A 70,027-nucleotide genomic window follows, 5' to 3' on the forward strand; every position below is an offset into this window, starting at 1 on the left:
TCCATTTTGTTGCCTGGTGCGAACCAGGGCTGGGACTCGGCAAGCTATAGTATCCCCTGTAATCCCTGCCCTGAGCAACTTGTGCGCCCCTCCCATGTTTGTTGATGAAATGTCTTCATCCTTGGCTGGGACCGAGCCAGGCCTTAATTGTTGCAGCCTGCAGCAGTTTCAGCAACAAGCAATCTCAGAGCGGGGCACATGCCCTCCTCATACTCCCTACGTGTAGCCTATGAGGCTGGGCCTAACAAGGGTCCTGGAGGAGCTGGAGGGCAGGGGCAGATGTGTAGCAGTCCCAGCACTTGTGTGATGTTGGGAACATGCAGTAACCTTGGTCCTGTCTGCTGCAGCCTGGGGCCATAGAGACAGTGCTGTCCTTCTCCTGACTGGTCCCTTCTCATCCGGCACCAATGAAGTGCTGCCTGCTGTTCCGCCTGGGTGTGCTCCTTGCCTCCCTCCTGATGGGTGCTGTCTCCAGCCTGTGGATCCTATGGGTGGTGCTGACCAAGGGGCCACGCGAGGCCTTCTCCTGGAGGGTGAGGAAGACCCCACCGTCATTCCTTGTGGACAACACCTATGGGGAGAAGCAGTACCTGCAGCTCAAGGTGTGTTGGGGAGCAGGGGTGTGCACTGCAGGAGCCTCTAGCAGGTTGCAGGTATCCTGCCTCTGGCTGCAGCTGGTGGTAGAGGCATCTGAGTGGCCTGGCTCTCCAGGTTCTGCTGTGGCCGGGGCTCTTGAGCCTGACTTGGGGTCAGGGGTCCACAGGGGAGCCCAGGGAGAAAGCTGAAGCCTGGGAGAGCCCTGTTGCAAGATCTGAGCTGGGGGAGGGGTGTGGGTAGTGGTGGGTTTCTTATGAGGTGTGGGAATCAGGATAAAACCAGCCCCCACTTTCAGCAGAGATACCTCGGCTCATGGAGGAGCACCAGAGATGTGGTGGGTGGGCACAGGACATATGGTTTGACCATTCCTTCTCTTTGTCCTCCCACCCCTGCAGAGCTCAGGGCTGCACTTGCACTACATCACGGCCGGCCTGGAGAAGGCGCCGCTCTTGCTGTTCCTGCATGGGTCCCCCCAAAACTGGTAAGTCTGTTTGGCCATTCTAAAGTTGGGGTAGGCAGGGAAGGGACACAGGGGCTGGGGTGGTGCAAGAAGCACAGGGATTTTATTACCACTGTGACTAAAGTGGGGCTCCACAGATCAGGACCTTGGCTCTCACAGATGGTAGGAGTGGAGAAAGAAGTGAAAGGGGGGCGACTGTCTGATGGTGGCCAATGTCTTGCTTCTGCAAAGGTTGTCAAAATATGATCAAGAGATCCCAGGTAGAGGGCCATGCCCCCAGCTATAGAGGAGGGCAATCCCCACTCCAGTCCATACCAATCTGACCATGGGATAACATTCCTTCCTGACCCCAAATCTGGTAATTGGTCTGAGTCTGAGCACAGAAACCTCCAAGTGCAAGTCCCAGCAGGTGCATTGGCACAATCCAGTCACAATCCCCAGCCTTGGCTGCAGCCAACACCCAGTGCCTCTGAGAGAGGCTTAAAAACACCCTGACTCATGAAGTGGGGGTTGTTTCCAGCCCCATGCAGCAACCAGCAGAGTCCAGAAGCCTGGGAAATGCCCATGGATAGGGCTGACCAGCCACTGATGCCCCTTGTGCCCTGCCAGCTGTGGGAGTCCCTTTGCCAGGCACAGCCCTTGTAGCAAGGGGGTAGATAGCACTGTGGTCAGTCAGGGACCCTTGGTAACTGCAGAGGAGAGGGGAGGTGGGGTGTGGAGAGGGGTTGGTTGGATTAGAGGCAGTGACTCCAAGACTCCCAGTTCCTTGGACTGATCCATGACAGGGAGCAGCCAGACCCTCTGGAATCAGCTGGATCAGGGAGTGGCCTTGGCAAAGGAGGCCAGGAGCTGACCTGAGCACACGTGTGCTGGTGTATGGCAGGTTTTGCTGGCGCCACCAGCTGCGGGAGTTCCAGAAGCAGTTCCGGGTGGTGGCGTTGGACCTGTGGGGCTATGGTGCCTCAGCCGCCCCCCGTGAGAAGAAGTACTATGACTTGAAGATTGTAGCAGAGGATGTGCGAGAGGTCATTGAGACACTGGGAACCAAGGAAGAGGATGGTGAGGATACATTGCAGGGGTAGAAGCTCATCTCTGGAGCACCAGGAGGAATGGTGCATTGTGGATTGTAGTTAGTGGTCCTTGCACTGGGTTCAGGTCCCCCTGGGTACAGAGAGGGATGTTATCAGGGGTTGTGCTTCCAGGGTAGGGTGAGGTGAGGTGAGGGAAGGGGTTTAGTTCACAGAGCCCCAGATGGAGCAGGTCTTTGTGCTGGGCAGTGCCCATGGAGGCAGGTTCTGAAGGGGAGCTGCGGGGGAGATCAGGTTGTCCAAGGGCTGACAACCAGTCCATTAGAGTCTGATCCTTTGTAACCCAGGTGGGTGCCCCTTATTCTTTGGTGATGTGTGGTGTGACCCTGGAGCAGATCCTGTGGAGCAGGCCTTATGCCCCAATGCCCACTAGGACATCTCAGGTCAAATGTCACCTCCTGCATCTCAGGCTTCTTCGGCAAGTACCACGTGCTAGAGCCCCTCATACTCAAGGCAGGTTTCCATCAGAGCACAGGGAAGGATCTAAGTGAGTGCCAGGGGTTTGCCAAATACTGGGGAAGGGATGGGTAAATGAGGTGGAGGGGAGGAGGGGTTCCCCTATGACAGTGGATCCTGCCCTGGTTCAGGGCGTGTGGCCAGTCTAGCCCCTGTGTGCTACTAGTGCTGCTCTTCTCTGATGGCCTGTCTCTCCATCTGTCCATCTGGCTGTCTGCAGGCTATGCCAAGGCCATTGTGGTGGGACATGACTGGGGTGGCTTCTGTGCCTGTGTCTTGGCTGCCCGCCACCCTAGAATCATGAAGAAGCTGATCCTCATCAACTCTACACACCCCACCTCCTGCCTAGGTGATGTCCTGACCCCCATCTCCCCCACCCAACTAAACCCCTGTGCCCAGGTCCAGAAGAGCCAGGGCAGAGGTGGCACCAACTCTTGCCAGCAGCAGGAGCCCTGGGTGGCTGGCAAGGGCTGGTGGTATCTGGACAAACAGCTCCCTGGGACTTGCCCTCCCACCCCCAAGCCTGGTCTCTGAGCCCTGGTCCCTAAAGCCATTGGGACCTGGGCTGAGAGCATGTGGGGTCCTCCTTCTGATGGGAACCGTGGATACTAGCAGGGAGTGTGGGGGATCCTGTGACCTCACTGCATCTGTCTGCCCCTCCCTTGTAGAGCACATCTGTAGCAAACCCTCACAGCTGCTCCGCTCCTCCTACATGTTCCTGTTCCAGCTCTGTGGCTATTCTGAGCTCCTCCTGTCCTTGGGCGACTTCCAGGTGAAAGCAGGGCAGGGAGGGTTGCAATGGGGTGGGGTGGGCAGCTCTCCTTCAGCCCAGGGCTCCACATATGGAACTACATGTCGTCATTCTCCAGTGGGGTGAGGAATCAGCCCAAATATGGCATGGGGAGGGCTTGATTGCAGCATCAGCTGCTGGGGCTCTTGGGACATGGTCCTCAGACACGCTGTTACCTGACACTGAACAAGTCCAAACAGTTGCACCTCCAAAAGCACAGCCTTCCCTATTGTTGCCAGCTCTGCGCTGCTCTGCACCCTACAGCACAGCTCTACCCTGGGGCCCTGGGGTTAGCACTGCTCTGGGGGTGGAAGGCATGCCCTGCACATAGACAGCCATGCTCAAGAGCTCACCAGCAGGGCAGGGAGTTTGCTGGTCTGGCCCAAACCTGGGATTCCCCTGACCCACGGGTTTAATTCTGCCTTTAGAGCCCTCTGCCCCATTCCTCATTCATTTAGAGACTCTTGTTGAGTTTTTTGCCCTGTTGTTGCAGCTCCTTCACTCCAGCTGTGACTATACTGCCACAGTGGTTGGGGGCCACATCCTGTGAGTCAGAGGGCAAAGTCCTGGCTTTCCAAGCCCTTTGGAAAAGCAGCGTGTTAAAACTCTGCTGAGGAGGGGAGGGCAGGGGGAGAAACCAAGGTACAGGAAGGGAGGGGCCTGGCCCAGACTTCTAGGGACCACGTGGGAAGTAGAATTCACATGCCAGGCAGATGGTCTGATTCCTGGGGCTTGAGAGAACAAGTGGGGCTGTGTTGGTGATCACGTCAGAGAACAGCTGCTCCAGAATGACTGGGTGCAGCAGGGACTCAGCTCTGCTGTTGAACAGACTGAGAGTGCAGGGCAGTGAGTGAACACAGGGTGGGATGGGAGGTGGGGGTGTAAGTCTTAGTCCACAGGATATTATTGATCATATGGTTTAGACACAGGCTGCCAGGCAAAGCAAAGGGAGTTTCATTGACAGGCAGGATGTCCCAAGGCAGGACAGTGACCTGGGAGAGAACCCCCACCTACACTGGGCACAGCAGTGCCAGGCAGGGAGCTGCCCAGGCGTTGGATGCAAAGGACCTTGCACAAAGCCAGCTTGCACAATTGATGCCACATGGGACACTCACACCAGCCTGTCTGGCAACAGCCACCTGCTTGGCTCAGCCCCACACAGAGCCTGGTTCAGCCTGCACGGCTCAGGACTCATGGTACAAGTTTTGTAGGCATACTTGGGGCAATGGAGCAGGGGATGATGGGGATGGGTGGGCCATTCCCACAGGCACAGTTCAGCTGAGCCCCTTTGCTCCATGTGCCCCTGGAACCCCAGGGCTCAGCCAGCATGAACAGGGCATGTTGATGGGGGTAAAGTGGGGGCATCTGCCCAAAGCCAAAGTTAGCATTTGCTGCTGAAAGTGGGAAGGGCTCAGTGATGGACATCTGCAGCCTCAGGCACATCCCATCACCACTGCATCTTGGGCTGCCTGGCACTGAATGGGATGTGCACACGAAAGGTGTGTGCCCCTGGTGGCTGTGGGGGGCGTGATGGTGATGGTGGCGATGGCAGGAGCACAGCGGCAGTGAGCAGGGAGCTCCTGGAGCTGCTGCCAGCTGTACTGCTGGCAGTGGGGGGTGGGATGGGGGTGGCAAGCGCTGATCAAGGTCGGCGACCACCTAGAGCTGCCGCTGGCAGTGTCTTTGCAGAGGGTGCACTGCCATGCTCAGGGTGTGCACCTATAGATGTCTTCTGCCCTTATCAAGTCAAGGGGCTCCAGCTTGGTCACATCTGAACTCTTGCAGATGGTGAAGTGCTTCCTGACCAGCATATTTACCCGAATCCGGAGCCCCCAACGCCGCCTGAAAGAGCAGGAGCTGGAGGCTTACCTGTACAGGCTGTCCCAGCCAAGGGCACTGACCTCAGTGCTCAACTACTACAGGAGCCTTCTCAGGTAGGCTCTGACTCCCTGCAGATCTCCTGCACCAGGCAGGGATGACACCCTTTGCTCCCACCCACATTCAAGTGCAGGGAACATAAACCTTGGGCCCAGCCCTTTCCTGGCATAGCATTGATCCAAGGGGCTGAGAGATGGAGGGGGCCCAAGACCCTGGGGGTCCCAGAGTTGCTGCCCTTTTGTCACTTGCCTTATGGTGGTGGTGTGCTGGCATTTAGATGAGTCCAGGGTAAATGTATTGGGAACTGTAAGTCTCCTGGGTGCAGCTTGTGTAGTACACCACATGGTCTGGGTAACCACCCCTGAGCCTGGACCAGCCTTTTCTTGTCTTACCGTCCTGGGGCGAGGGGGCCTACTTTGATACCCATCCGCCCAGCCATTTTCCCTTAGAACAGCATTTCCCAACTGGTGTGCCATGGTACACTGGTGTGCCATCAGGCATGTCCAGGTATGCCATGGCCTTTTCCGCTAGAGCCATGCCTCCCCACCTGCTGCAGCTGCACAGACAGACAGGCACGGGGATGTGGCTCAGCCAGTGATTCCAACACTGTGCTATCCACTTCCCGCCACTCACTACCTCCCCCTCCTTGGTGTTCAGCTGCTCTCCATCCAATTCCTCTCTCCCTCCTCCCCTGCTCCGTGGCATTTGGCCACTCGCCACCCCCCTCCCCTGCCCCTCGGCTGGTGTACCATGGAGTGTAGGAGGCCATGTAAGTGTGCCATGGGGTGAAAAAGGTTGGGAAATACTGCCTTAGAAGAAGCTCTGGGCACTCCAGTGCCAGGCCACAGATTGTGTCACCCTCCAAAAGGACCTCCTACATGTGGGATTCTCCCCACTGGGCACTATGGGGCTCGGGTGCCAGCACAAAGCATCCCAGCTCTGTGCGACTCAGGGCTGCACCAGAGTTCTCTGGGGTGGGGGCAGGGTTTGCTCTGTTTCTTCTTGTCTTGGTGAGCTCTTCCCTCTGTCTGTCCACCCATCTGCCCCTGCAGCAAACCACCTGAGAAGGTGGAAGACATTTTGGTGCCCACACTGGTGATCTGGGGGGAAAAAGATGTGTTCCTGGAGACTGAGGCAGTCCTGCGCCTGGTGCCATACCTACGCCGTGGGTGTCGCATGGAGTGCCTCCCCAATTGCAGCCACTGGGTGCCCGAGGACCAACCTGAGAAGGTCAATCAGCTGCTGTGGGGCTTCCTGCAGGAGAGCAACTGAGGCCCTTGCAAGGTGTGAGAGGGGTGGTGCTGTTCACATTTGGCACAGCGGGCCTGGGCTACTCTAGCCAGATACGCAAAGATTGTACTCTGCCTCACACAGAAGCACGTGCAGGTTTTGGGGAAGGTTCTGGGACAAGTGTGGCAGTAACACATGCCGTGAACAGCAAGTCTGTGAGCATGGATGATTGGGGAAGAGGGAGGGGCAGGTGAGTGACAGCTTCAGTGCACATGATGACTTTGGTGGGGGGGATCAGCTTTGGGCTCCTCTCCCTGCGTTGGACTGGGTTTTTGGGTTTGCCTCTTGGAGCCTCCATTCCTGTGTCCTCATGCTTGGCTTGCTAAATCTGATAATAAAGGGATGTTCTGTATGGGGATGATGTGATGGGCTCTGTCTATTAACAGTGTGTGCTGGGAACCAGTGCCTCCCAAACAGCAGAGCCTATCTACTGGGTCTGATCCTTGACATGGTGTGCTCTGAGCTTGGCGCTGTGGTTTCAGCACAAGTAAGCTAGAGAACAAGGAGGAACTGTGAGTGTCAGGATTTTGGAAGCTTCAGAAAAGTCAGCTTCCATAAAGCAAACTTCAGCAACCCCAGAGAACTGGTGGACAGGATTTTTTGGGAGGATTCTTCCCCTGTCTGAGGGGAAAAGAAATCCAGGAGAGCCAGTTGTATTTTAAGAAGACAGTATGAAATGCAAATGAGCAGGCTATCCTGATGTGAAGAAAAGACAGGAAGCGCAACAAAAGACCAGCTTCCTGAAATAAGGAACTATCCAATGAACTGAAATTCCAGAAAAAGTCTCATTAAAAGTGGAAATTTTGCCATTCTACTAGGAAGGAGTGTAAGGGTATCACACAGGCATGTAGAGAGAAAATCAGAAAGACCAGGGCACACATTGAGATGCAGTTACCAAGGAATATAAATGGCACAGAAAAACATCATACCACTGCCTGCTTACAAACATGAAAGAAAATCCCCAAACAGCACTTTAAGCTAGTTGCACCCTGCTCCAAGGCTAGCACATGCCCAGAAGAGGCATTGCGTTAGTTTGACCCAACTTGCCCAACATCTGTATAGATCAGGCACGTCAGTGGGGCGTTTTGGCTTTTTAATCTGATAGATGATTAAATCTATCAAAGCTGAGCTTCATATAAAGTGCCAAGAAGCCCCGCTGAAGCTATACAGATGTTGCAAGCCAGATCAAACTAATGTGCTTCCTGTTCCTTTTTGTGTCTGTCAGCAGTCAGTGTCAGAAGTGAGAGGAACATCAAGGGAAGTATAGCTCATTAAACACAGAGGACTATCTAGTCATGGATGATGGAGCAAATTAAATGGTTTTTTCCTACATTCTTCATGAATAAGGTCAACAGCATTACGAATTGTACGTAGATTTATGGACTGTCCATAAAAATGTAGGCTAATAATGCCTGTGTGTAAGGTTTATAAAACAATGAACCAGCCATAAAAACACTAAGCAACCTGGACCTAATTGAGAAGCCATCATCAGGAATGAAACTGGAGTTAAGTGATGAAGAACAGACAGAGCAGAGTGGTGCCACCTGGTGTCTGATTGGGAGTGCAGCAACTGGCAGGGAGCTCTGTCTGGGTTTTGTAGCCCATGGGAGCTTTGGGAGCCTCCTCGCCCAAACAATGTGCTGTTGCTGAGTCCCATCACCTGCCTGTAACACTGTTGGGTTCAGGTAGGCAGAAGTCCTTTTTTGGGGGTTCTGTGCAGGGATAGAGGAGCAGGGTCCACAGGGGGGCTGTGCCCCCAGCCCCCTCCCCCACCATGCTTCTTCTTCCCCTTCACAGACTTACCTGCACCATGCATGGAATTGCTCTCTGCTGAGCTGTGCAGCTACTCTCTGCCCCCAGGACAAAGGCAGCAGAACAGGGAGATCCAAGCAAAATACTAGCCCTGGCAGTTGGACAAAGTATTTTAAAAGCTCCATGTCTGAAATTGGGCTCCTAAGTGAATGGGGTGCTTAGCATACTGGATAATCTTCAGGCCACTTGTCCTTTAAAGCCTAAATTTAGGGCTCTGTGTTTTAAAAAAATGCAGATATACACTTTTTAAAAAGGGGAGATCCTCTAAAAGGCTATCTACAAACAGATGAATCAAAGAAGAATCAAACTACCCAGGAGGCATGCTCCATTGTCCTTGTAGCTCAATACATAGCAAATGCAGTCAGACTGGTAAAACCACCACTATAAGCTACATTGGTGCATGTGCACCCCAAGATTGGCCATACACCCCTTGGAAGCACCAGCTGTGAAACCAGAAGTGCCAGCAGAAGTGCACTTCTGGTTTCGCTGCTAGCACTATGATTGGCTGCTGGGAGACCATGTCCTCCCCACCCCCGCTTCAGTAATCTGATGCCCCAGACTCGGAAGGCACCAGTCACCCATGATAAGCTATCTTTTATTACGCCAACAATAATAGTTAGAAAAATTCTTCTTTGCAAGATTTCAGGTACAAACACCCGTGTTCAAGCAGAGGGAGCATCTGCAGGTGTTTTGTGCTCTTCCTGGAAGGGTTATCTCAGAAACCAATGTGCCAGTCAGTGAAAATGCAGATTTCAGCAGACAATGGGTGAGAGACGATAGGGAGGGGAGGAGGGAGGGGAATGTTGACCTGTAGCTGGAGTCTTTGGGTAGAGGCAATATCTTTTATTAGACCAACTAAATAGTTGCAAAAAGTTGTTATTTGCAAACTTTTGGGGACACACGTCTGACCTCAGGGAAAAAAATAAGAAATTAAAAATGGTGAGAGATATGAAAGATGGTCAGAAATCCCTCAGGTGTGAAAACAGCCAGTCTTTAGAAAGCTGCTTTGCAGGAATTCAAATTTAGGAGGATTGCAGGGAACAAAAGCGGTTGTTTTCCTGTAGGTATCAGATGCCAGCCAGGTTGGAGGGGGCAAGGGGGGCACATAAAATCAATGTTAAAAATAAGTCCTGGTTGTTGAAATTGGGTTTTTGAAATTTACCTGTAGCTGGTAATTTGTAGAGAGGTACCTGGGTTATCAGATGTTAGGCAGGTTATAATGTGCCATAAATCCAATCCTCAAAGGGAATTTACAAGACATCTATCACAGACTAGCCTATGAACTTCACTTCATCAACCTACTGGATGCAAAATATAGGCAGTTGGGCTGAAAGATATTAAAACATTTAAGTAGTCTGTATACTTAACCAAATGGCAGATAACTGATGTCCTTAATGTATTCAAAGCAAAGAAGAAATTCCCACTGATGAGACTACAGGGGGTTTCAAATAGTAGCACCCAACATTTGTTACCTCTCTTGTCCCAAGGTGCCTAAAACGTAGCTGTATATAGTCTTTAACAAACCCTGCCTTGGGCAGAGGGAGGAGAGTGGGTAGCCTGGCCCAGAGACCACCTGGCCCTGGGCAGCCAGGAAGGCTCACACCTTCCCCCTTGGCCTCAGCCATGCTGGGCAAGCTCAGGCAGCTGCCCCTTCACACTTTTACATGTGCTCCGAGGGTCAGGGGGGTGGCACTCTAATTAAAGTGGCACAGTCATGTGATAGTATCCCCACCCTTAAAAAATTGTGGTGGCAGTGCTTGAACTGAAGCTCATTCAAATAACTTTAGTTCAAGTACCCCCACCACAATTTTGAAGCGCCAGGACACTGAGCAATGGCAAAACTGAGTAGTTAATTTTGGCACTGCATGGTGTGCTTTCTTTATTAATGCAGCATGTAAACATTTAGCTGGTCTATTTATTAATGCTTTTGGATACATTCATTTTTAAAATGGGGTGTGAAAGGTCCCTAATTTTCTGTTTGCCCAGGGCCCCAATAAATCTTAATCCACCTCTGGGCAAGGGACCCAATCCTTCTTTCGACAAAGCCTGAACACCACCCCCATAGCCAAGGGGCGAAAATGCCAGCGGGCTGAGCAGCCCCTGAGCTGTAGGGCAGGGGAGCCACATCCTTAACCCACACAGCGGCAGTTTAAAAATACATGTTAAAAAGTAAGGAAATTAAGGAAACAACACTTAATTACATTTCTTAAATTAATGCAATCACAACAGTTTTGGTGAACTGTAGATGTCAGAGACCTGTGAGCTGCACATCAGTGACCTGTCTGTAGCAGGGATCAGTGGTTTGGCAGTGCCCCCTGCTGTAATTGAGTACCAAAGAGATCAGCTGGGTGGATTGTTATGTGATGCCCTCTGCTGTAAATTACTGTAAATAGCGCACTGAGATTTACTCGATTTAAGAGCTGTCACTTGTACACAGTGATGGAATGATTTAAAACACAGTTTTGGAGGCATAAAATAAACCCATTTAATTTACTGAGCTGTCACGTGTACAAGCATCCTCTAATTCTGATCCCTACACTATGAACTGCTTTTCCACTGAAAAAAGTTAGACTTTCTTCATTATCAGACCCTTTGAAGATTTTTTCTTCTGCCTGCTTCAAAATTTAAAAAGGCTTCTTTTCATTACTTACAATGAAAAATGAGGCACCAGTATCAATTAACATTTCCTGCCTCCGTGTCTCCTCTTCCCACAGATCAAATTTCACTCTTCTTGTGAGGCATCCCCAATTCTACTGTGATAGGTGCCAATGCTAAAATGGGGTGCACTGGAGACACCAGGCTGCCCTAATAGCGACTTTAAGAAGGTGCACTACTCTTCTTCTTTTCTTCTTGCTTTCCTTCATTCACCTTTTCTTCATGGTTTGCCAATCTCTGGAGCAGCTCAGCAGGCAGTAACCGGCCTATATCTTCCTTTTTCTGGTACTGAAGAAGTCTACGCCACAATTCTACTCTTAAGAGATCATTCTGTTTTGGTTTTTTTGTCTTTTCCTTCCTGTTTATCACCAAGGAGCCTTGTTTTCCGTAATAAAAAAAATCACAGATTCTTGCAAAAGTGCAAAAAATCTGCTCTGCTAAAACGAGAAATCTGTTTTGGGGGAAATCTGTGTTTTTCTCCATTTTCCCATGGGAAACTGAAAACCCAGATCCCTGATAATGACCACTCAGCTTGTAGTTGTGGACTTGTGGGCCAGTTGCGTGGCTCCATACTTTCCCTCTTCCATGCATCATGCCTCACAGATGCATCCTCACAGGTGTGCAACCAATTGCTGATACAGCCCCTCACTCGGCCTTCCGACCCCTCAGCCGCTCAGCCCCACTCCAGTTGCCAGACCCCTCGGTCTCTCCTCCAGCCCCTCTCTGGGCCCTCAGACTCCTTGGTCTCACCCAACCCTCCCTGGGCTACTGGGCCCCTCAGTCTCTCTCCTGGTCCCTCTCCGAGCTGTCAGCTTCTCTCTTGGTACCTTGTCTTAGACCCTTTTTGTTCTTCATTTTCTCAGCTGCTCTCTATGCCCTCAGACCCAGCCGGCCCTGCGCTCTTATGCCTGGCCTCTCTCTGGGCCGTTGGACCCTTCTGGTCCCAGTATACTTACTGGACCCCACGATAATCCTCAGGCCCCACTGGACCACTGGACCCACATGGGCCCTATAATGTTTACTCTAGGCCATTGGGTTGCAGGGATGGGGTATTTGCTCAGACCTCTGTGCCCCTGGTGGTCTGTCCTCGAGTCAGCATCCAGCAGCAACAGGTGGGATGAAAAAGAGCTTTGTCTTTATTCAGCAACACACGCACTCACAGCTTGCAGGGGAAACCACACCGACAAACCGCACCCATGGCACGTGCAGGGAACCGGGAGCGTTCCACTGCAGGCCCCTTAAAGGTACATTCCAGATACCCCAGATCTGGTCTGCCTGGCAAGCGCTTTCTGTTGGGGTGTTTTCCCCTAGCCTTCTCCTCCATGGGGTAACCCACAAGGCAGTGACTCCTTGCTCAGGCCTAGCCTCACCTACCGGCCTCTGGGTCAGGTGAATGCAATCAGCCCTGACCCTCACCTGCCAGGGCAGGCACATCCAGGGGCAGGCACATCAAGTGCCCTGCCACAGGAGCAGCAAAACCACCCCTGCAGGGTGTGAAAACAGTGCTGTGGGTGTTACCTTGGGGCCACCTGAAGCCGGTTGTAGCTGAAGAAGAGGTGGAGCCAAGCAGGGCTGGGAAGGGATATGGGATGTCACCAGGCAGAGTAAAAACTGTTTCCCTCTCTGGCTTGGGTGCAGAAGATGCCAGGCTGGAACCACAGGTAAGCTGGGCTGGAGGGGGCTGCTCTGTGATGGGGGGAACAGGATCGGGGCCATGGCAGTCAGATGAGGGTGGCTGAGGCTTGAAGGTGGGGAAGGATGTGGAACAGGGAGCCCCAGGGCTACGGGGTGCCCATGGTGCCTGCCATTCAGCTCTTGGGGTGCCCATGGTGCCTGCCATTCAGCTCTTGTGACACAGGCCTGTTGCTGGCTCTTCCTACCCTACCACCCCTGGCAGTGCCTGCCTGTCTTTATCAGTGTCCTGGGCATGAGGAGTGGGTCTGTGGTCTGATTTTATTGCCTGGTGCTTCAAGGCTGGGCTGAGTCTGAGGAGAGCCACAAAGCTGAGCAGTGGCTGCAGGGGATGTCTAACACATGTGCAAACCCCTTCCTTACATGTTGCCAGCTGTGGCCATGAGAAACCTGGCTGTGGCACTATTATAGGACAGGTCCCAGCGTTGCAGCTACTTAAAGGAAGCTGGAGGGGGAGGGAGTGGTATTTCTCTTTGCCCTGTCCTCATACCCTGGCTGCATGCTCCGTGCCATAGATGAGGGCTGTTCCCAGAGTAAGTAAGAGCAGGTCAGACCCCTGCCTGTGTGGGATGGGGCAGACAAGGAAGATCCTGCTTTAAGCAGGGTGTTGGACTTGAAGTGACCTTACCGTTGACCTGTGAGTGAGGCCCCAGGATGTATCCCCTGGCAGAGGCAAGTGGAGCATGCCCAGGCTGGTGGCAGAATCACAGAGATGGGGTGTATGCCCTGGGAGCTGGTGCCCCCTTGCACAGTCTCTGTGGGGAGCTCCTGGGTGATGCACCCTGGGACACACTGGGCTGGAGACGGAGCAGGCCACAGCGCTGAGTCCCTGGTTACCACCTTCCAGCTGAGATTGGCCTTGGGCCAAAGTGTGTGCCCTTCCCATGTCAGTCAGTGCCATCTTCCCTTTGCTCCTGGCTGGAGCTGATCCAGGTCTGGCTTCTGCCCATCCACACCCTGGTGCAATTTCCATGGGCACCGAGAGCGCCAGCTGCAGCCGCCTCTATCCCACGTGGCAGCAGAGCTTGAAAGTCACTCTCATGGCTTCTCCGGGGTCTCACAGTGTTCCTGGTGCAGCGAGTGCCAGCTGTTGTAGTAAATTTAGTTAAGGGGTGGAGGAATGAAAATGAAATGTTCACTGAAATTAGTCCAGTCTCAAATCCTAATTTATTAAACATATCAGCAATACCAGTATTTAGGCAAGGCTTTAAATACAACACACAACTTCTAAGCAAACCCTAACAGTCATTACAGGTGTTTTTACGCAAGCCTTCTGATGGATGCAATGATTTCAGCTGGTCAGGCATCCATCATAGCACCCTGGTTCAAATAGTTGTTGTTTCTAGGTTTTTATATAGTTTTTTTACAACTCTCTTATGTATGTCACATATACGGTTATGTCATAAATATTCACCAATCAGTTTACAGCGGCTGTCTTCCTGTCAGGCTGCTGGCTACATCCCATGGTCTTGGACAGTTAAACCACATCCTGTTTTAACCATGTCTGTTATTGTGTATTGTGCAATACTGGGCCAACACCATTAGCTTAGTCTACCTGCACTTTATGGTCATTAACATTACTATCATACTAATAATACTAACAACTTAGACTATCAAAATGAAAACAATAAGGTGCAACATTAAGTATCCCCATGGTGGATAGAGACCAGTACAACAGTGCCTCCCACCAGTGGTGTTCTCCTGTTTGTTTTTAAAATCATAGAATCATAGAAAATTAGATTTGGAAGGGGCCTCAGGAGGTCATCCAGTCCCAACCCCCTGCTCAAAGTAGGACCATCCCCACCCAACTAGATCATCCCAGCCAAGGCTTTGTCTACTCAGGTCTTAAAAACCCCCAAGAATGGAGATTTCACAACCACTCTGGGTAATCCATTCCAGTGCTTTACTGCATTCCTAGTGAGAGTCTTTCCAAATATCTAACCTAAACTTCCCTTAATGTAACTTGAGACCATTGCTCTTTGTTCTGTCATCTGCCACCACTAAAAACAGTCTACCTCCATTCTTTTTTGAACCTCCCTTCAGGCAGTAGAAGGCTGCTATTAAATCCCCTCTCAGTTTTTTCTTCTTCAGACTAAATAAACTCTGGTCCCTCAGCCTCTCCTCAGAAGTCATGTGCACCAGTCCCTGAACCATTTTTGTTGCCTTCCATTGGACTCTCTCTACTTTGTCCACATCCTTTCTGTAGCTGGGGAGCCTAAAACTGGACACAGGACTCCAGATGCGACCTCACTAATGCCAAATAGAGGGGAAGAATCACTTCCCTCGATCTTTTGCAATGCTCCTACTAATGGAGCCATGTATACTGTTAGTCATCTTAGCAACATGGGCACACTATTGGCTCGCATGCAGCTTATTGTCCACTGTAATCTCCAGGACCATTTCCACAGCCTGTAGTGGTGCATAGGATTGTTCCATCCTAAGTGAGGGACTTTGCACTTGTCTTTATTGAATCTCAGGATATTTCTTTTGGTCCAATCCTCCAATCTGTCTATGTCACTCTGAATCCTAACCCTACCTTCCAGTGTATCTACTAGCTTGGTGACACCAGCTTGGTGTCATCTTCAAATTTGCTGAGGGTGCACTCCATCCCATCAAGGTTGTTGATGAAGATATTAAACAAAGCCAGTCCCAGGACCAACCTCTGGGGCACTCCACTTGATGACAGCTGCCAACTATGCAGGGGGTAGGACTTGATGATCTATTGAGGTCCCTTCCGACCCTAACATCTATGAATCTATGAACTAGACACTGAGCCACTGATTGCTACCCTTTAAGCTTGATGATCCAGCCAGTTTTTTATCCACTTCACAGTCTGTACATCCAACCCAGACTTCCTTAGCTTGCTTGCAAGAATGTTGTGCGAGACCATATTAAAGTCAAGGTATATCACATCCACTGCTTTCCCTGCATTCACAGAGCCAGTCATCTCATTATAGAAGGCAGTCAGGTTGGTCAGGCATGGCTTGTCTTTGGTGAATCCATGCTGACATCTGTGATCCCCAGGCCGGCAGCAGCAAAAGAACTGAGGGAGCGGGGGGGAACCCCCTGGAGTTGTGCCCAGGCTGCGTATTGTGAGAAGATCCTTAGGAGCCAATGGCTGGCAAGGCCAGCTGAGAAGACCTAAGCCCTGAAGGCCCCAGCACCTCCCCACCCTGTTTCCTCCTACTCCTGGTCCCCACTGAAGTGGTGGGGGCTGGGTGGGAGGCTCTTCCTTAGATCTCTTGAGTGCATTTAACAACTCTTGCAGCCAGTCCTTTTCTTCCTGCTTTGCCTGCAGGAGAAAGTGGGGAGGTCAGAGCCTCTGCAGTGACCCTCAGTCGTCCACACTAAAAGGTCCCCCTCATATTGGCTTGGACCTCCAGCTGGCCTGTTGGGAGGGGAGATGGGGGGCACCACACACCTCTGCCCACACCCAGGCTGTGGAAAGTGAACATCTCCCACACCCGTGGGCTGCAAACTGGGCACACCCAGCTCTACACAGGAAGGAGCTGAATCAGCCCTTCCTGCTAGGGGGAGGCTGTCAAAGCTGTGATCAACTGTGTTGTTGAGATTCAGTTGTTTGTTGCATGTAGGCTGCATAAATCTTGGAGGGGGTTCAGGAGAGGTGCGCATGAGGAAGGGCTGGGAAAGGTGTGGGGCAACCTTGGAATAGAGCAGGGATGGGCAAAATGGCAGCTCTGGCGGGCAGCTCTGCCCTGGTCCCAGACCACGCTGCCACAGCTGCCAGATCCCAGCCCAGCCCCAAAGCAGCTCCCTGCCTTTCCATGCACCCTGCCATCTCGGCTGTGGCCAGTTTCCATGGAAACCCTGGCCCTGTATTATCACAGCATGGCTGCTGGGGTCTCCATGGAAACCGGTCCCAGCCTGCAAGCAGGGGCTGCTGGGTGTGACTTCATGATTTTATAGGCCTTTATCATATCCCTCCTCAGCCTTCTCCTTTCCAAACTGAAGAGTCCAAGACTTTCTAGTCTCTCTTGATCTGGCAACTGCTCCAGGCTCCTTATCATTGTGTTTGCCCTTCCTTAAACCTTTTCTAAATCTACTACATCCCTTTTGGGATGTGCAGGCCAGAGTGGCACATGGTATTCAAAGGTGGGTGCAACATGGATTAGTATTGTAGCATGATGCTGTTCTCCATTTTGTTTTCAGTCCCTTTCTTACTGATGCCCTTAACGGCTTCCTGTGTGATGTGGTGCTGGGCTCTGGGGGACCCGGGTAGGAATGTGGGCTTGTTCTAGCATCCACATGGGATGTAGAGGATGCCCAGTAACCCTAGCCCCATATCCGCAGCCTAGCTGTGGGGTCTTTCTCCTGCTTGCTGCTGGCTCCTGCCAACTAGTGCCGATGTGCCACCTCCTGTACCGTGTGGGCATTTTCCTTGTCTGCCTCCCAGTGGGTGCCATCTACCTGCTGTGGGTGCTGTGGCTGCTGGTGACCAAGGGACCATGCAAGACCTTCCACTGGAGGGTGCGGAAGACCCTCCCCACCATGCCTGATGGACACTACCTATGGGAAGCACTGCTACCTGCGGCTTGAGGTGCATGTGGAGGGCATGGTGATGACTTGGTAGTGCAGCTGAGGCCTCTGTGCTCTCTGGCTATGCAGGCCACTATGTTGCTGTGGCTGGGTCTTGTGAGCCAGACTGGGCTAGGGGCCCCAAGGGAAAAGTCACTGATGCACAGTCTGGCTTGGAGGAAGTGGCTTGGTTTGGCTGCATTTCCTCCTCTTGGGTGAAGTCAGCCACAGGCATTGGTGTCATTCCCAGAAGAGACACCGGGGCTTATGGGAGGGCACCAGGGCCAGGTGGGGTGGGCACAAGGTGCATGGTATGACTACTCCTCTCTTTATCCCCCCTACCTTACAGAGCTCAGGGCTGTGCTTGCATTATGTCATGGCCAGCCTGGAGGAGGCACCACTCACGCTGTTCTTACATGGGTTCCCCCAGAACTGGTAGGTCTGGCTGGCTGCTCCAGGATGGGGTGGGTAGGGAGGGGCACTGAAATGGGGTAGGGTGGGGGGCATGAGTCTTTTCTTTTCTCTTTGAACAACATTTCCTTCCAGGGACCCACTACATGCTGCTCCTCATGTGCCAGGTGCTGCGGGTGCTTGGAACAGAAAGGCTGCTTCTGCCTCATGATGGAAGTGAGCAGTGGGTGCAGGAAAGGCCCAGTGGGGCTCATATGAAACAGATGCAACTGCTATGGAGGGTGGAGAATGCCAGTCCAGGGCAATGGGTGCAGTGGGGACTCAGCCCCACTGTACCCAATGAAGAGACTGGGGCTGGTGGGCACCCAGTGAATGTGAGGGAGTGTGAGAGGGGGCAAGTCTCATGCCATGGGCTGTTTCTGGGTGCACTGGCTGCCAAGAAGAGTGGGAGAAGGTCAGCAATGGTCAGGCTGGTTCCAGGACATGGAGGAGCCGCCACCTATACTGGGCAGAGCACCTGGGGCTGACCCTGACTCTAGGTCTGGCTGCCTGGGATTGGGCACAGAGACTCTTGTCTGGAAACAGCAGTCCAGCCCAGTCCATCTCAGCTTCATGCAAGGCCTGGCCCAGGTCACAATGCTCTGGGTCCTCAATACATGCTCCAGGCTGGGCTGTAGAACGTGCCCAGACAGTGATCCCATGGAGGCAGAGGCTGCTGCTGGGTGAGGGGATCGGGAGCTGAAGGGGCTTTTTGAGTATCTTCACAGAGGCCAGGTCCAGGGGCTCCTGTAGGGACTTAAAACATGGCCCATCGGTGGTATTGATCACCTCAGGACACCCCTTGTGCCCAACCCCTCCCCCCACTCCACGCTCGACTCACATACGTGTATGCTGGCATGTGGCAGGTACTGCTGGCGTTACCAGCTGCAGGAGTTTCGGAAGTGGTTCCGGGTGGTGGCGCTGGACATGCGGGGATACAACGCCTCGGGCGCCGCCCGCGGGGAGAAGAGCTATGAGATCCCGCTCTTGGTGGAGGATGTGCGGGAGGTCATCGAGATGCTGGGTACCAAGGACAAACAAGGTGAGAACATGTTGAGGGAGGGCAGAAGACCTAGAGCAGCCCTGGCACTATGAAACATGGGATACATGCATAGCCCCCAACACTGATGCCTCTCCTCCAGCAAAATGGTGGACGTTGGAAGAAGCCAGCAACTGGGCCAGGCAGGATGAGTAACTGGTGACTGATGGGGCTGGGGTGGAGGTAGGCCCTAGCTACCATGACTTCCTACCCATGGTTGCACTAGTCAGAGGAGCCATACATTGCGGGATTGTGGCAAGAACAGAAGAGCTGCCATTCCAGGGTCAAACCCTAGGTCTATCTGGGCCACGTTCTGTTTCACAAAGAGGCAGAGAACAGATGCTGAAAGGGAGAGTGAACTGGGTCTGACCATGGATTTTTTCTACTGTTTCTCTTTTATTTGCAGCCTTCAGCATTTAAGGTTGAGAAATTCTGATTCTGAGGCCATGGCCCTCATTCCCATGCTCAACAGCTCCTGATGCCCCTTTCCTCCAAGCACGCGTCCAATCCCTTTGTGAATCTGGGTAAACTCTTGGCTTCTGCCATATCTGGTGGCAACAAGTTCCACCCTTTACTGACACCCTGAGGGAAAAAGAACTGCCTTGTGTTAGTTTTAAGTTTCCTAGCCACTGGCTTCATATTGATGTCTGGTTCTTGTCTGGTGAGAGAGAGTCAGTAATAAATCCCTAGTGACTTTCTCTTCACCGTTTACTATTTTGTAAAACCTACTCATGTTCTCCCCTTCAGCATCTCTTTTCTAAACTGAAAAAGCCTTGTAAGATTGTAGCTGTGCATTGTGGGATCATAACTGGAGGGCTCCATCCTGGGTTAAGTTCTCCTGAGCACATAGAGGGACAAAGCCAAGGCTTGGGCTCTGCTGAGTGGCTTCTGGTGGTTTAGGGCATGACACCCAGTCTGTCACCCATCTAGTCTTTTGTAACCCATGTGTCAAGACCTGACAATGGGGTATCTTGTGGTGTGGGCCCTGTGTCCCACCACCCACCAGGGGCCATTTGGGTTGAACGCTACACTTAAGTTTAAGCTCTCAGGGCTCAGCCTCTTGTATCCCCCTGCCACATATAAAGTAGTGGGACCAGAGCAGCCAATATCCTATTGCTTTAAGTGTTGTTAAGATATGCTTGAGAGACCCAAGGAAGAGGGCCATGCCCCCACTACAGAGAAAGGCAAAACCCACTCAATCCAACCTGATCTGACCATGGGGTAGAATTCCTTCCTGACCCCAAATATGGTGTTCAGACTGACCCTGAATGGAAGAGTCAGGAGCATTGAAGCATCTCAGTCATAATCCGTGGCCTGCACAGCAGCCACAATACCCAATGCCTCTGAGGGAGGAATAAAAACACCCCTAATGTGTAGCCACAAGAGAGAAAAACATTTCTCCTAGCCCCCCTGGTGAGCAGCAAACCCCAGAAGGCTGGGGAATACCCGTAACAGAGCATGGGCTTTGCTACTTTGATGATGTCTAGAGCAGGTGTCCTGAGGCTGGGGCCGTGGGCAGGTGAGGGGAAGAGGGGCTCACTCCAGCACAGGGGAGGTAACTGGGAACTGAGGAGAAGGTGGGTAATGGAGGAGAAGCCCCTTGGCTGGCTAATGAGAGGGCAGAGCATGTTCCCTGTGTAGCACCCCCAGGGCAGGGGGAGACAGTTATGGAGGGGAGGTCCAGGATAGATGGGAGAAGAACCAGGTGGCTTACACTGGTAGCAATGGGTGTTGGCCTGGTTTTGATGTGTGGTCAGTCCAGCCTCTCTGTGTTGCTATCCCCACTCTGCCCTGGTGGCCTGTCTCTCCATCCATCTCTGCAGGCTCCTCCAAAGCCATCGTGGTGGGACACGACTGGGGGGGAGTCCTCGCTTGGGTGTTCGCTGCCCAACACCCTGACCTGGTGGAGAAGCTGATCCTCATGAACACCATGTGCCGCTCTGCACTGATAGGTGATGCCCTGAGCCCCGTCTCTTCTCCACTCCACCCCATGTTCCCAGGCTCAGGAGAACCTGGGCAGAGGCAAAACCAGCCTTTCCAAGCAGCAGGAGCCCTGGGGCTGAGGGGGCCTGGTGGCCTCTCAGCACAAGGGCTCCCCCCATCCGTGACAAACAGTCCCCAGGGGCTTGACTTTGATCCCCATTTTTCTGCCCCAACCTCTGGGCCACAGCCCTTGAAGCAGGGGAACCTGGGTATGAATCCAGAGGATCCTCCCTTTGCTGGGAGTCGTGGGTGGTACTGGTGTGTTGGGGGAGGAAGGAACTGCTCTGATCAGTGAAGAAGGCAACCCCAGGGCAATGGGTGCAGCAGGGACTTGGCCCCACTGCACCCACTGAAGAGACTGGAGCTGTCAGGAACCCAGTGAGTATGGGGGAGTGGGAGAGGGGACAAGTCTTGTGCTGTGGGCCATTTCCAGGCATGCAAGCTGCCAAGCAGAGCAGGAAGGGGGTCAGTGATGAGCAGGGTGGTTCTAGGACAAGGGGGACCCCAACCTGTACTGGGCAGAGTACCTCGGGCTGACCCGGGCTTTGGCTAGGCTGCCCAGTTGCTGGGCACAGAGAACCTTGCCTGGCCCAGATTGACCCTAGCCCTTTGCGAGGCCTAGCCCAGCTTGCACAGCTCTGGGTCTTCCCAGAAAGTGGAGTGCCCCAGGGGTTGGTCCTGGGGCCAGGTTTGTTCAATATCTTCATCAACAATCTGGAAGATGGGATGGAGTACAACCTCAGCAAGTTTATGGGTGATAACAAGTGGGGCGGAGTGGTAGATGCATTGGAGGGTAGAGCTAGGATTCAGAGCGACCTTGACAAATTGGAGGATTGGACCAAAAGAAATCTCACAAGGTTCAACAAGAACAAGTGTGAAGTCCTGCACGTAGGACAGAACAATCCCATGCACTGGTACAAGCTGGAGACTGACTGGCTAAGCAGCAGCTCTGCAGAAAAGGACCTGGGGTTGCAGTGGACAATAAGCTGGATGTGAGCCAACAGTGTGCCCTTGTTGCCAAGAAGTCTAATGACATTAGAAGGACCATTGCCAGCAGATCAAGGGAAGTGATTTTTCCCCTCTATTCAGCACAGATGAGGCCACATCTGGAGTACTATGTCCAATACAGAAAGGACGTGGGCAAATTGGAGAGAGTCCAGTGGAGGGCAGTGAAGATGGTTTGGGAGCTGAGGCATATGATGTCTGAAGAGAGGCTGAGGAAACTGGGTTTATTTAGTCTTGAGAGGAGAAAACTAAGAGGGGATTTAATAGCAACCTTCACCTACCTGACGAGTGGTTCCAAAGAGGATGGAATTAGACCAGGGCTGGGCAAAATACGGCCTGTGAGCCGGATTTAGCCTGCTAAATGATTTTACCCAGCCTGTGGCTGCTTCTCTGAAAGAGAACTGTATCTGGCCTGCAGCTGCCCTGGCCTTCGGTGCCTCTCACCCTTCTCCCTTCCCCATGCCACCCGGCTGCAGCAGCCACTTCCCCCCCACCCACCCCCTGTCCAGCTGGCTCGCCCTGTCCTCATCCCCAGCCCCTGTGTAAGTTCCAGGGCAGGGGGTGCTGAGCTCCTGGCCAGGCTTCTGTCTGGTGAGGCTGTTTGTGTCCCACTCCCACCCTGCTCCTGGAGATTCAAACCTCAGGTAAGGTCCTCCTCACAGGTGAAAGAGATGGTGCAGGAGGAAGAAGACCAGGAGCTGTGGGTGATCTGAGCTCTGCTGGGCTGGGGCCTGGTAGGGGTGTGGGCACCAGTGCTCTGCTGTTCCCATGTGCCACTTTGGGTTGCACCACGTGGGAGCAGCTGGAGCGAATGGCACAGCTCCTACCCAACCCTGAGTCCCTGGCACGTGCCCAGGTCAGGTAGGAACTGCACTAGCTGTATCCATGTGGCCTGAAGTGGTGCGTGGAAACACAGGACAGCACCAGCCTGGCCCAGCTGCATGCTGGGAATTCAGGGTGAGGGAGAGGATGCAGGGAGGAGGGGGAAACGGTGCAGCACTGGCCCTGGCCAGGTCCAGATAATCCACAGCTCCAAGTCCCCTTGTCCCTGCACCCCTGCCCTGAGTCCCCAGCATGCTGCTGGGCCAGGCCAGTGCTGCACTGTATTCTCGCACACTGCCTCTGGCCACATGGATGCAGCTGGTGCAGCTCCTGCCTGACCCAGCAATGTGCTGGGGACCCAGGGTGGAGAAGGGGGTGTAGGGAGAAGGGGGAACAAAGGTTAGATTCCCCAAACCGTTGTTCTCTCTGCCCAGGGGTGGACAATTATTTGGGCTGGAAGGCCACTTATGGAGTTTACGTGAATTGTTGCTGGGAGGAGGGGGAGACGTGATGACCTGTCCCATAACAGCTCACCCAAAGTCCCTAAGTGGCCCTTGCGCCCAAATAATTGCCTACTCCTGAGCTGGACTGTTCTCAGTGGTGGCAGATGATAGAACAAGGAGTAAAAGTCTCCAGTTGTAGCAACGGAAGTTTAGTTTAGATATGAGGAAAAACTTTCTTACCAAGAGGGTAATGAAGCACTGGAATGGATTACCCAGAGAGGTTGTGGAGTCTCCATCCTTGGAGGTTTTTAAGATCTGGCTAGACAAAGCCTAGGCTGGGATGAGATAGCTGGGGATGGTTCTGCTTTGAGCAGGGGCTTGGACTAGATGACCTCCTAAGGTCCCTTTGAATCCTGTTTTTCTCTGCTCCTATGAATCTGTGACCTCACGGCCTCTATCTGTCCCTCTCCAACAGAGTACTCCATCTGCCACCCCAGGCAGCTGCTGCGCTCCTCCTACATGTTCCTGTTCCAGCTGCAAGGCTATGCTGAGCTCATCTTGTCCCTGGGTGACTTTGCGGTGAGAGCAGGGCAGGGGTTTCAGAGAGGGCCTGACCTTCCCCCCACTGGAAACCCCGCAGGAGATCTGCAGTGGGTGGGGTGGGGTGCTGTGCTGGCTGAGCCCTGGGATCCCACTGAGCAGATGGGTCCCTGGATCACAGAGCCCAGCCCCTGCTCTCACAGCTGCACGTCACCCTCTCCTGCAGAAGCCGCTCCAGCTCCATCACTAGCAGGTTTCCCCTGCCCACAGGGTAGCTGTTTCCTCCCTGCCCTACTGGGAGTCCTGTCCCTGGTGTCCCCCTCTCTCACTGAAGGGTATCTGACATGCCCTCACCATCTGGCACTGGCCGAGCAGAGCCACCCTGTGCCCTGGGAAGGGGGTGGCTTTGCCCTCCCTGGTGGGGTCCTGGCCCAAACCAGATGGCCCCATGGTAGGGCTTACTTGGGGAGACCCAGCAAATGCCTGGGAGTCGCTGCTGGGGCTGAATGGACTGTTCCCCTCCCAAGAGTGGCTCAGCTGAGCCGTTGAGTCCGTGTGCCCCTAGAAGCCCTCCTGAGGCCAAGTCAGGGTGAACAGGGTGTGAGGCAAGGGATTCCCAGCCAGTTGGGCTGGTACCAGTAGCCTGTTGGGTGGCTGGTGTGGGGGAGAGGAGGGGCTTCAGCAGTGGGTATCTGTGCTGTCTGGGGCTCCCTGCCCCAGCTGGAGCTCAGTGGCTGGCAGGGACTGGGATGTGCGTCTGCAGCTGGCCCCAGCCCCCATCACCTCAGTCGTGTCTGTCCCGCTGCAGCTGCTGAAGTGGATCATGAGCAGCAGGACTGCAGGAATCCAGAACCTGCAGCGGTGCCACACGGAGCAAGAGCTGGAGGCTTACATCTACGGCCTGTCCCAGCCAGGCAGGATGACCGCAGCGCTTAACTACTACAGGGGCCTCTTCAGGTAGGAGCTGCCTCCTCCCTGGGGGGGATCTGGCCCCTGCATCAGGCTGGGGTGATCCCTCCTGGGTCCTCTGCACTCAGAGAGAGGGGGGCTGCCATGTTCTCACCAACCTTTGCAACAGGCAGGGGGGTGAAGGGGCTAGTGGGCAGCAGCACCTGGGCAGGAAGGGACGCGGGGCCTGGTCAAGGCTGCGTGATGCTGCTTCTGAGCTCATCTGGTCACAGCCCTTTCCCAGCCCAGCCCAGGCTGAGGGGCTGGAGGGGCTTCAGTGACAAGACCTCTTGAGGGAGAGGAGGATCTGTGCCCCTGGGGGCCCCAGGGCTGCTGCCTCTTTGGCCCCCAGCTCCCACTCATGGGGCCAACTGTGCCAGTCCCCTGGGTGCAGCATAGTAGGCCTCACACTCTGGGTAATTAACCCTAGTCATGTGCTATCCCCTTATGGGATACTAATTCTGTGGGGAGAGGGGCTTGCGCCCCTCATGTGCCCTCCTGCTCCCAATCCCTGCTGTCATGATGTCTCCCCCAGGAGGAATCATAAAATCAGGGAAGTGGCGCTAGAAGGGACCTCCAGAGGTCATTTAGCCCAATGATCTGCCTGAGGCGGGATTTGTCCTGTCTAAACCATCCAGGACACATCCATCATCTAAATTATTTGTAAAACCACTGTCCACTGTAACACAACACAAAGCATCACGCAGAAATCTGCCACAGGTAAAGCAGGGAGACCACAGCAACTAATGTCATGCTTCTATAAAAAGCTTGTTAGTATATGCTCAAGAAATCTCAGATAGAGGCCATGGCCCCATTACAGAGGAAGACAAAACCCACCAGAGTTCACACCAATTTGCCCATGGGGAAAAATTCCTTCCTGCCCCAAATATGAGGATTGCTCTGACCAAAAGCAGTGAGGCAAAACCCACTACCCAGGTACCTCTGGAATTGAGTCCCAATAGGAACACTGGCACAGCTCAGTCACCATCCCCAGTTGGGGCTGTAGCCAATGCCCAGTGCCTCTGAGGGGGGCTTAAATACCCCAGAAACATAGCAGAAAGGTGTGGTGGGAGCAACCAGTGATGCCCAGAAACCTGGAAACACCCCATAGTAGAATATGGGCATTGCTACACCTACATCATCCCCAACTAGTTTCATAGTTTCTAGGGTCAGAAGGGACCTGAGCAGATCATCTAGTCTGACCCCCTGACCTGGCAGGAAAGAGCGCTGGGGTCAAACGACCCCAACAAGGTGATTGTCCAGCTTTGTCTTAAAGACCCCCAGGGTAGGAGCCAGCACCACTTCGCTTGGAAGTTGGTTCCAGGTCCTAGCTGCCCTGACAGTGAAGTAGCGCCTCCTGGTATCTAGCCTAAATCTACCCTCTGCCAGCTTGTGACTGTTATTTCTAGTCACTCCTGGGAGTGCTCGGGGGAACAGGGAAGTAGTTTGTAACAGTCCACTAGATCCCCCTCAGCCTTCTCTTGTGGAGGCTGACCAGGATCAGGTCCTGTAGCCTCTCCTCATAGGTCCTGTCCTGCTGCCCCCTGATCATGCCCCCCATCATTAGTGGCCCTCCTCTGGACCCTCTCCATGTTGTCCACATCCCTCCTGAAGTGCGGCGCCCAGAACTGGACGCAATACTCCAGCTGCGGCCTGACCAGTGCCGCATAGAGGGGGAGGACCACCTCCCTGGACCTGGTTGAGATGCATCTGTGGATGCATGCCAAGGTGCGGTTGGCCTTCCTGACTGCATCCCCACATTGCCGGCCCATGTTCATCTTGGCATCAGTGATGACTCCAAGATCCTTTTCTGCCTCTGCACTGACTAGAAGGGAGTTCCCCAGCCTGTAGGTATGCTGCTGGTTCTTCCTCCCCAAGTGCAGCACCTTGCACTTGTCAATGTTGAAACTCATCCTATTCTCATCCGCCCACCCCTGTAACCTGTCTAGGTCCAACTGTAGCCTATTCCTTCCTTCTAGCGTGCCCACATCCCCCCACATCTTAGTGTCATCAGCAAATTTGAACAGGGTGCTTTTTACCCCCTCGTCCAAGGCACTGATGAAGATGTTGAACAGCGCGGGCCCGAGGACCGAACCCTGGGGGACCCCACTGCCCACATCCCTCCAGGTCAAAAATGACCCATCCATCACCACCTTCTGGGTGCAGCCCTCCAGCCAGTTGGCGACCCATTTGACTGTGTAGGTGTCGACACCACAGTCCCCCAGTTTCGTAATGAGAATGGGGTGAGAGACAGTGTCGAAGGCCTTCCAAAAGTCCAGAAAGACTACGTCCACTGCTACCCCTGCATCTAAAGATTTGGTGACCTGGTCATAGAAGGCCACCAGGTTGGTCTGACAGGACCTGCCTCTAATGAACCCGTGTTGGTTGCCCCTAAGCATAACCTCCCCTGCTGGCCCCTCGTGAACATGTGTCAGGATAATTCTCTCAAAAAGCTTACCCAGGATCAAGGTAAGACCAACTGGCCTATAGATCCCCGGGTCCTCCTTCCTCCCTTTTTTGAAGATGGGAACCACGTTGGCCCTCTTCCAGTCCTCTGGCCCCACACCAGAGCACCACGAGTGCTTGTAGAGCTGTGCCAGGGGTCCCACAATGACCTCAGCTAATTCCCTCAGCACTCTGGGGTGGAGATTGTCCGGACCAGCTGATTTAAATACATCCAGTCCCTCCAGAAGTTCCCTGACTAGATCCTCACTAATCCTTGGCCTAGGTGCGCCTCCCCTGGGGCCTGAGGAGGGCCAAGAGGGGGTGCTGATACAGTCCCTGCTTAGGAAAATGGAGGCAAAGAAGTCGTTAAATAGGTTAGCTTTGTCATCTGGTGTGATGACCAAATTTCCTAGCATGTCTTGCAGGGGCCCCACATTACCCGGTACCTTCTTTTTGCACCCTATGTATTTAAAAAAGGACTTCTTGTTGTCCTTGATCCGGAAAGCTAGTCCCAGTCCTGTCTCTATCCTGGCCTCCCTGACTCCACCCCACTGCATCCCTGAGCAACCGCAGTACAGTCCTCCCTGGTGATGGCCCCTCCCTTCCATTGGGTGTGCGCCTCCCTTTTAGCTAGGAGACACTCCCGGATGCTTTTGGTGAGCCATGGGGGGTTTGCACCCTCCTGCCCCCTTTGATCCGTGTTGGGATTACCTCCCTTTGGGCTTGGAGGATTGTCTCCTTAAGGAGTGACCACTTTACTTGGACACCTGGCTCCCCTCCCCTCCAGGACCTCAGTGCTTCCCTGACTATTCTCCTTAGCTCATTGAAGTCTGCCCTCCTGAAATCTAGGGCTGCTGCCTTGCTACAGGCCTTTGCCACCTTGCGCTGGATGGTGAATCCCAGCAGGTGATGATTGCTGTCGCCCAGGTGGTCGAGCACCTGCAGCCCCCTCACCAGGTTGTCACCCGTGGCCAGCACCAGATCCAACAAGGCGTCTCCCCTGGTGGGGCTGTGCACCTCCTGGGTTAGATGGAGGTCCTGCATTTGGGCTAGGAACTTACGTGAGCGGTCAGACCTGGCTGACTGCTCTTCCCAGCAGATGTCTGGAAAGTTCAAGTCACTCATGATGACCACGTCCTTTGACCTAACTACCTCTGTGAGCTGACTTGGGAATTCCTGGTCTAGCTCTTCCCCTTGGTCGGGTGGGCTGTAGTAGACCCCCCACTGTTAAGTCTCTTTCCCCTCGACTGCCTTGTCTTCTAACCCAGAGCACTTCAGTGTGCCCCTCCTCTGACTGCTACCTGGTGAGGATGTGTATTCCTCCTTAATGTAGAACACCACACCCCCGCCTTTCCTCCCTGTCCTGTCCGTCCTGTACAGCCTATAGCCCTTGATATTCACCGCCCAGTCATGCGTTGGGTCCCACCACGTTCAGTGAGCCCCACTATGTCTGGGTTGGTGTCAGCTAGCAGGAGGGTAAGTTCCTCTTGCTTGTTTCCTATACTACGAGCGTTTGTGTAGAGGCATTTGAGGCCTCCTGAGGATGTGTGCACTGGCCCCCTAATCTCAGCATTGCCCTGGTCCCTGTCGCTTACCTCTATATATGTTCTGCTCGTCAGTTTAGGCTGGGCTGTACTTGTGGGTGCTGCTTGGTTTAGCGATCCAAGGCTTCCTCTGCCTTCATCTTCCCCTTCCCCCAGTGAGTCTAGTTTAAAGCCTGCCGGAGGAGATCCGCCAACCTAGAAGAGAACTCACGCTTATGTTTAGGGGAAAGGTGGACAACTAGTGGTTGTCTAACTTCTTTTGAACACCTCCAGTAATGAAGAGTCCACAACTTCCCTAGGCTACCCTCCCACAGCCTCGTTATTAGAAGTGAAGACATTTTTTCCTGATATCCAATCTAAACTTATTTTACTGCAAAGGAGGCTGTGGGCCTTTCTGAGCCATGTCCAGCAGATGCATCATCCTCCAGGGTCCCCTCTCACATTGGGACTCTCCCCACTGTGTGCTGTGGGGTACAGGTGCCATTCAGAGAATCAGGCTCCCAGCACAGAGAGCTTTAGCTCTGTGAGACTCAGGGCTGCACCAGGGATCCCTGGGTAAGGGTGAGGGCCACTTTATGAACCAGTGCCCCAGGGAACTCTCACCTCCATCCATCTCTTCCCCCATGCAGAAAGCCCATTGTGAAGGAGAAGACTGTGCTGGCACCCACACTGGTGATCTGCGGGGAGAAGGACATGTTCCTGGAGGCTGAGCTACTCACAGTCGTGCAGCGGTACTTCCACCGCAGGTGCCGAATTGAGTGCCTCCCCCATTGCAGCCACTGGGTGCCAGAGGACCAGCCTGAGAAAGTCAATCAGCTGATGTGGACCTTTCTGCAGGAGAGCAGCTAAGACAGTGCTGCAGCAGGGGTGGGGCCTGGGGCTGGGCTCAGGACCTCATGGCAGAGGCCTGAGCCTGGCACCTGGGCCTTGGGAAGGGCAGCATTCACCTATTCACCCAGGGTGGTTTGTGCCCTGCTGTGCCTCTCCCTTCTGATCTTCTGGCTGTGTGCCTGGAAATTCAGTCCCAGACAGGCAGCTTGAGAGACCCTGACCTCTCCCCACATCTTATCCTCCTGGGCATGACAGAATAGCCCATTTGCCAAGGACCCAGGACAGTGGCTGCAGCAGGATTCACCCCATTCACAGGGTAACAGGAGCACCCTGGATGCCACCCCCTTTCCGTTCACCCACCAGGATGGCTCCCTGTGTCCCCTAAGCTTGGCCCTTCTGGGCACATCCATATATGTAGGCACGTACACTTGCAGCAGCTCAAATAGAAGCGATGCAAATTTAAGCCAGGGCTTTTTGCCTCATTGCACATGCCTGGACATGCACTTTGCTGTGGGGCAAATTGTGCCATTTGGAGCAAAATAACCCTGCCTGCCTTCTCCTGGATCTGCAGCCAGGGGGAGCTAGAGCCTGAGGCCAGCACCTGTGCTAGCCCCATCAGTACAAAAAGCTGCCCTGGCAAGTAGCTCTGGACTACTCACTCTCAGGAGATTCTGGGACCTGGCCAATTGGTACCTGGGGATGCTGCCTCTTGTGCCAGCTGGACTGCTGAAGCAGTCCTGAGAGTTCCCTGCACCCTCTACCCACTGCAGCAGTCTGGCAGTGGCGGCTGCTGCCTGGCTGTGACCTGCTGCGCACCTGCCAGAGTGCGATGGGGACTGCTCAGCCAGTAGAGGCATCTGCCTGTCTGGGCCAGCTGCCAGTTGGCTGTGGCTGCAAAGTTGGCCTTTGTGCGGCACTACTGCCATGTATCCCCCCTTCCCGGCCATCTGGGCAGCTATCGCCCGGAAGCTGTTCCAGGTGTGGTGGCCTGCTTTAAACTGTCAAAGCATGTCCTCCTGGCCCCACTTGGCTGGGAGGTCAGCCACCTCCAGCTGAGTCCAAGGTGCCAGCTCTGAGCAGGCAGGGTCCTGCCACTGGCCTCCCTAGCAGGAATTCTGGTGTTCTCTATTGGAAAACTGAAAAATCCCTGATACAAAAATCCCAAAATCACTCTGTAAAATACCCTGAAATGCATGTTTTTCCACCTGGCGCTCTGGTGAAGTGCCCGAAGACTGGAAGAAGGCCAATGTGGTGCCTATCTTCAAGAAAGGGAGGAAAGTAGATCTGGCTAACTATAGGCCAGTTAGCCTGACTTCTATCCTGGGGAAGATCTTATTAAAATTTATTAAAGAGGCCATTCTTAATGGACTGGCCAAGGCCAACATCCTAAGGGATAGCCAGCATAGGTTTGTTGTGGGTAGGTCTTGCTTGACCAATCTCATTTCCTTCTACGACCAGGTGACCTATCACCTGGACAAGGGAGAAGAGATTGATGTCATATATCTTGACTTCAAAAAAGCCTTCGATCTGGTATCTCATGATCACCTCTTGGCGAAGCTAGCCAGTTGTGGCCTTGGGTCCACCATGATCCCCAGCTGGGAAACTGGCTCTGTGCTCGGACCCAGAGGGTTGTAATTGATGGCAGTCACTCATCATGGTGTCCTGTGACCAGTGGGGTCCCCCAAGGCTCTGTCCTTGGACCCATATTGTTCAACATCTTCATTAATGATGTAGACATTGGAGTCAGGAGTGGACTGGCCAAGTTCGCCGATGATACCAAACTTTGGGGCAAAGCATCCATACCAGATGAAAGGTGGGTGAGCCAGGCTGACCTGGACAGGCTCAGCAAATGGGCAGACGAGAACCTGATGGAAAAATGCAAGGTTCTCCACCTTGGGAAGAAAAACCTGCAGCATCTTTATAGGCTCGGCAGTGCTACGCTGGCTAGCACTACAGAAGAAAGAGACTTGGGGGTCATCATTGACCACAAGATGAACATAGTTTCATAGTTTCATAGTTTCAGAAGGGACCTGAGCAGATCATCTACTCCGACCCCCCTGCCATGGCAGGAAAGAATACTGGGGTCAAATGATCCCAGCAAGATGTTCATCTAACCTCCTCTTAAAGACCCTCAGGGTAGCAGCCTGCACTTCTCTTGGAAGTTGGTTCCAGACCCTAGCCGCCCCGACGGTGAAGTAGCGCCTCCTGATGTCTAACCTAAATCTACCCTCTGCCAGCTTGTGACTGTTATTCCTGGTCACTCCTGGCAGTGCTCGGGGAAACAGTGACTTCCCCAATGCCTGCTGATCCCCCCTGACTAGTTTATAACAGGCCACAAGATCCCCCCTCAGCCTTCTCTTTTGGAGGCTGAACAGGTTAAGGTCCCGCAGCTTGTCCTCATAGGGCCTGCCCTGCTGTCTCCTGATCATACGAGTGGCCCTCCTCTGGACCCTCTCCGTGCTGTCGACATCCCTCTTGAAGTGTGGCGCCCAGAACTGGACACAGTACTCCAGCTGCGGCCTGACCAGTGCCGCATAGAGGGGGAGGATCACCTCCTTGGACCTGCTCGAGATGCATCTGTGGATGCATAACAAGGTGCGGTTGGCCTTCCTTACTGCCTCCCCACACTGCCGGCCCATGTTCATCTTGGAGTCGATGATGACCCCCAGATCCCTTTCCGCCTCCGTGCTGACAAGAGAGGAGTTCCCCAACCTGTAGGTATGGTGCCGATTGTGCCCCCCGAGGTGCATCACCTTGCACTTGTCTGTGTTGAAACCCATCCTATTCTCATCCGCCCACCCTTGTAACCTGTCTAGGTCCGATTGTAGCCTGTTGCATCCTTCCAATGTGCCCATGTCCCCCCACATCTTAGTGTCATCAGCAAATTTGAACAGGGTGCTTTTTACCCCCTCGTCCAAATCACTGATGAAGAAGTTGAACAGTGCAGGCCCAAGGACCGAGCCCTGCGGAACCCCACTGCCCACGTCCTTCCAGGGTGAGAAGGACGCATCCACTACCACCCTCTGGGTGCGGCCCTCCAGCCAGTTGGCGACCCATTTGACTGTGTGGGTGTCTACGCCACAGCCCTCCAGTTTCTTAATGAGAACAGGGTGAGAGACAGTGTCAAAAGCCTTCTGGAAGTCCAGGAAGATTAAATTCACTGCTACCCCTGCATCTAATGATCTGGTGATCTGATCGTAAAAGGCCATCAGGTTGTTCTGACAGGACCTGCCACTGATGATCCTGTGTTGGTTGCCCCTAAGCATGCAGTCCCCTGCTGGCCCCTCGTGGATGTGTGCCAGCATAATTCTCTCAAACAGCTTGCCTAGGATCGAGGTGAGACTAACCGGCCTATAGTTTCCCGGGTCCTCCTGCCTTTTTTGAAGATGGGGACCACGTTGGCCCTCTTCCAGTCCTCCGGCACCTCTCCAGAGCACCACGAGTGCTCATAAAGCTAACCCGTGGCCCAGGTGTGCCTCCCCCGGGGCCCGAGGGGGGCCCAGCAGGGAGGTGGCTGTTCTGGTCCCTACTTAGGGAGACGGAGGCAAAGAAATCGTTAAACGTGTTAGCTTTGCCGTCTGGTGTGACGACCAAGTTTCCCATGGCGTCCTGCAAGGGCCTCACATTACCCGGGACCTTCTTTTCACCCGCTATGTATTTAAAAAAGGACTTCTTATTCTCCTTAATCTGGGAAGCTAGTCCCAGTTCCATCTCTGCCTTGGCCTTCCTAACTACCCCCCTACATCCCCAAGCAACTACAGAATAGCCCTCCCTGGTGATGACCCCTTCTTTCCGTTGGGTGTAAGCCTCCTTTTTAGCAAGGAGACATTCCCGGATTCTTTTGGTGACCCACGGAGGCTTGTGTGCTCTTCTGCTCCCTTTGATCCTCATTGGGATTACCTTCCTTTGGGCTTGGAGGATCATCTCCTTAAGGATCGACCACTCTCCTTGGACACCTGGCTCCCCTCCCCTCCGGGACCTCAGCGCTTCTCCAACTATCCTCCTTAGCTCATTGAAGGAGCCAGCAATGCGATGCTGCGGCTAGTAAAGCAACCAAAACGCTGGCTTGCATCCATAGATGCTTCTCAAGCAAATCCTGGGACGTCATTCTCCCCTCGTACTTCGCCTTGGTGAGGCCGCAGCAGGTCAGAGGTCAGGAAAACAGACCTTACAGCGACAGGCTGAGAGCCATGGGACTCTTTAGCCTGGAAAAGCGCAGGCTCAGGGGTGATCTGATGGCCACCTATAAGTTTATCAGGGGTGACCACCAGGATCTGGGGGAACGTTTGTTCACCAGAGCGCCCCAAGGGATGACGAGGTCGAACGGTCGCAAACTCCTGCAAGACCGTTTCAGGCTGGACATAAGGAAGAATTTCTTTACTGTCCGAGCCCCCAAGGTCTGGAACAGTCTGCCAGCGGAGGTGGTTCAAGCACCTACATTGAAAACCTTCAAGAGTAAATTGGATGCTTATCTTGCTGGGATCCTATGACCCCAGCTGACTTCCTGCCCTTTGGGCGTGGGGCTGGACTCGATGATCTCCCGAGGTCCCTTCCAGCCCTAATGTCTATGAAATCTATGAAATGATGCCCCTCACCATCTGTACCCCGCTTTTCAAAATGCTAGCTCTGCCCATGTAAATAAAGCAACAAGAGCTTAAGAGAATTTCTTCCCAGCCCATGTAGCAACCAGCAATGCCCACAAGCATGGGAGAGCTAAACACCCTCCACTCTGTTCTACAACATGAAGCCTGCAAATGCAACTCCACATGGGTGACTGGCGCCTCCTGACTACAAGGGGTTGGCTGATCACTGACAGGGGTGGGGTGGTGTCCCCTGTGGTTGATCACCAACCCCAGAATTGCTGCTGGCACTTCTTGGGGGGGCCACTGGCCGGCGCTCCCCACTCCATGGCCAGTGAGGACCAATCTCAGGGGGGTGGGGGGGGCATGTTCCCCCCTCCGCACATCACCTATGCAACTCCATGCATCACACACCTTAACACTGGAGATTTAGAACTCACCTTTCTGCCATAGCACCCCCTCATAAACTTGCCCCAGATCTTTAATCCTGTTTCATGACCAAGCTGGAAAAATTTAGCACATGCGCAGGTGTGTGCAGGATCAGGACTCTGGGTGGGAGCAGTGGGAGGCAGGATGTGTGTGTGCAGAACATGGTACACTGAGGCCCAGTGTCCTGATTGAAATTTCAGGCCTGGCTGTGGTAAATGGGAATGAAATGAATGAATGAGCTTCGTGAATGTCAGTGGGGATCTGAAGGAAGAGGGTTATCTGGTGGGAGAGAAGTTCTCAGGGGCTGCAGCCCAGGACCCAGTCTGCAACTGGGAGGATTGTGGGATTGTGTGCCCTTGCTGCCAAAAAGGCTTATGGCATACTGGGCTCCGATGGTAGGTTTGTTGGCAGTAGATCTATGGAAGTGATTATTCCTCTCCATTCAGCACTGGTGAGGCCACATCTGGAGTACTGTGTTCAATTTGGACCCCCCACTACAGAAAGGATGTTGAAAAATTGGAGAGAGTCCAGTGGACGGTAACAAAAATGGTGAGGTGGCTGGGGGACATGACTTATAAGGAAAGACTGAGGGAACTGGGCTGATTTAGTCTGGAGAAAAGGAGACTGACAGGGGACTTAATAGCAGCCTTCAACTATCTGAACTGGGGTTCAAAAAAGGATGGAGCTGAACTGTTCTCAGGGTGACAGATAACAGAACAAGGAGCAATGGTCTCAAGTTGCAGCAAGAGAAGTTTAGGTTAGATATTAGGAAGAATTGTCTTACTAGGAGGGTAGTAAAACACTGGAACAGGTTACCCAGAGAGATGGTAGAATCTCCGTCCCTGGAGGTTTTCAAGACCGGGCTGACAAAGCCTTGGCTGGGATGATCTAGTTGGGGCTGGTGTGCAGATGTGTGTGCTTGGGGGGTGGCAGCCTGGGCATGCACATGTGCCTTAGGCAAGCATCTAGAGATGTAGAGGTGTCCATCAGGTGGGGTGTATGTGTCTAGTGTTAGAGTTTGGAGATTAAATTAGAATAGATTAGATTAGATCTAGGAAATCAGCTGGGAAAAGCTGGGAAATCAGTGCCAAGCCACCTGCGATGCACCTGAGGGAAAAGCAGAGGAAATACCCAAATCAGCTGCTCCTCCATGTCCAGAAGGTGACACCAGGACTGGAAGGAGTCAATGACAAGAGCAATCGCCAGCTCCTCACTGCCATAAACAACGGCCCCAGCTCCTGGCACTTGTCAGGCTCTGCCCCACGGCCCCATCCCCTGCCCTCCACATACCGGTGCCACATCCACCCTGCCCACGGTGGGGGCCACACTGGCCTCTCATCCCATTGCCGGGTCGCGGTGAATCTGCGCTGTGGGAACAGCGACGTCGCCGTCCACTTCCACCTGCGCTGTGATGAGAATGGCCTGTGGTCACGTGCGACACGGAGCAGGGTGGGAGCTGCTGGAAGAGGAGGAGCGGGCCGACCAGCCAGGCGCCTGCCTCGTGATGATGGCGGGTGTCCAGAGTCAGTGCTACAAGGCCCAGGCGCGGGGGAGCCTGCCTGTCCCTTCCTGGACAGAGCACAACCCTGCCAGGCCATTTCCCACCACAGCCCAACGAGCGGTCGGTCTTTCTCTTCACGGACACAGCCCTGCTCTGCCAGAAACTGTCTTCGCTGTGGCCCTGGCCAACTGCGTCTGTCCTCACACGCACTGACCCTGCTCTTCCGGGACATTCCCTCACCACGGGCATGACGGACAGCCCCTGCGTCCCTTCACGGACACAGCCCTGCTCGGCCAGGCTCACCCCCCCATGGCCTTAACTGGGTGCCCATCGGTCCTTCAACAGACATGGCCTTGCTGGGAGACCCTGCCCAACACGGCCCTGACCAACTGCTGCCTGTCCCGCCTGTCCCTGCACAGCTCAGTAATCAATCAGTCAATTTGCACTGTCATTCTTTACAGAGCATGGTGTATTCGTCTATGAATTCTGTTATGCCTGCTGAGTCGCACAGCACCTTGCTTTACCTGCAAGCTGACTCCACCAACCAGAGTGACAATCCACACTCCTTTCCCAATCATCCACAGCGATTCCAGAGGATGCTAAGTCATCTTTGCAAGCATCCTGAAATCTGTGCAGCAGTCTGCCTCTCTTTCTACATGCTTTGCAAGCTTCAGAGGTCAGCACATTCCTTGGGATACTGTGATCTGGCATTCATTTGACATGACTAAGTCACTTGAGACTTTTCTTACTAATCAACATTCCCATGGACGACATACCAGCAGGATTTAACACTTCCTCATTTTCACTCTGTTTTGCTTTCTTGTTCAAAGAATTTCGCACAGGCATCTGATATGAAAGCAGTTTAGTCTTTTGGTACGTTTGGTGTAGGTCATCCCTGTTTCTGAGCCATATAGAAGAGTGGATAAAACACACACCTCATATATAGATGGGTTTCAACTTGAGTTCATAGTTTGTTATTACTCCAGACTGTTTTGGAAAAGCCCAAGGTTCCTGGCCACTTTGCCACTTTTACTAGTGAGCTCAGCATCAGGATCTACATTGCTGGGAACAGTCAAGCCAAGGGAGAAAAATTGGTTAACAAAATTCAGATTGGTAACATCTAGAACAGGTTTTGAAGAACCTTTGTGCATGATAGCAGTTTTCTTCAAGTGTATTGCTAGCCCAAAGGCTTTGCATGAGTCAGAGGACTTGATAATGAGATGTTTTAGGGCATCAGCACTGCAAGCCACAAGTGCTGGATCATGTGCAAACAAGAGGTCCCTTCTGATGCTCCACTTCACCTTCATGTAGATCTGAGCCTTGCAGTGTTAAACAGGAGATGTCTGGTCCTGAGACAGACACCCTCTCAGACATCACAGAAGACATGTAGAATGAGGAATAACAAGTCAATGTTAAACAATGTGGGAGCCAGTGCACAGCCCCGCTTCACTCTGCTGCTGATGTTGAATGAGTCAGACCCTTGATTTTCATACATTACAGTTGCCTTCATGCCATCATGTAAGGATTTCACAAGATTTACCAATAGTGGTGGGCAATCAAGCTTCTTCAGAACAGTGTAAACTCTTACCAACTAACTGTGTCAAAGGCTTTTGTTAAATCTATAAAAGCCATGTGTCATATGCTTCTCTCCTCATTTTCCCTGCAGTTGTCTTACAAAGAGGACCATATCTATGATGGACCTTTCTGAGAAGAAGCCACACTGGCTTTCAGGATAAGTTTTCTCAGCCAACGATGGAAACAATACTTCCAGAAAGTCTGCAAACCACTCAATATTTTTCTGACTACTCTACCAAAACTCTTGCTTGCCACATTGTACATATTTGTCTTCAGGACTTCCCATGCATCTGATGCAGCCGCATTTGTTCTGACTGACTTTGCTACTTCTTCAATGAAAAGCTGTTGCTGTTTCTTGATAGGATCATTGATTTGGCACAAGTCAATACAAGGTTGTCCAGCAGTTTTATTGTGGTGGCTCTTCTAAGCTTGAAATTTCACTTTGCAGCAGATAAGGGAGTGATCTGTGTTGTAGTCTGTGCTTTGAAAGGATCATGTATGCAGAATATCTTCCAAGTGTGCATGTCATGTCTGTAACAAGTCCAACTGATGCCAGTGCTTGGAGCTCAGATGTCTCCACAATGTTCTTCTCTTGATGTTACCAGCAAAGGAGGTGTTGGTCGCTAATAAGCCTTGACTGGGAAAGATCTCTGATCATTGTCATTCATATGTCCGGTGCCATGCCTACCCAGAATCCCAGGTCAGATCTCAGAATTGGACCCAATTCTTGCATTGGAGTCTCCAAGTACTAGGATGGGTTCATTCAGTGCCATCCTGCTTATCAGTTTTTCCAGCTGTTGATAGAAGCTGTTCTTCTTCCCATCACTAGCCTGCAGAGTGGGAGCATAGACACTGATGGTGTTGATGAATCCCTTCTGTAGTCTAACGTGAAGTGTTATGGTACGTATGGACACTGAAATCAATGTATGAACACTTTACATGATAATCTAAGTTCATTTCTGCTAGCAAAATCTACCCCATGCTCTCTCCTTACTCCTTCAGGTTTGCCATGCCAGGAAATGGTGTAGTCCTGCTCCTTTAGGAGGCCTGGTCTCAAACCCGAGTTGCCAAAAGAACTGCAATATAAATTCTGAAATGTGCCAGCTCATTTCTCAACACAATCATTTTCATAGATTTCATAGACATCAGGGCTGGAAGGGACCTCGGGAGATCATCGAGTCCAGCCCCCTGCCCAAAGGGCAGGAAGTCAGCTGGGGTCATAGGATCCCAGCAAGATAAGCATCCAATTTACTCTTGAAGGTGTTCAATGTAGGTGCTTGAACCACCTCCGCTGGCAGACTGTTCCAGACCTTGGGGGCTCAGACAGTAAAGAAATTCTTCCTTATGTCCAGCCTGAAACGGTCTTGCAGGAGTTTGCGACCGTTTGACCTCATCATCCCTTGGGGCGCTCTGGTAAACAAACGTTCCCCCAGATCCTGGTGGTCACCCCTGATAAACTTACAGGTGGCCATCAGATCACCCCTGAGCCTACGCTTTTCCAGGCTAAAGAGTCACATGTCTCTCAGCCTATCATTGTAAGATCTGTTTTCCTGACCTCTGATCATGCGCGTGGCTCTCCTCTGGACTCTCTCAAGCTTCTCCACATCCTTTTTGAATTGTGGAGCCCAAAACTGGATGCAGTACTCCAGCTGTGGCCTCACCAAGGCCGAGTACAAGGGGAGAATGACGTCCTGGGATTTGCTCGAGAAGCATCTATGGATGCAAGCCAGCGTTTTGGTCACTTTATTAGCCGCAGCATCGCATTGCAGGCTCATGTTCATCTTGTGGCCAATGATGACCCCCAAGTCTCTTTCTTCTGTAGTGCTATCCAACGTAGCACTGCCGAGCCTATAAGGATGCTGCAGGTTTTTCCTCCCAAGGTGGAGAACCTTGCATTTTCGTGTTAAACACCGTCAGGTTTTCGTCTGCCCATTTGCTGAGCTTGTCCAGGTCAGCCTGGATCACCCGCCTGTCTTCTGGCGTGGATGCTTTGCCCCAAAGTTTGGTGTCATCGGCGAACTTGGCCAGTCCACTCCTGACTCCAATGTCCACATCATTAATGAAGATGTTGAACAGTATGGGTCCAAGGACAGAGCCTTGAGGGACCCCACTGGTCACAGGGCACAACAGATTTCTCAGATACGAATCCAGATCCAATTCATATCCAGGGGTCAAAGTCTGAATATTCCAACAAGCAATTCTATTTATAAAATCAGTTGAGCCAGGATGTAAGCAGTGAGGCAAGCCTTGTTTGACCCACCTTTTGTAAGGCCACATTCATGCGAGGCAAGCAGGCCATCCCTAACCAGGGCTGCTTGGAAATCTTATGCCTCTCTCCGACCCCTACGACCATCTTGCCAAGACCTTCAGTGCATAGGCCTAGGCAGAGTTTTGGAGGACCAGAGGCTGCCATAGACCTGTCATCCCCCCTCAACCTGGCACAGCACCCCCTCGATGGCTTAGCATTCCTCAAAGGTGAGCACCGTCTGCCAGAGGACTGCATGCTTGAATTCAAGTAAGAATCAGGCCTGCACCAGGAGATGTAAAAGCTGCAGCATATCATCCATCCCAGTCATGGCAAGCCAGTTTTGGCAGCTCTTCAGGGTGGCCATCTTTGCCTGGCCCACCAGGAAGTTGTCTGACTGCGGCATGCTCAGCTGCCCAGTACAGGAAAAAGCAGATGTATGTGTACTCTGAAAGTCCTGGCTCAGTATCGGAAGCAGCACCCTGAGGGTGGCAAAGAGCAGACGCAGCCAGGGACAATCAAGGAAGGCATGAAAAACGTTCTCTTCCACCATCCCTGGGCAGAAGGGGCAGGCCGCTGAGGCCACTGGGTCCAGGTAGCACATGAAGGTGCCAGTGGCCAGGATGCCATGCACCAATCTCTACTGGAGGTGTCTGGTCCTCTTGGCGGTGAGCACCTTGTACAGCGTGCACCATGCTGGGGTCCCTGGTAATGCCAGGTGCTGCTGCCAGATGGTGTTGGGGCAGCTGGCCAGCACCTGGGCATGCCTGGTGTGCACCATGCACGTGTAGAGTCCCCTCCAGGGCAGTGTGCTGAAGGGGCAGCCCATGTTGCTTCCGGGAAGCATGGGGAGCCTCAGCAATGTATCAAGCTGGTCAGCCAGCTAATTGGCCACTGCTGGGATGGCTGGCAGTGGCGGGAAGGTGTTGCCCATGGTGTTTGTGGTGGGGAGGGCCCGGTGGGCCTGGAGGTAGCCCTCCAGGGCAGCCACCACCTCCGTCAGGAGAGCGGCCCTAGTGGCCCACAGAAGCCAGCCAGTGGTGCGGACAGAACTCAGGGCCAGCCAAGAGGCCAGGGCCTTAGCCGACAGCCAGCCCAACTGAGCAGGGTCCAGGAGATACCCCAGGCAGGTGGTGTTCATCTCAATGAGTGTGGCCATGAGGCTGGCGGAGGCCAGACTTGGCACCGCATGCTGCAGGGATGGGTTGTAAATCAGGGGCTCCTGAATCAGCTGTGGGAACTGCAGGTGCCTGGCCTGGGGACAAAGGTGGAAAGCAGCCCACCAGGCCCGCACCATGCTGCAGTAGAATATGAGGAGGACTGCTCCATTTAGGAAGGTAATGTCCCGAATGAACAGCTCCCAGTCAAAGCTGAGGCCCCCCACTTGGTGCAGGAACCAGCACGTGAGCTGCTGCCATGGGAGGTGGCCCTCAGTGTACTGGAGTCACTGGAGGCCTTGCAGGCAGTAGGCGGCTACCCTGCTGGCCAGGTCAGTCAGGCCCTGCTCAGTGGTGGGCAGGAGCCAGTGGTGTCTGTCCCAAAAGAAGTTCAACAGGCCACTGCAGCCTCTCGAGCAGCTCTGGCGGGGGGTCCAGCACAGCGCACCAGTGCCACAGGGTCATGGCCGCCAGGTTGTTGACGATGAGGACCCGGCCACAGTATGAAAGGGCAGGCAGGCACCAGCGCAAGCGCTGCAGGTGGGCCTCCACCCCCTCCACCAGGTCCTCCAGTTGTGGGCCACAAAGACTGGCACGCCCAGAAATACTCCCAGGGCTTTGAGGCCCCCCTGGCACCAGGCAACCCCCCCTGGCAGGTCTGGGGTGGGGAGTGTGCTGGCCCACGCCCCAAGCAGGAGGGTGTCACTCTTGCCCCAGTTGATGTGGGCTGATGAGGCGAGCTCGTAGGTGTGTTGGCAGTCCCCATGGCCTGCATGCCATCCGGGCTGCCCAGAAAGACTGTCACGGTGTCTGCATGTGCCGTCAGCTGGATCGGGGGGCCAGTGGTCAGACCCGGTGCCAGTGCCGGTGGCAGGGCTAAGCCAGTCAGGTGGCATTGCAGAATGTGCAGCAGTGGTTCGATGGCCAGGGCATACAGCATGCCTGACAGAAGGCAGCACTGGCGGATGCCCTGATGTACTGGGAATGGGGCGCACAGCACGCTGTTCACCTTCAGCAGGCTGGAGGCATCGTGATACAGGACCCAGAGCGCCACGATGAAAATGGGCCCGAAGCCAAAGCCTCAAGGGTGCTGAGCAGGTACTGGTGGTCAACCCCATCGAAGGCTTTCTCCTGGTCCGGAGAGACCAGGCTGATGTCCAGGCCACAGAGTTCCGCAGCTGCGAGCAGTTCACGCAGCAGGAATAGGTTGTCCTGGATGGTTCTGCCCGGCACACAGTAGCTCTGAAGAGGCCATGATGGTGTGGAGGCCATGATGGTGTGGAGCCAGTTTGCCAGCACCTTCACCAAGATCTTATAGTTGGCACACAGAAGGGAGACTGGCTGCCAGTTCTTAAGGCAGCCGAGGTCCCCGCTCCCGGGCAGCAAGGTGAGCAGTGCCCAGTAGCAGCTGGTCAGCAGGGTCCTGTCAGTGAGGCTCTCACGGAAGACATAGAGTAGGCTGAGCCCAAGAATGGGCCAGAAGGCTTTGTAAAACTCCACAGGCAGTCCATCAAGGTCTGGGGCCCTGCCCAAGGCGAGCCCCCCCACAGCAGCCTCGACCTCGGCCAGAGAGAGCTCGTGCTCCAGGGCCTCGGCCTGCAAAGTGAAGAGGCACAGCAGGTCCTCATGCAGCCGCCGACTGGCCTCCAGGGAGGTGGGATCAGCTGCAAACAAGTCTTGGCAGAAGGTGACAGCATGCCCCCGCACCTTGCCCAGGTCCATAAGTAGCTGTCCCTCCAGGGTCTTGAGATGATCCAAGGCCTTTGCTGCAGCCTGCTGCCTATCCAGGCCAAAGAAGAAGCGGGTCAGGGCACCGGACTCCACCAGCTCCAGGCAGCGATCACACACCCTTGCACCGCAGGCCACGCCCTCTGCAAGCTCCCACAGGTGTTTCCTGAGGAACCAGAGGCTCTCAAGGAGCGTCACATCATTGCCAGCATGGAGCAGGGCCACCTCAAGCTCTGCCATGTCCTCCTCCAGCTCGTGGGTGCGGTGGTGGATCTCGCTTCCATCTAGGAATAGCAGGCTGATTCTGAGGCACCAGTAAGGGGCCTATGTGTGTGCCCTGCTGGGCAGACTAAATTTGTAGCAGACCAGGGCATGATCCGAAAGGCCTGATGGAATAATGCAGCTGTTGTACAGTAGTGGCAGATGGTGCTGGGTGATGTAGAGGTGGTCGAGGTGGGCCATGGCAATCCCACTGGTGCTCATCTTTGCCCAGGTGTACTGGAGTGCGTTGGTGTTGGAGGACCCGCCAGGCGTTGATGAGGTCTGCTGCCTCCAGCATGGCCTGCAGCTTGTGGGCCAAAGGCAGGTGCGGTTCTGATCCTGTCTGGTCTAGCTGCACGTTGATGGTACAGTTGAAGTCCCTGCCCATGAGGAGCAGGTCATTGCTCTCACTCACTGGCACCATGCAGGAGATCGCCCAAAGTCTCTAAGAAGGCTCCCCTCTCCCTCTCCGCAGTGGGTGCATAGATGTTTACGAGGAGCAGGCTCTGGTGTGCCAGGGTGATGTGGATGGTCAGCAGCTGGCTGGGGATGACCTCTTGTGCCACTGGCGAGTCGTACTGCAGCTGTGGTGACAGGAGGGTCGCCACCCCGGCATTGAGGTTGGTACCATGGCTCAGAAACAGGCGGCCTCTCCAGGCAGCATGCCAGTCGGCTTGATTGTACACGTTATCTCTGCATCTCCTGGCAGAAGGTGATCTCCAGCCGCTTCTGCCGCAAACCCTTCGGGACAGCTGTCCACTTCACCAAGTCCCTGCAGCCATTGGTATTCAGTGAAGCAGTTGTGGTAGCAGCCATAAGCAGGAGAATAGACAGGAAGGATAGGCAGGGTATAGGTGGGAGAGCAGGAGATAGAGCAGAGCAAGGCCACAGAGACAGGAGAAGTCCTAACATGCCCTATTCTAGTCTGTGGACCCACCCTGGCTCCACAACTCCCTTACCTGGGTCATCAGCTTCTCAAGACAGAAGGCATGCTGATGTGTGCCCAGATCCTGGAGCATGAGCCTCACCGTGTCACTGGCAGCACGGCAAACTGTGCGGGGTCCGGGCACCACTGCCAGATACTGTCTGCCATGCTCCTCTGTCCCTTGGTCTGCTCCAAGAGCTCAAGGAAGCCTCCATAGCTGGGGGCCACCTAGGGGAGGTTCTCCATCAAGAGCTGGATGTTCCCAACCGAGAACCAGCAGGATCTCACCCTGGGAGGTGACCTGCCAGTGAGGCCAGTGAATGTGCCTTTGAGGGCCAGGCTCCCTAGCAGGCCCCCCTCAGCATCTGGGTCAAGTACAGTCTCTGGAAGATCGATCCCCATCTGCTTTGGGGGGCAAATGTCTTGCTCCCAGGGCTGCTTGCAGTGCTCGGAGGGCAGACACTCTGTCTCCTCAGCATTGGCTTCGGCGGGCAGGGGAGCGGGCAGAGGGGTGGCAGGCCCCTCTGCTGTCTCCTGTGCCTGATGCCAAAGAACCAGGCACTCCATCTACCCCCCCGCCGCTCACAAGGCCCACAGTCCAGGATGGGGGCAAGGGGTTGCCAGACGCCTTTGGTGCCCCCGTGCCACTGGGACATCCTCAATCATGGCCTGAAGCAGCGGGGTCACCGGGGGGTCAGGCAGGGTGGGGCCAGGCTCCCTGGCTACATTCTCCCCAGCACTGGCAGAAGGGGCTGTGGCTCCTTGGGAAGCTCCCCTCTGCTTCTTGTTTTTGGCTTTCTTCAGAGTGGGGGTAGGTGGTGCCTCCCCCAAAGGGGGTGGGCTGGGCTGCTCTGGGCCCACCACCTCCAGGCCCACCACTTCAACTGAGGTGGAAGGAGGCGGAGAGGGAGTCTTGGTTGTTCCACTCGATGGGGCCCCAGCGCCCGGAGCACCAGCTGCCCCGGATGGAACTGGGACAGGGGGACTGGAAGAATGTCCCAGACCCTCCACCAGATAAAGCCCCTGCACTGGGGGGCCAGCCCCACCAGGTGGGTAGAGGGGGGAGGGAGGTTGAGAGGAGGCCATGGTCACCGCACCTGGTGTGGTTTCAGTGCCTGAGGCACCAGCCGCCCCAGAGGGAACCGGGGTAGGAGGGGGCTGGGAGGAGTCCCTAGCCCCTCCACTGGGTGGGGCTTCAGCCCCAACAGGGGTGGGAGGACCCCAGGAGGATTTCCCAGCTCCCTCCTCCCCCCGGGTGGCATGCTCACGCCAGAAGTGCCGATTCCCTCAGATGGAGCAGGGGCGAAGCCCCCAGCCCCATCCCTCGATGAGGCTCCCGCACTGAAGGTGGATGCGCCATCTCCCTGCACGAGTGCAGCAGCCGGTGTCCTGGACGACTGCCCCAGAGGGCACTGGGCAGCCAGATGGGAGCTGCTGCCACAGCGGTGGCATACGGTCTGCCCTGGAGAGATAGACCACATACCACCTCTCATCCATCACAAAGATCACAGAAAGAAGTAGGGTCTGGGGGCCCTCCTGAAAAGCATGAATGTCTGCCTCCAGAATGACAGGACGTGCCTGAGCCTGGGGTCCCTGCTCCCCATGGTCAGCCTGAACCAGGGGCTAGTGAGGATGCCATATGCTCGAGCACTTTGGTGAGGTCCCGGTCTGGCAGGTGCGGGTGAAGGCATCCACCCACACTGCCAGGGTCTCCAGGGGCATGGCCAGGTAGTGTACACCCGAGACTGCTAGCCCCACCACACACACCACATCAGGCCAGGGGAGCTCAGGTAGAGGATGGGCACTGAGTTCCCCCGGGCGGCATCCTGGTTGTCCCACCAGGTTCACCAGAGCCTCCACTCTGATGTGAAGAGGGGCTTGCACCTGCAGGCCATGGCTGAGGGTCAGGTCTGCAGAGACATCCCCATGCCATTTGCCCTGGCTGCTGGCAGCCATCCTGGGAAGGAGAGGGTTAACGTTCCCATGGGGGCTGCTGCAGAAAGGAAAAAAAAAGCCTCAGACTGAAGCTGGGGACTGGGAAGGGGCTAAAACAGCCCCCATATCAGCCCCATGGGGACAAAACAGCTCTACAGGCAAGCCCTAAGGCAGGAGGAGATGGCAGAGACCAGGGCAAGGGGTTCTGGAGGAGGGAGGCAGCAAGAATCAAAGGGAGAGCACAGGCAGGAGTGAGGGAGAGGCAGGGGCAAGAGAGGACACCAGAGCCCAGGGGAAAAAGCCCAGAAAGTGGGTAAAAGGGGCAAAGAGGGGGTCCCCAAGCACAGGCAGGGGAGAGGCAAGGTTTAGGGGGGAAGAGGAACATGGGGGCAGGGAGCGGGGGGATGCACAGAAGGGACCTGAGCTGGAGGAGCTAAGAAGGGCTTCATCTGGCCACCACCATCTTGAAAGAAAGAGAAAGAAAGAAGAAACAAATAAACAAACATCATGTTCTTCCTCCAGGAAAGAGCAGTTCCTCGTTGATATGGCTCATTTTCACTTCTGCCAAAAAAAAATTGAAATGTTTACTTTGTGTTGTTGTTGACTTGACATGCACCAGATCAACAGGGTCTGGGACGTTCAGGTCTCTTGCTTGGGCTCAGGCATGTCCTGTCCTTCTGGAGGCAGGCATTCATGCTCCTCGGGGGGGCGGGGGCCCAGACCCTGCTTCTCTCTGTGACCTTTGTGGTGGATCTCAATATTGCGCTGTTAGACAGGAGGGCATGATACAAAATTATACACACACACACACACACATACACACAAACTACACAAACACTCTATGGGTTCATACACACATGCGCATACACAAACACGCACTTCTGTGACTGTGTGTTAACACTAGGGGGCATTTGGGGTAACTTGGGCTCAGGGTTTCTTGGGTTCACGGTGCTGGTGTTACTCAGGGTCAAGGTGCCCCGGGGTTACTTAGGATCACTCTGCGCCCTGGGGTTACTTGGGGTCACCGGGAGCTGGGGTGGAAGCAAGGAAAAAAGCCGGGGTTTTGGAGGTGGCAGAGAGGGAGGCAAGATGGCAGAGAGAGAGAGAGCAAACGAAGGTCAGAGGGGCAGAGAGCAGAGATTGGAGCAGGGCCAGGAGGTCAGTAAGACAAAAACCCAACTCAGGGTTCCAAAATAACAGTTTTATTAAACAGGCAACACACTACACAGCCCCACGAAGGTATTGGTTCCCACACACATGCACAAACACACCCACACCCACACAATGGTAGCAGGAGAGGAAAGGCTTAATGGAGGGATTTGAAGTCCAGGTATGTAGAGACAGAGTTCAGGTCCCTTTCTTGGGAACAGAAGGTGGGTGATAGCTACCTATCCTAGGCTGAGAGTTGATTCTCAATGGCCAGCTGGGGTCTTCTCTAGCAAGGTGTTGTCCAGAGGGGGGTCACTGGCAGAGCCTCTGGGTGGATAGGTGACATGGCATAGTGCTGGTCCAGATGGAGCGGGTGTCCCAAAGAGGTCATACTCTACTACCCCTTTTATAGGGCTGGGTGGGCTACCTCTGTCTCCTATGGGAAGGACATGTCCAGGCAAGGACAGTCCTGCTCAGATGCATATGTGCAGATCCAGGTGTCCTCATTGTCTGGTAGGACACAATGGTGGGGTTGCTGGTTTCTGTAGGGTCTTTGTCTTTCAAATGTTGGGTTCCTATAGGTTCTTTATCTTTCAAATGCTGGATTTTGTCTCCGTTTTGTCTGCGTGAGGTCTGTGGTTCCTGGGTGAGTCAATTCAAGGCAATGGTTGGGTCCAGTCATTGAGTTGATAGTCCATTCATTGAGTTGATCATTCAGTAGAGGCCTGCTACCATTATATCTTAAGCCCTCTCATTCATTCCCATTCATTCAGGAGCCAATTTACATGAGACTGGTTAGACGTGAGTCACAGTTGCAGCAAAGGTTATACCCGGACAGAAGACACAAGATGGAGGCTTGACATTACTTGACATTACTTTACAGACATAGGCCTAAACCATACAATATTAATATGAAACAATAAAACTCAATGCAAAAATGATAGGAATACAGCATAAAACAGTAAAAATCAATACAAACATAACAACACTATTTACAATATAAAAAGGGGCTTATTACAATAATAGCATACAAGAACTTAGCTTAGCTTACCTAGTACTACTTGTAATCAATTATGAGGGATAGAGAGGGCGGGGAGAAAGTCAGAAATGGTTGGGGAAGGGGGGGGAATATATTTTAAAATAAAAAAAAGAAAAACTGGGGTTTTGCTACATTGTGAGTATATTTATTCTCCAGTTGGTAAATGTGAGAATCCAAGTACTTTGACCTTCTTCTCACATGACAACTGTATTTTAACAAGTTCTTCCATTACATACCTAATTAATGAATCAGTATCCTCACTGATACCATTGATTCTTGGTCTGAGTCGCTGAATTTCTTGTGTCAGGCCTTGGACTACTTGTCAGGGGAATATGACATTGAGCAGTTAGCCCATTAAAAAATTCAACTAAAAATCACTGTCGTTTTCCAAGGTACTCCACCATTGACAAACGTACCACTGTCCTGCACTATCCTTTGTCCCCAAAGCACAGATGTCTGCAGCATTCCCACTGGTGCTTTGCTGGCAAGGAGGTTGTGCTGCACCATGTACACAGTACTGTGTACCAGAATGGGGTGGCGGGGAGGCGCTTATCCATAGTACCTGTGGAGTGGGTAGGGTAGGTCCACTAGTGGGTGCCCATGCCTGATGAGAACGGTGGCACATTGGGCAGTGCAAAGGCATCTCGCAGCTTTCTGGCTTCTGGCTGTGCCTCGTACATAATATATGCTATATTATGTGGGGTGTTTCCCCTAATGCCTTTGTAAAGAGCTAATAGCTGGTGATCTACTTAATAAGTGCCCTCAGCCACAAGACACTAGCTTTGTTCATGCAGCCCCCAAGCTGGCTGTCACCAGTTTTGAGATTCATATTATGAGGTGCCTCCATGTATCACCCCATCTAGCATCACACAAGATTTTCACCAAGCCTCTTCCCTCCTCCCTTTGTGGCTGTCTTATTCTTAGTTCAGGTTTTTAAAGGATATCTTGAAAAGACAGTTAAAAAGGCAAATGTTGGCAGTGGTGCTCAGCCTGACCTGCAAAGAGACCTTTGTATCATTAAAGATTCTCAAAAGCCTCCCTCTTCATTTGTGTATATAATGCAGGACTGGAGACTGTATTATTGAAGATTTAGTCATGTATGTAGTGTAATTCCCCTTGGCGTTAACCAGCTAGCCTTGTCAAGCACGCTGTGCTGGGCTTGTGTTGCCCTGCCATGGTGCAGCCCTTGCACTAACTATCCATGTCATGCAAGATTTGGTGAATTGTTGGGGTTGTTTTTTGTAGGGAACACACAAGCATTTCTCATGTTAGAGGATGGGAGTTGGATTGCTACTGCAATTTTCATACTCTTTGGAGTCTGGAACATAGTTTGATTTAAAGTAAAATTTAAACCTTTACTTGTGTGGAAAATAAAAATACAGGACACTTTCCAAAGTACTTTATCTCTCACAGTTTTCTAAAAAATTCTTGAAGTAGATAGCGAGAAAAGACAGATAGATTGTGAACCTAACTCGGTTCACCCCCTCTCCCCCAGTAGATTGAAGAAAAATTAGCTGTGGTGGCAGTACATGAGGGAGAAACACACCAACACAGGGGGTAATAGAGCATCTCATCACCCCTCTTGTATATACTCTTGCTTTAGTCATGAGAACCTACTCCCCCATGAGATGCCACCCTCTTGTATCCTCCCCGGGTCTGCTCAGCATCCTCCTGTTCTTCATCCCTGAAGCATCTCCTCTTGTGGCTAGAGGAGGCATGGCTCTCCTTTGGAACAGATTGGAGAGTCTTTGAGGTGGCCTATTGTCAATGCTGTTCCCAGTACTTTTGCAGTCATGAAACTCTGTTAGAAACTCCTGTCTAAACCTTTGATCCACCTGCAAAATACGATCAACCTTCTTACTGAATTCCTTAAAACATTCTACCATTTCATTACTCGTGCTTTTCATAACCTGCAAATTGGCTTCCTCACTGCTCTTCAACCAACTGAATATAGCTTTAATTTCTGATGTCATTTGGTCACTGGACGTAGATATGTTTTAGGATGCTTCTGCCAGTAGCTGAAGAATATTTTCCTTAGCTGCTCTTTGATTTGTTCAATAATTGCACTGATGTTGAGCATTAACAGCTTAATGAAGGGGTTACTGGGCACAGAGAAAAAAAAAGCTCCCATCAGGTCTTTGGCTACTTTTAAACATTTCTTTCTAAAGAACACAGTCATTCTAAAAATATTTTAACAGGATAGCCACTGCAAGAATTACCAGTGACAGTCTATTAGCTAGCACCCAACCATCTTATTAAGGCTGTACCCCAGAAATATTCTGCCTAGCCACAAGGCATCCAGTCCCTCACTTGCTTGTACCTCATAGCTGTTCACCTGAAAAAACACACACCACCATCCATCCAGCAGGAAGTAGGTTAGATTTGTTTAAGGGCAACAGTGTCCCCCCACCCCTGCTCTTGTCCCGCGTGCAGATCTGGGAGCATGCGCCTCCTGGGGAAGAGCCTGGCGCAGACCCAGCCTGTAGCCCTCCAGGGAGGCACGTAGAATCAAGAGTAGTGCTCCCCCCACATGCCCCACACCCACTAACAGTTTCCTCTGCAGCTGACTTTGGCTTTTCCCTGGGCCATTGCAGCAGGGGCTGCGGTGAGTGGAAGCAAGCAGAGCCCTGGAGGAAGGGGGGGGGGGCATGGGGCGCAGTGCAGCTTGTCCCCACTCACCTCAGCCTCTGCTGCAGCAGCCTGCTGCTGGGCTGTCCTGGGATTTGTGGGGAAGAGGTTAGTGATGCACAGCTGGACGCAGAGTGGGGGGACCTGACCACTGCACCAGCACCAGCACCTCCTGCCCTGCACCTGCTGATCGTTGTGGGTGTCTTGTACCAAAACGCGTGTAAAGCAGAGCAGATGATACACTCCTAGGACCTGTTCTCAGGTATGTCCAAGGACCTGAGATGTGTGAAACTTTTATTAAAAGAGGCATAATATAAGTGTGATTTGTGCAATCTCCAGACATTTGAAGCAGTTCTTCACTTTTGATAGTCTAGTCCATGGCATGCAGAAGCATACTCATACAACTATTGTGCTGGAAATTCTTGAAAATGTTGGGTGATCACTTCAGGCAAGCAAGTACGTATGTGTTAAAATGTATCAAAGAAACAAATTTCCATTAGATAGGTGGGCAAAAGCAAATCCTTTCTGAGCAGTTTCCCCAGGGTGATCAGGGTCCTTACAGTGTGGGACGGGTGACAATGGGGGTAGTGGTCCATAACCTCTTTTTTAGGTGCAGAGCATACAAGCTGAATATTCCATGTGCTTGAGGGGAAATTGTGGAATGGAATGGAAACATTTTTTTCATTCAAAGACATTGGCAGGCTGCACCCATCCATGACTTGAGTTGGGGAACTGAGAAGCTCTCTCTCATGTATGGGTCATGTATGGTTTGGTCCAGAGTGTTCAAGCAGACAGGCAATTTTAACAAAAGACAGACAAGTGTAGCCTACCTTTTGTGGGGGAAGGGTAGGGGGTGTTTCACACATCAAGTGTGAAATGCTGGAAGCTTAGGAAAGATTTGAGATTTTTTGGAATATGGTAACTCTCAGCTCTTTTCAAACAAAACAGGAAAGCTGCCCTTGCAGAGAGCACATGGTTTGTGTAGCTATTGATATGTAAATGACGTGAGTGTTTTCATGCTAATCTAGGAGTGGCTTTTGCAGGCTTTTGAGCAAGAGGGAACACAACAAACCAAAATCTTGGAGTGTCCTGCTTGCTTAAGACAATGTTTTCCTCGAATGCTGTGGGACTAAGGAGAAAGAAAAGGTTAATCTTGAAGGGGCTGGACTCGATGGTCTTGTGAGGTCCCTTCCAGCCCCTAATGTCTATGAATATATGAATCTATGAACATTCACTTCACAGACATATAGTTCTACTAATGGGCGTCAACAACTTGATGTACCTGTGGTCTTGTCTTTTAAAGCTCCTGAAGAACCAACTTTGCATGTTTGCTGTGAAGAAAATGCTGTTAATTGAACTGGGGAAGTTGCTCTTGCCTTGTTGCAAACAAAAAGCTTGGTTTCAAGTGTCTTCTTGGCCATACATTAAGGCCAAGCCTCAGGAGCAGCAGCTTGGACTGGTGAGAAAGAATCACCATGTCAATATGGAATGATGACCTGTGGCTGGAAACATTAAGAATGAGCAAAAAGATGTTCTTCCACATCGTTAGCTTGCTGAAACTGCACATCTAGCATTAGAGAACGGTCATGTGGAAGCCCATCAGCCCAGAGAAGCGTGTTGTCATGGCTGTGATGAAATTGGCCACTCTAACAAGCCTTCACCGTGTTGTGATTCAGTTTGGTGTAGCTCTGCACCGTTGGGAGGGTGATCAGTGAGGTATGTCACCTGCTTCAGGAGCTGGCAGCGAACAAATTCATATGTCTAAGTAACCCCCAGGAGGTGGTGGAAGGATACTGGGCAATGGGCTTTCTGATCTGTGTGAGAGCACTTGACAGCATGCACATTCCCATCCTAAACCGGTCCCAGGACCAGCGTTCATTCATAAACAGAACAGGGTTTCCTTCTGTGATTCTGCAAGCCATCATAGACCACCAAGGCAGATTTACAAACATTTACATGGGATGGGCAGGGAGTACCCACAATGCACGTGTGTTTTGAAACTCACCATTGCCTGGGATAATGGACAAGGGCTAATATGCCCCAGGACTGGAGGAGGTTGTTATCCGGGGTGTTTCAGTGTCCCCCTGATAATTGCTGATGTAGCTTACCTGCTCCTGCCCTGGCTCATGAAGCCCTATGGTGCACAAGTGAGTGACCTACAGAAATTACTCTTCAACAATCAGCTAAGAAAGTGCTGCATGAGCATGGAGTGTGCATTTGGTCACTTGAAAGCCTGTTGGAGATCACTCAACTACAGGCTAGAGGTTGATGCAGATAACATTACCGCTTTCAGAGCAGCAGCATGCGTGCTGCATAATATCTATGAGACTAGGGGTGAGGTTTGCAGTGAGTCTTGGAATGAACATTTAAGGGAAGCCAGGGAGGTTGCAAGACTCACTCGCAGAACAGGATGGAAAGGGCATGGGGGCTAGAGATACAGGCAAACAGCGGCAGGGGAGCTGTTATCATAAATTGCCTGGTGGCACACACCGCAGCTGCTCAGGAGAGGGAACGTGCTCTGTAATTGTGTAAATTGATCATTTTTATATTTCATGTGGCATTTCATATTAATTTGCATTGAATAAAGTCTTTCTGAGATAGAGTTTTCTTTGATACTTGATTCATAACAGACTGTCCGGAAGGTCTTTGTATGGGATGCAGGATGGAGGGGAGGGGGTGCAGGTGGTGGGGGGCATGGGGGATAGGTCTGGGTCTGGGTTGTTTTGTGGTGGCAGATGACTTGAGAAGACAGGCAGGTATAAAACCAGCTTGGGGTTATGACTGCAGGGGATGACCTGAGATGCAAACTGTAATAGGATTCACATGCAAATAGACTGAGTGATAAGACAATAGCCTGGGCTGTTCCTTCTTCACCTCAGCCACAACCCTCCTCACCCCCAGCTCATTTCCCTGAGGGCCAGTGGCCACTGTTCTGAGTGAGGGGGGGCGGGGATGTGCAGTTGGCTGATCTGGGTCCCCCAACACCAATTTGGGGGCACCTGTCTTGGGCACAGGGATTCCTGGTACCCAATGAATCTTAATCAACCTTGACAACAACCCCAGCCTGCCCCCATGCTGGTACTGCTGAGGCAATATCCTTGTTTTGATGCCAAGATACAAACAACAGGAGGTGATGCAGATGAAGCTGTTTTATATAAAAATTTGTGTATCGTTTACATACACCGTTTATTAATTTTTTTTCCCCCAGTAACAAAACTATGAGTAAGTAACATTTCTATAAAATGCATTCATAGTTACATTCTTTTAATTCCGAGCATTCACATTAACCTTTTTATGCACGGTATGAATATGAGTACAGATTGTGGAATAAGCTCCCTCCAGAGGTGGTGCCATCACCTACTCTGGAGATCTTCAAGAACAGACTACATAGTCACCTTGCTGGGGTCATCTAACCCCCAGTTATCTTTCCTGCTTGGTGCAGAGGGCTGGACCTGATGATCTTCCAAGGTCCCTTTTGGCCTTACAAACGGTGAATCTATGACGCCTGTGCATACACCGTTTTAATGTTGAAACACACAATGTAGAAATACATGTGGTTCCTGAATTGTGTATTTTCTTCCATAGACACACTGGCCAGCTGCAATTTTTTCTAAAAGTTACAACCAACAGACACTGACAATAAGCAGGCACATCAGCTTTGTTCTAGAGTGCCCTATGCATAACTGGAAAGCTTATAAAGATGCCCTCAACAAGGGAAGCTCAGTACTAGGCACAGTAAATGTATGCCTTTGGGAAGAGAAGGGGAAAGGGAACTCAGTGCTTTCATGAATGTGTGTGCGAGTGTGTGTCTGTGTGCAGTTCAAAATGATTGTTTGTATGGATCTCATGTGGAGGCAGGCCCTGAGATTTTTGATTAATTTTGATTGATTTTTTTTTGTATTGATTTTTTGCAAATTTGCTTGATTATTTGATTGTCTTTTGATTGATTAGTTATTCGATTGTTTGTTTGATCATGTTAGCCACCCTGCAGCAGCTGTGAAAAGAGCGGGATGGAGGGCCTGTTACGTTCTTGGAAAAACTGCACTGTAGTAGCAAAATGTATTTTAGGCACACATGCTACAGGAGTTGATGATTAGTTTAGAAAATGTAGAAATTGATTATTAGATTGACAATTTGATTTATTTTTTGATTAATTGATTCTTAAATTTGATTTATGGGAACAATCAATTATTTTTTATTCGTTGATTGATTTTTTTTATTCATGGGGCAGGGGGGAGGTACCAAGGATGTCTGCAGGATCACGCACCAAGGAGTGAAGGTTATTTTAGAAAATGAGGCCTTTTCCTGCCTCTGCACCCACCAGCTACCCAGCCAGCAGTTGCTGAAAAATTGCCAGTAAGCAGGGAGGAAGTTGCCCAAGAACAAAGCAGGGTGCTTACAGGCCCCAGCACCCTGTCAATATGCCATCAAGTAGAACTTTGTGGTGAGAAAGAGTATTCACAGAGAGCCAAGCCATGGGGCAAGAGGCAGGGAGGGAACTTTTTTGCCCGACAAGCCTAGCCAGGCAGGGAGGCGTGGGGTTTGCCCAAGAAGCCCAGCCATGGGGCAGGAGGCAGGGAGGGAGCCATTTTGCCCAAGAAGTTGAGCTATGGGGCAAGAGTGAGGGAAGGAGCATTTTTGCCCGAGAAGCCCAGCCATGGGGCAAGAGAGAGGGAGGGAGTTAGTCTCAAGGTATCTGGGGAAAATTTCTGCTATTGTCCATACTCTGCTCCTCATTTGGCCATGGTGGTCACCTAAGACAGAAGAAATACTTTGGGGCTGATTACCAAAATTGCCAACAAGCTGCCCAGCTTGAACTCCTACATCAACCAGACTGGCTGCTTTCATCTGGAAGAGAGCAAAACCCCTCTGCATCTTGCTTGTGAACTGCTGAGGTCAGAGACTGTCCTCATTCTCCTAGGTAATGGGTTTTTCCCAGGATTGTGGACAGCAAAGGACTTACCTCTCTGGTTTCAGCAGCATCAGAATCTGGATCTGGCAGCGAGGGAGCAAGCAAGCAAGGTTTTTCGCCTGAGAACCCAAGCCGTGGGGCACTACGTACAGAAGAATGAATTTTAAGTCTATGTAATTTGTACTTTTCAGCTTATTCCGCTGTATGGTACATACTTGCTATTTAACTTCCAGAATGTCTTACAAAGAGTGAGGGGGGCATGTAGGCCAGCACCAACAAGGGGTGCTAAAAGCAAGCCCTCAGACAAGGGGAAAGAGGGAGCTAGGGAGGAAGGGACTTGAGGGCTTGTTCATTCCCTGGGACATGGCCAGTAACCAGGAAGAAGGGTGTGTGTGTGTCTGCAGCAGGAGGAAGAGGGAGTGAGGCCCTTTCCTGGTACAGATTTACCAGGTTTCAGAAATGAGGAAAGCATTTCTTGCAGTGCAGGAAAATGTAGAGAAAATGACTGCCACCCCACTGGGCAGGGGGTCGGGGTGGAGCGGGGAGAACTTTGCCAAAAAACCATGGTAGGTTCTAAGAGTCACCATGCAGCAGGCAAGAGGGAGGGAGTGCTAAGAGCCACCAGCCAGAGGGCTAAAGGAAGGAAGGGAGCGCAGTTCAGTCTGAAGGTTGTAGCAGCATCTGTATCTGTATTCAAATTGGAAGACTCCGAATCGATTCAGAAAAGATTTGGCGCTGCTTCAGAGATTTGGCCATAGACTAAACAGGCAGCAGTCCTCACCACACTGGACACAGCTCCCTCCAGCTGGTAAGTCTGTTGTGGTGGGTGGAGTGGGGAGGGAAGGGACATGGGGGTGGGGAGGGATTGGGGCTGGGATAAGCTGCCCAGCCAGGACAGGGGGGTGCGGGACTCGGGGAGGGGGTGGAGGGGGTGGGATGCGGGTGTGGAGGTGCTCGGAGCGGGGGATATGCCCTGCTGCCACATGCCCAGTCAGGGCGGGGGGGGGGCGGGGGCGTGATGCAGATGCAACGCAGGCACAGTGCAGGCGTGGCTTGGTTCGAGCAGAAGGGGACAAGTGGCAGCAGGGCATAGCCCGCCACCTGTCCAGCCAGGGCAGGGGGTGGGGGGCAGGATGTGGGTGTGGCAGTGCTGGGAGTGGGGACTATGCTCTGCTGCCGCTTGCCCCCTTCTGCACAGACTGAGCCATGTCTGCATTGCGCCCCCCCCCCCCCCCCCCCCCAGCTGGGCAAGTGGCAGCAGGGCATAGTCCCTGCTCCCAGTGCTGCCACGCCCACGTCGGCACTGGGGGTGGGAGCTCTGCCCTGCTGCCGCTTGCCCAGCTGGGGCAGGGGGGGCACAGGATGTGTGTGCAGCAGCGCTGGGAGCAGGGAGAGGTCAGGGTCCAGTCTGCCAGGACTCTTTATGCAGTAAACAGTCACTGTATAGCATGGACACCTGGCATCAAGACCAGGACCTTGGAAATGGCAAGCCTAGTAGCTATGGAGGCACGGTAGGAGCAGTTCTTCAGAGACAACCAGCAAACAAAGTGTGAGGTACTGCAGAGGCAGCACCAAGAGTACAAAGTTGTGGACCAGCACTAAGTGAAAGCTGGAACCCACAGCCCATGGTGGGTTCTCCCCTCACTCTCCCTTTGTATATACATGGATATATGAGAAGAAGTGCCTACTTGTGCCAGTGATCCCAGTCCCCTACAATCAGTCACAATAGTTTTATAGTTTCATAGTAGCTAGGGTCAGGAGGGACCTGAACAGATCATCTAGCCTGACCCCCTCCCACAGGCAGGAACGAATGCTGGGTTCACAAGACCCCAGACAGGTGATCATCCAACCTCCTCCTGAATTTGCCCAAGGTAGGGGCAAGGACCACTTCCCTGGGAAGTTGGTTCCAGATTTTGGCCACCCTAACTGTAAAAAATTGCCTCCTGATCTCTAACCTAAACCTGTTCTCCATCAGTTTATTACCATTGTTCCTTGTCACCCCAGGTGGTGCTGTGGAGGAAAGGGATCTACCTATTTGCTGTTGATCTCCCCTGATGAGTTTGTAGATGGCCACCAGGTCCCCCCTCAGCCTCCTCTTGCTGAGGCTGAACAGGTTCAGGTCCCGCAGGGCCTGCCCTGCTGCCCCCTGATCATGCAAGTAGCCCTCCTCTGAACCCTCTCCAGGCTGTCCCCATCCCTCTTGAAGTGTGGCACCCAGAACTGGACACAGTACTCCAACTGCGGCCTAACCAGTGTCGCATAGAGGGGGGTATCACCTCTCTGGACTGGCTTGAGATGCACAGCTTGAGGTTTACGCAGGTTATGTCCCGAAAGATGCAGAAGGACTGTTCTGTACACTAAAACCCACAAAGGCCCTTCCTGTGGCACTGTACCAAAAACTAAAGGCTTCTTAAGCTCCAGGATGTACAGGCAGGGAGCAGAAGCAACCAGGGCACCACAACTGTTAGGCTGCTTCACTCTCACAGAAACTGGTTGGTAAAAGGTGTTTGTTGCTTATAGGAAGAGATCAAGTCCCATGGCTACAGTGAAAGGCAAACACCCCATGATCGTCCTTGCCCCTCTGTGCTTGGGCAGATAAAGTATTACTAACATATGAAGGGAAACAAAAACATCAGGGGAAGCTTGTGGCTGGTATGAAGAGTTTATTAACAATATGAGGAACAAAGAAATGGCTCCATTACTAGACATAGACAGTAAATCATTCATAAATATAAAGAAAAGGGTCAGGCTTGTGGCTGGAGCAATGTGACATGGACCAACACTGCATGTAAAGGAACATCAGGACTCTCCAGAACCAGGGAGGAGGAAGCTAGATTTTCTCCTTGGTAAATGCAGCAACATGTTCCCCATGTATTGGTGCAAATGCAGCCCACACCTCTCAGTCCCTGTAGCCTCCTGCAGCACAGATCCTAACTCCAGAAGGTGCCCAGCAGGGCAGCTCACAGGAAGCAGCAGAGGCCAAGAGAGAAGCCAAGGAGGAGCAGGCCAGGAGTTTGTAAGGGAAGGTGAGCTTGTGTGTCCCAAAATACTCAAGAGACCAGTGGCAACCCAATTTAGCATCACAGGATTTCTTGTTACCCTTGTACTGTGGGAAATTAAGCAAAATTAATTAAATGATATTAAATCAAAGTAATGTTAGTAATTTCATTTGTAACAGAACACCTTTGGGATGCCTGCTACTTTAAGGGCTGGGAGCAGGCAGCCGGCAGGTGCAGGCCAGCCCTAAGGAGGGGGCCATTTTAGATCCCAGCTCTCAGGGCTGGAGTAGCAGTTTGCTGCTGGCAGTTGGAGCAACACCAACTGGCTGAGCTGCTGCTCAGAACATCTTGGAGGTAAGGGCAGGAACTATGGGGATGGCCAGAGGCTCTTGGTCCTGGGTATGACTTGAAACTACACCCTGCAAGGGAAGGATGGTTTAGTGAAACTGTCTGTGGTGGGACAGTCCCCCAGAAACGCCAGGCCAGTTACCTCCCTGGTGAAAGGCAAGTAGAGACACTTTAAAACCTCAGCCTACACTACCCAGTGGGTCTGGAGTAAATGGTGGGGCCTGGCATGCCTATTGAGAGGCACCTGAACCCATGGGGGTATAAGACCCTCAGAAGAGTGAGGCCAGGCACTCCTATTGAGAGGCACCTGAGCCTATGGGGTATAAGACCCTGGAGATGGTGGGGCCAGGCATACCCAGAGAGTGACACCTGAGCCTAAGGGGGGTGTAAGACCCCAAGGCCCTAGTGTAGCAGGTGAGAGTAATGAGTCACTCAGGGAGGGACTCAGTCAGAGCTCTGTCTAGGGCCAGGTGAAATGGTTGGTCACTGCAGAGATGAGGGTCACGGGAGAGGTCCAAAAGGCTACATCAGGGCCAGCCAAGGAATGTGAGTAGGTAAGCCTTATGGCCTATGGGAGCTACTCAATGGACCAAGGTAGGCTCTGTGAGGCCCTATGTGGGGCAGTGAGTATGGACATGTGCAGATGAAAGAGGGGCATGTGTGTGCTACACTTTAAAGCCGGTTAAATGTTTTTTGCACCACGTTAATGGCTTTGCTGTTTGTATGCGTCAATGGCATATTGAGCCTTAATGCTAGCCACTGTAGCACATTTGGCGGCGTAATGTGCCTTAAATGACTTTGGGACACAGCAAACTAAAACACCTCCAAGGAGTTTTAATTTGCTGCCCTACAGCCGTGGAGCGAAGCACTGGTGCTCTGTGCAGCTCAGGGACTGTGCAGGCAGCCCATGCAGGCAGTCTAGCAGAAGCTCTGGAAGGCAGGCTCTACTGAAAAAAAAAAAAGAGTAGCGAGCCTGACCTTCACCCCCGGAAACTGCCTGCCTGCATGAGCTGCGCAGGGACTTGGTCCTTCCCTCTGTGGCTGTGGTACCCCCGGGACCACCTGAGCCAGGTGCCTGTGGGCGGGTGCTGCCTGGGGGGTATCCACCACTGCCATGGAGGGATGCACCCCTCCCCCAGCCTAAGGACTGCTCCGCTAACTGGCAGCTCGCCTCCCCTCCCTGCTGCCAGAGAAGTAAGACACGGGTGTATATGACATGAGGGTTTACTTCGCTCTAAATTGAAGCAGTGTTCTTAAAAAAAAAACCCGTTTTGTCTACACATGCCATGAGAGGCCCAGTGAGAGTGGGCGGAGTTCTAGAGGCCCAGTGACAATGGGTGGTATGAATGAGTCCTGTTGGGGGTAGAGTGAAAGGATGAATATGTGTGGCCTAGCAAGAGATGAGTTTGGCCTCAAGACAGAGCTTAAAGCAACTGTAGGATGCGATCTGCAGAGAATGGGACACAATAAGGGAAGGTCGCAGTCATGTATGAACCCCCTGGCATAGGGGTATTAAATGGGCAGCCTCCCACTTATTCCAACAGATTGATTTCCAACAAGTCGTGTATGGCAGGAGAGACCGGGCAGACTGCCCTAGATGAAGTGGCAGGCCAGTATGGTGACTGGTCAACAGGAGGTGCGCTCATCACACCATTATTTTGTCCATTTTTGAAAAATTTGAAAAAATAATTCATTTACAATAAATAGATACTCAAAAATATGATTTGGGCCTTAAGGAAAAGCCAGAAAAATATAGGAAAGGGGGAAAGCAAATGGAGGAAGGGGAAGGGCAGGGGAGGTGGCAGAATAATTACCAAACTAAAGTTAAAAATGGCAATGGGCAGGATTGAGGTTTCCCTGAATTAATTCCTGCTTGAGTTGGGTGCAATTTCAGGAAAAAGAACAAAAATTCGACCCTGATTTAAAAATGGAGAATCTACCACAGGTCTTGGGACGTTGTTCCAAGAGTAAAGTACCTTGAGTGCTAAAATTTGCTCCTTGGAGTCTGAGTTACCCTGGCTTCAACATTCACCTATTGGCATATTCTCCATCCTTTCCTCAGCTCTCTGCTCTGCCTTCCTAAAGTTCTGGATGTCAGAACAGCACAAGGTATTCTGGCAGTCATGTCACAAATCACTCTCTGTCCAGTGTTTTAGACAGCAGCCAGCAAAACTACATGGGTGAGAAATAAAACTGTGACTGCCCGTCCACAAGCTGTTCTGCTGGAAGCCCCATGCTGATGATCAGTGAAGACACCATATGATTTACTGGCCCAGACGCAGCTAATCAATGGCTATGCATGGTCATCACTCAGAAACAATGAAAAGGTGTTGAGATGCAGAGGGACAGAGACAAATGGAAGGGAACTGTGAGCTCTCTCAGGGAAAGAAACTGGGTTCTTAGGTGGGCAGTCATGGGTGTCATCCTCCGGTTCCAGGTGTTGTGGGCAGGGAGAAGCCAAACCAGCCACAGCCATCAGGTTCTGGTCAAATGGGATGATCTGGTGAGCGATCTGAGGATTGAGGGGAAGCTTGGTGACTGCAATCATGAGCTGATCACTTTCTCTCTCCAACACAGGGTAGGCAAATCTCTCAGGAAAACAGAAATCCTGAACTTTGGGACGGCTGACTTTCACAAACTCAGGAGACTGGTCAGTCAGGCACTAAGAGACCATGATCCCCCCAGAAAGGGGAGTCCACAAGGAATGATTGTTGCTTAAGGATACAATCCTTGAAGCACAAGGAAAGTCCATTCTGTCCCACAGGAAAGGCAGTCAGTGGCCTGGGAAACCCCCTTGGTTCAATAGGGAACTTTTGGACCTTCTCAAACTAAAAAGAGAAGCTTACATCAGATGGAAAACAGGGATCATCATCAAGGAGAACTACACAGCACTAGCTCACACCTGTAAAGAGCGGAAAAGAAGAGCCAAGGCAGAAACCGAACTCAGGCTAGCCACAGGAATCAAGGACAAGAAAAGCCCTTCTTCAGATATGTGGGAAGTCAGAGAAAGTACAAAAGCAACATTGGACCCCTGTTAAATCAAATGGGGCAGCTGATGTCTGACACTCAGGAAAAGGCCAATCTCCTAAATTATTACTTTGTGTCTACCTGCCTAAGGGGGTCGCCTTGTCAGACAGGATGCAAAGCATTCAGGGTGTGAGAGATGGGTCCACAATTGACATAGACCAAGTCATATAGGCCTCTTGCATGTAAACCATAATCAAGATGTTTCAAGAAGAGTGGTTGCTTCTCAAGGGAGCGATCCTTAATGCACTTTTCTATCTCAGAGGAAAGGCAGCAAGAAGCCACAGCAGCCCCCCTGGCTCTCCAGGGACCTAGCAGACCTCCTGACACTAGAAAGAAAGGCCTACAAAGGATGGAGGATGGGATTCACCTCCAAAGAGGATTATTCTGTACTGGTCCAGTCCTGCAGGGAGCAAACCAGGAAAGCCAAGGCTGCAACTGAACTCCAACTAGCTTCAAGCATCAAGGACAATAAAAAATCTTTTTTCACGTATGTGGGGAGCCGGAGGAAAATCAAGGGCAACACTGGACCCCTGATGAACCAGATGGGACAACTGACAGCTGACGCCCAGGAAAAAGCCAGCCTATTAAATGGGTACTTTGCATTGGTCTTTCATCAGTCCCATGGGACGCCCATGCCCGCTACGGGAGAGGGAGGTCCGGGTGAGGGAGATCCCCTGCCCTCCATTAATGCTGACCTCGTGAAGGAACATCTTGAGAGGCTGGACACCTTCAAGTCAGCCACCCCTGACAATCTACACCCCAGGGTACTCAAGGAGCTGGCGAGCGTCATAGCCCAGCCCCTGGCACGGATCTTTGAAAACTCCTGGCGCTCTGGTGTAGTGCCCGAAGACTGGAAGAAGGCCAATGTGGTGCCTATCTTCAAGAAAGGGAGGAAAGTGGATCCAGCTAACTATAGGCCCATCAGCCTGACTTCTATCCCGGGGAAGATCTTAGAAAAGTTTATTAAAGAGGCCATCCTTAATGGACTGGCCGACACCAACATCCTAAGGGATAGCCAGCATGGGTTTGTTGTGGGTAGGTCTTGCTTGACCAATCTCATTTCCTTCTATGACCAGGTGACCTATCACCTGGACAAGGGAGAAGAGATTGATGTCATATATCTTGACTTCAAAAAAGCCTTCAATCTGGTATCCCATGACCACCTCTTGGCAAAACAGGCCAATTGTGGCCTTGGGTCCACCATGATCCACTGGCTGGGAAATTGGCTCTGTGGTCAGACCCAGAGGGTAGTAATTGATGGCAGTCACTCATCACGGTGCCCTGTGACCAGTGGGGCCCCCCAAGGCTCTGTCCTTGGACCCATATTGTTCAACATCTTCATTAATGATGTGGACACTGGAGTCAGGAGCGGACTGGCCAAGTCCGCCGATCACACCAAACTTTGGGGCAAAGCATCCATGCCAGAAGACAGGTGGGTGATCCAAGTTGACCTGGACAGGCTCAGCAAATGGCTGGTAGGGGAACTGATTTGGGCTTTCTGGCTAAACTAAGACCTTACCATTGTTTGGGTAGACCTCTCCCTTGTGGGTGGCCCAATATTTCCAGCACCCTGTGTACCATCCCTGCCACCTTCTTCAGTTGCCAGCACACCCAGCTGCCCTCCTTCCACCTCCCTGCACTGCCCCAGGGACAAGCTGGGTGTGCTGGTGGCCAGAGAAGGCAGTGGGGACAGTACACATAGTGCTGGAAGTCTGGGTAGGCTTGGGGAAGCATAAGATCCTGCCCTAGAATTTCTACTGATCCTGGCACCCACATTTCTTCTTGTATGGTATTTCCTTGCCAGGAATCACTGCGTGATAGCAGGCTGTATTGCAGGGAGGGGTATTTGGTATGCTAAGCTCCCTTAAGAGCCCCAGGACACTGCCCATCTGAGAAGCTTTTAGAAGGATGGTGCCCTCCATTAGCCCATGACCCCTCCCCTACTGAATTCATCTGAAGGGGATGAATTGGCTCCTACTTTGTGCTTGGGTGCTGAGGTCACTTGAGTTACTGTGCAGCAAAGTGAGTGCCAAGCTGGGCTGGCATATCAGAAGCTGTCCAGATTTTTTTTGTGCGTGTCTGTGTGTGTAGGGGGGGTGTTATACTGGGCATAGCCTAAAAGCGGGGCATGAAGAGAGATGCAACCTGGGCAGCTGGGCCTGGGCTGGCCTGACTGCCAGGGGTGACCATAAAGATAGTATTGCAGAGCCATAGCTGCTTGGGAAAGGACTCTTTCCCTCTGGAGAAGCTGTTTCCATTTGGCATGTTCTTTGTTGACCTGCCTGCAGGAGCTGCTGCAATGCTCACAGCTCTGGGACACCCAGTTCAGCATCACTTGTTTTTACCCCACTGCCTTTGACTCTGGAGGAATGCCTGTCTGCTGCCCGCTGCTTGGGCGCCCCAATTGACATGGCCTCTAGTGGAAGTGAACACTGCTCCCTGCTTGTGGACCTTAACCCTGGTGGAAGGTCCCCATGCAAACTATGTGCCATTGTGCTTTGTCTGAAGGTGACCAAAAAAGACATTAGCACATGACAGCAGGGAACAGAATGAGCTTGGCCCCAGTTGGCTTGTGCCATCCTGTCTCACCCTCAAAAGGCAAGATCCTACTACACTGCCACATGTTGCTGCCACTTCTAATATCATGTCCATCTCAGACCAGGACAGTCCCACTGTCCATATTGCCCACTGGAGAGGACGTAATGTTAGCCTTGGGAACTTGGTCTACTCCATGTGAAGGGGCCGGGAAATAAAATGCCTTGATTTTCAAGTGTATTGAGAAGCCTGTGGCTCCAACAGTGGTGTTTTTTTTAAATGCTGCATCTGAAATAAAGTGTAAATGACCCGGGTGGCTGAACCAAAGCACTATACGCACTGCCTGGGTCTGAGGGGCTGGGGCTGCTCTGCTGTAGACAGAATGAACTAGGGTGTCCTTACACATTACACTTAGCCCCTGCTAACTTTAAGGACTGTTAGGTCATAGTTAACGTCAGCATGTGCTAAAGACCTTGGTATGGTTTGTGCACAGAGACCATAGTAACTGTTGCAGTTCACCACATTGAGTATGTCTGATGGTGACTGAATTTCAGCCTTTGCCAACTAAGTGGTTAAACCCATAGACATCAAAAGCTGCCTTCTTAGTTTTGGTCTCACATTCCCAGAACAAAATATCCTTTTGAGGCTCAGCAGTCCTGCAGGATTCAGAGCTTAACGAGCCTCTTTCATGCTGTTAAGATAATCTCTGAACAGTCCTGGACAGCAGCCAGGAGACAACTCACAGGAAACTTTCCTCAGTTTTTTCTTAACAAATGGCCACGGAGCCAATTAGGAGATTAACAACAAGCAAACTCTCCTATCTCTGACACTGAAGAATATTTCTGAAACACTTGGCTTGTCATGGCTCATCCGGGCACTGAGATGAGGTTGCACAGTCATGGCCAGCTCCTGGTTTGTGAAAGAGCACTGGTAGCTAGTGCTTGGGATGCCCTCAGACTCTCTCACTATCACTGGTTGTCTCTGACAGTTAAGCATAATCCCCAGAGTTCAAAGGGGATGTTCATCTTATCCACCCAGCACAGGGAGGAAGAACGGCCTGTATGCTGCTCAGAGCCTTCATCCCCATGACTTTAAGGAGGAACAACTTTTGCTATCCTAGTCCAAGGTCCTCGCATAGCCCTGCCAGTCCACTTCAGCTTGGCTGTGCAACACTTCCTGGACTCCCTCTCAGACAACTCCACTTCACTCCTGACCTACGAGTCCCTCGACAATCCATTGTGTGCCTCCATGCAAACACCCAAAATCCTGCGGAGTTGGAGCAGCCCTTAGTATCCCAGCACAAAGTGATCTGGGAGCAGATTTAGGACACGGCAGCCCCAAATTCCATGTTGTCTGCCGCTCTGAGCCATTTCACTGTCTGACATATTAACATATTTAATTTAACATATTGACTGTCCTTAGTAGTAACATTTAGGTCTTATACAGCAGCTTCCAGCCAAGAGTCTTAAAGAATGCTCCAAGCACTAAGGAATGGGACTTCTACTCACAGCATTGCACTGATATGGTAACCGGATTCACACCCCAGCAACCTTTGCCCTGCTCCAGCTCTAGGGTGGCTTCCCCCTCTCACTTTCCTGCCACACCTTTGATATAATTGCTTGGCTGGAAGAGAGGCTACCTAAAAGGTCCTAGAGCAGCAGTGGGCAAAATGGCTGATCAGGCTGGCATCCAGACTCCATTTCCCAGAAGCCCCTGCCCACATGGCCAGTGCCAGTCTCCATGGTGATTCCAGCTGTGAATGCAGAGGCTAGGGTTGCCATGGAGTCCAGCCTCAGCCATGCTGGCAGGGTGTGCAGCAGAGCAGAGCAGAGCAGAGCAGGGGGCAGCTCTGGAGCTGCTGGGATCTTGCCATGTGGGCAGCTTGCTCTGGAGCCACAATGCTCCAGGCAGGGGCATACATGCAGGGGATTGCAGCTCTGCCCCTGCTCCAGACCAGGCTGTCACTGCTACAAGGAGCCAGGGCAGAATTGTGATCCCCTGCCTGCATGCCCTTGCCTGAAGCATGCAGGCTACAGAACATGACTCTGCCCTGGCTCCAGAGCAAGCTGCACCTGTCGCAATATCCCAGTGACTCTGGAATAGCCCCTGCTCTGCTCTGCTGTGCACTGCCAGCACAGCTGAGGCTGGTCTTCATGGCATCCTCATCCTTGAGTTTTCACAGTGCAGGTGTGGCTGGGGACTCCATGGAGACTGATCCCAGCCATGCGCAGGGGTGGATGGAAAATGGAGTCCACTACTGACCAGATCTGGCCCACAGGCCGGACTTTGTCCTTCCCTGTCCTAGAGTGAAGCCCAGTTTCTCTAGATATGAGCTAGCTCTTCCAGGGACCCATTAGCCTTAAGGATTGATTACATGGCTCAAACTATGCTTCACACCACACCCATGCCTTGCAGAAGTTACCATTTAATGACTTTGGCCCTAACCTGATACTAGACCACCTCAGGCCTTTATGCCCTTGTTGGGGCATCAGCCTTCCTGGCCTCCACCCTTTTTTTGGAGGGTTCCCTTAGCCTAGGCCCACTGTGCCAGCCTGAATCTCACCCTCTCAGGTTGTGCTCAGCTTGAGCTATATGCCACTGATCTTGTCCCTCAAGGGCTGTCTCCCCCTTGCCTCAGACACTTGGCCTGCTCCGGCTCTGTTTGGGACCCAGGCCCTGGTCTCGCCCTACTAGGGCCGTCTCTGGAGGGTGGGGGTTAGCCCTGGGTTCCAGGAAGTGGCATCGGGCAGTGGAGGGCTTGGCAGCAGTGTTAGAAATATTATTAAAAATGCATTATCAATAGCAGATTTAGAAAAAACACAGCTGCTAGCCCTCCTTGTCTCCTTAATGGGAGAGGGAAGGGGGGGGTTGGAAATTGAAGGGAAAACCACCAAAGGCCCTTTGTACTAAGGTATCACTCTCTCTTTGTTCTGCAAATTTACTATCTCTTTGTTACACTAAATCACACTTTCTTTCATGACCCCCACATTCTTAGGCTAAGATAAGAGCAATTGCCATTTCAGCCTTCAGGTTGAACCTTGAGTAACCTTGGATCCCTTCTACGCACGCGTGATAACCTAATGCATATTAAGCCTATCCGCCCCACATACTTAAGTAGTTAATTATAATGCACATGGGACGTATGAAGCGACATGTTTACATATATGTTTGTATGAACCGGAAATGAGTTGTAAAAGTTCCTCCTTCTGCACACGTGGTCAGGAGAGAGGGGATAAAAGCCTGCTAATGATTGTGCCCGGGGGCAGAGTGTTTGATCTTTTGTCTCTCTCTCTGACCCTATTTGCAAATATATACCTTTTGTGTTGCTAATAGAGTGTGTCTGTAGCTGAAGGTTTTTTTCCTCCTCCCGAGAAACGAACCACGATTTTTACATCAGCAGCATGAGAATACCCAAGCATGCAGAGCCCTGTAGCTAGGTGGCAGGCAGGGGTCTGCCCCCCCATCTGCCTAGGCGCAATGTACACCTGGGTCAGCATTTACATGTGTGTTTAGGTGCAGTTATTTTTACCACAGTAAGATAGTACTGTTAGGAATAGTACTATGTTATGGCTGCAAAAATGTTTGCTACTGTCTAATAGTGTTACATGTATAGACGGTGATGCTTTATGCCAGAGCAAATTAGTCTACTGCACAATTAAGTGAACATGTGGATGCATCCCCTGAGAGCAAACTTTCTATCAAATATATATGCTCTAATATTTGTGGGGTAAGGAAATGCTTAGGCTGGGGGTTTCTGTAGGATGCCTGAGCAGACAATGGAACAAGCCATACTTGTATCTCATCCTTTGATTTCCAGTTTGTAGCTCATTGCATATATCCTCCCTCCCTATGAATGCTCAATGAACCTCAGCAGCCTTTGCTCAGTTTGAACCCTAAGCACACCCTGATATTCCAATTTACCCTCAAGCTTCTCCAGTGCCTCATTCCTCAATGTGCCTCAGCTGCTGTTCCACTGTGGAAATCCAGTCTAGTTCCAGTCCATGCCTTGATGTGCCTGTACACGCCATGGGTTTTTAATCATTAAATTAAATAGGTTTATAATTTTAAACTTGTTTATTTTGGAGCTCCACATCTGTGTTTACATGCATTACATTTTCAAATGAATTAAGCCAGGTCCCTGGCCAATGCTGCAGGTGAGTGGAACGGTCCAGCACTTCCCCCCCTCACCTCCAGCCTGGGACCCCCCACCCATCCGGTGCCCTTTGGGCAAAAAAGGAAGGGGAAGCAATTCAAAAGTGAAAGTAATTCAAAGAGGTGAACTACAAAAAAAGTCACAACATCGTCTGGTGGACAAAGAGGCTCATTACATATCTTTGAGCGCCTTTGTGTTTGTACGCAACGGATCCATGGATGCAACGCTTTAATTCCTGGCAAGACAAACTAAACTACATCTGAGGAGTTTTACTTTAGTACAAAAGAAAGACTTTTAAAGTGTCGTAAAATCCCAATCATGCAAACAGACATGCAGTTGCAGCACATGAAAAGGCAAAAATGCTGGTGTGTACATATGCCCCTATAGTCCTAAATAATGGCCCCAAGACCAATGTTCCCTCTAAGGAGTAGCCTCAGTCTGTGAGCGTGTTGCCTCAGTCCATAAGCACAATGCCTCGGTCCAGCGTGGGACACTTACTGAAGGGAGCTGGGGACCGGAGGCTGGGGCCAGGGCCAGGAGGCTGGGGCCCGGGCCTGGCGTGGGCTCTGCCAGCTTCAGGAAAATTGCTGTTCCGGTGCTTCACCTTGGGGAGTGAAGAAGCATGTGGCATCAGGTCCAGGGAGTGGAGCACTGCCCCAGAGGTGGTGGAGCTCATGCCAGCCCCAGCCTCCATCCCTGCCCTGCCTCACCTCGGGAAGGAGCCACTGCCTGCCCCAAGCGAGGCTCTGCCGGCTCTAGGGAACTGCTCCACCCCTGGCGCTGACGCCATGTGCTTCCTCACTCCCCAAGGCAATGCAGGGGGAGCAGAGCAGTTCCCTGGAGCTGGTGGAGCCTGCCCTCACCTCAGAGCTTACCTTAAGCTCCTCTCCTGGTGTGTGACCTTGCAAAGGCTGTGCACAGCCAGACTTTTAGTTGTCTTTTGTCCCACAGTAATTATCTTTGGGCCTCTCACACTTCTCTTCCAGTGCACTAGCCCTTATCACCCACTGCTGTTCTGTTCTTGACCCAGGCTAATTAAAGAATAATGTATGCATTTATTTTCATTGCACTGATGTCTCCAGACCTCAGCCAGGATCAAGGCCCTAGTGTGCAAGGTGTCATATGTATGCACTGAAGAGCTTTAGTATCCACCCTGCAGAGTTTATGATCTAAAACAGATAAGCTGGAAAAACTGAGGGCATTGAGTGAGCGTTAATGACTCACCTTAGGATGAGCAGCCTATCAGTAGGCAAGAGGTTCTTGAAAAGTACTTGCGAAAGCCAGCTGGGGAGTTGGAGCTCTGGATGTAGCGCCACTCCCAACGCTCTCAATACTCCAGCGAGGCGGACACCTGGAGAAGCTTCTGTTGTACTGGTCACTGCGACTGAGCAAGAACAAGCTGCAGGACTCTGTGGGGAGATAAGATGGTCAGAGGAGGATGACAACGGCAATTGTGTGGGTCACTTTGTTAGGCACAGCTTGTGCCTATCGGGAAGACTCTTTGGAACAAAGTTTTTCCAGGGAGCCCCATTTTCCACTGTGGGGCAGAGCATGCCCTTACCCAGCCCCTCTTCCCTCCCCATCAGAAACCACTTTA

At 52.2% G+C, this 70,027-nt stretch overlaps 3 protein-coding genes across 3 annotated transcripts; all 3 read left to right on the forward strand.

Annotated features, from left to right (window-relative positions):
- Positions 1 to 407: 407 nt before the first annotated feature.
- LOC149858632 (epoxide hydrolase 3-like) lies at positions 408 to 6,541 on the forward strand. Its single transcript, XM_090061568.1, has 7 exons — positions 408 to 602; positions 993 to 1,078; positions 1,941 to 2,116; positions 2,822 to 2,950; positions 3,270 to 3,373; positions 5,177 to 5,325; positions 6,322 to 6,541. Exons 1-7 carry the CDS (start codon positions 408 to 410, stop codon positions 6,539 to 6,541), a joined length of 1,059 nt encoding a protein of 352 aa, XP_089917694.1.
- A 10,542-nt stretch (positions 6,542 to 17,083) lies between these two features.
- On the forward strand, positions 17,084 to 23,786 carry LOC149858633 (epoxide hydrolase 3-like). Its single transcript, XM_090061569.1, has 6 exons — positions 17,084 to 17,206; positions 17,604 to 17,689; positions 18,571 to 18,728; positions 20,567 to 20,695; positions 23,472 to 23,575; positions 23,763 to 23,786. Exons 1-6 carry the CDS (start codon positions 17,084 to 17,086, stop codon positions 23,784 to 23,786), a joined length of 624 nt encoding a protein of 207 aa, XP_089917695.1.
- Positions 23,787 to 23,976: 190 nt separating this feature from the next.
- LOC149858634 (epoxide hydrolase 3-like) lies at positions 23,977 to 29,322 on the forward strand. Its single transcript, XM_090061570.1, has 3 exons — positions 23,977 to 23,987; positions 24,257 to 24,493; positions 29,103 to 29,322. Exons 1-3 carry the CDS (start codon positions 23,977 to 23,979, stop codon positions 29,320 to 29,322), a joined length of 468 nt encoding a protein of 155 aa, XP_089917696.1.
- The last annotated feature ends 40,705 nt before the right edge of the window (positions 29,323 to 70,027 follow it).

The sequence above is a fragment of the Crocodylus siamensis genome, chromosome 8, assembly GCF_052110815.1.
Source record: "Crocodylus siamensis isolate JL-2025a chromosome 8, ASM5211081v1, whole genome shotgun sequence".
Taxonomy (NCBI): Eukaryota; Metazoa; Chordata; order Crocodylia; family Crocodylidae; genus Crocodylus; species Crocodylus siamensis.

Coding starts and splice junctions, on each gene's coding strand:
- LOC149858632 (XM_090061568.1), top strand. CDS start 408: ATGAAGTGCTGCCTGCTGTTCCGCCTGGGTGTGCTCCTTGCCTCCCTC. Junction 1,079..1,940: donor CATGGGTCCCCCCAAAACTG/GTAAGTCTGTTT, acceptor GGTGTATGGCAG/GTTTTGCTGGCGCCACCAGC. Junction 3,374..5,176: donor TGTCCTTGGGCGACTTCCAG/GTGAAAGCAGGG, acceptor GAACTCTTGCAG/ATGGTGAAGTGCTTCCTGAC.
- LOC149858633 (XM_090061569.1), top strand. CDS start 17,084: ATGTGCCACCTCCTGTACCGTGTGGGCATTTTCCTTGTCTGCCTCCCA. Junction 17,207..17,603: donor GCAAGACCTTCCACTGGAGG/GTGCGGAAGACC, acceptor CCTACCTTACAG/AGCTCAGGGCTGTGCTTGCA. Junction 17,690..18,570: donor CATGGGTTCCCCCAGAACTG/GTAGGTCTGGCT, acceptor GGCATGTGGCAG/GTACTGCTGGCGTTACCAGC.
- LOC149858634 (XM_090061570.1), top strand. Junction 24,494..29,102: donor TACTACAGGGGCCTCTTCAG/GTAGGAGCTGCC, acceptor TCCCCCATGCAG/AAAGCCCATTGTGAAGGAGA.